The 72089-nt window shown below is 38.3% G+C and overlaps 1 protein-coding gene and 3 long non-coding RNA genes across 5 annotated transcripts in view; 3 read left to right on the top strand and 1 right to left on the bottom strand.

The window, feature by feature from the left end:
• Positions 1-37030: 37030 nt before the first annotated feature.
• On the bottom strand, positions 37031-41986 carry LOC110804609 (uncharacterized). 2 transcript variants are annotated; one of them, XR_008923928.1, is made up of 4 exons: positions 41770-41986; positions 41628-41678; positions 38945-39068; positions 37031-37302 (listed from the first exon to the last, which is right to left on the bottom strand). It is a non-coding gene; the product is annotated as an uncharacterized lncRNA (long non-coding RNA). The 2 variants fall into 2 exon arrangements; XR_002537780.2 differs by lacking the exon at positions 41628-41678.
• A 7021-nt stretch (positions 41987-49007) lies between these two features.
• LOC130462432 (uncharacterized) lies at positions 49008-50232 on the top strand. The gene is made up of 3 exons (XR_008922622.1): positions 49008-49163; positions 49261-49483; positions 50129-50232. It is a non-coding gene; the product is annotated as an uncharacterized lncRNA (long non-coding RNA).
• A 118-nt stretch (positions 50233-50350) lies between these two features.
• LOC110781410 (uncharacterized) lies at positions 50351-50832 on the top strand. Its single transcript, XR_008923498.1, has 3 exons — positions 50351-50475; positions 50585-50650; positions 50786-50832. It is a non-coding gene; the product is annotated as an uncharacterized lncRNA (long non-coding RNA).
• A 20671-nt stretch (positions 50833-71503) lies between these two features.
• Positions 71504-72089, top strand: part of LOC110804612 (uncharacterized) — a 9495-nt gene continuing 8909 nt past the window's right edge. Inside the window, exons 1-2 of the mRNA XM_056833669.1 lie at positions 71504-71799; positions 71903-71981. Coding sequence (XP_056689647.1) covers positions 71972-71981 — 10 coding nt within the window. The 5' untranslated portion in view covers positions 71504-71799; positions 71903-71971. The remainder of the gene's footprint in view (positions 71800-71902; positions 71982-72089) is intronic.

Genomic DNA, 72089 nt, shown 5'->3' with positions numbered 1-72089 from the left:
TGAAAGACACACAACAACACACAATTATATTCTGAGTATTGATTCCAACCCTTAGCCTAAGCCTCTCGCTGCGAAATTGTTCACGCGTTCTGTAGCAATCGATCCATAAATCGAACAGAACGTATCCTGTCCCATAATTGAGATTCGTTAAATAAAAAGGAGAAATAGCAAAGTCAAAGTGGTTAGTTTTCTGAGAACCGTGACGCACCTCTCAAGGGTGCGTCGTAATGTATCCCTTTTCGATAATTTAACTGCTTTCCTCGCCCTTTTTATGAACTGTTAAACTAACCTAATCTGATTGTTCTATCACGCCTAACAAATATAATATTTTTGGGAAATCGGATTATCATGCTAGGTCCCTTAATGCTATTTAAATCGGATAATCACGATCGAATTAGTATTATATGTTGCATATTGCTAAAATCAACTCAGATTAGTTTAATAGTTAACGCATGTCCCTTCAATTATTTATGCTGAGCTAGTAAGGATATCCTGCCTCTGGAGTTATCGACGAGCGAAGTACTCCTCTCGGTAGTTACAGTCCCCCGAACCCTCAATCTCTACCTTGCGGGTGTATATTGAGAGATCCCCACACCAGGGATCACAAGGGAACCTACGGCCGTCGTGGTCAAACATAATTGCACTCCCTTTATGTCACGATAACCGGGTTTTGTCAGTTTTTCTCATTGTCGTTAAAAACTGAATGGCGACTCCTATATTACTAGTCAATTGGGTGTATACTCATAGGAAATCCAATTACACTTGATTGAATAAAAAGAATCGTCACACCCACGAGGGACGAGGTCACGCATTAGCCTCGTGCTTTTTCGACCCCCTCACAGTGGCGACTCCACTGGGGATAGTGAAGGAAATACTCGTGCTTGTAGGTAATCAAAATAGCCGAAGGGTGAAATGATCCTACCCCGCCTTTATTTCCCCATCAAGTTGGGACGACCTGAAAATCAGCATATTAATGTGAACGGACAGAACATCATAACGAATCTCGGCTCCCTCGGGAGTTGGGACTAAGGATACCTTTTTTCGCCAATAGGGGGGTGCATACGCCGCGCATGTTTCCCACTCGGTACTTGTGCAGGTAGTACACCTATCCCAAACCCAATCGCCCGCCCATTAGGTCCCTCTCGCCTGCATGCCCCCTTGGCTTGCACTTGCGGGTTGGCCTCTTGAGCGAAATTCGTCTGTTGAAGACACTACCTCGACCGGGGCATGTGTTGGATCTACGATAGAAGCGGTACCAAGCCAGACGTAAATAAACTACCGATAGAAGCCTATCATAAACTACGTGGCATATTTAATTTTCAAATCCATGTTTGTAATGTAGTTATGTGTAGCGAAATATGTGATTGTGTGTGACAAACTATCCTAGAAAACCAACGACCTTAAAAACTGCCCTAACATTCATAGACTAATTTGCCAAAGAGTTATACCGAAACACGTGTTCCGCAAATCCGAATGATCGCCACAGGAATAAGCGACGCTCGGGATGGCCTGTAACGAATCCCACAAACGCTGCTACGCGTAAAGGACGTTATTAGGTAAGCACGCAAGTCGGAGTCGCATAAACAGAAGACAGAAAACGAGAACCAGCCAGGGACGCATTTTCAACGCCCCAGGCTGGGCGCCAGAATTTCTCACGCCCCTAGCTGCGCGCTGAAGTTGCTGCTTGGCCTTCTGGTCAGGCGCAACAGCCTCGGTGCCCGAGCGAAAGGAAAATACGTAGCGCAAAAAAAATGTTCCTCAAAAGAATTGCTACGAGGGCGTAAGAAAAGCACTCGATTTCAAAACGCGACTCGTAAAAAAATAATTAATAACTCTTTTGTGTCGTTGTTAGGCCTCCTACGACGACAATACCCGGCACCAAAACTGAACGTGTTAATAACCATGAATGTCACACAGGCAAGTGTTTCGAAAATCCAAAGAATGACCAAAATAAAAAAAAGCCAAAAAGTGTACCGACAAAAGAAAGAGTGAAAAACCAATTTAGAGAGTCGAAGTCTAGACTAAGTAATGCTTGAAACTTTGGGAACCTAAAACTTTAGCTTATCTTATGCCTAGGACTGGTCCTGCCACTTGGTGCCGATCAGGGAATCAACGGTTAGTGCGTCTCGAAGATACATCACCAACACCAGGTTTAGTAACTCCAAGCTCCGCCCGTCGTCCCTCATTTCAAGGATATCCGCTTCCCCGACCTTGATTCGCACCTTCAAACATGTCCATCGAAGATTTGCGAGACCAGATGGTCCAAATTGAAGGAAATAATGCCCTTGGTCCAAGTATGCATTCTACGTTAAGTCTAATAAGTGCGGTTCAGTATTAATTAACAAGTTAATAAATTCAGTGAGATCAAGTGAGCTGAATGCCTAGCTAGAGGCCGCTTCAGTTCAAGTGGAATTAATGATATTAATCCACAGCTTACTCTTGACTGAACCCGTAGGGTCACACAAATAGTACGTAAACGGATCAAGTATTTAATGGCATTAAATACTCCATCTATGGATATTCGGAATCGACGGATCTTGGTTTCAGTGGGAGCTGAGATCGTCACAAGCAAGTAATGAATACTCCGGAAACGATGATATTGCCGGAAACGGAAATATGGATCGTATCAGAAATATAAATATTATCCAAGTCGTAGATGTTGCCGGAAACGGAAACATGGTACGTATCGGAAAATATTATCGGAAATGGAAATATTGCCGGAATCGGAAATATTGCCGGAAACGGAAATATTGTCAGAATCGGAAATATTATCGGAATCGGAAAATAGTTCCGGAAACGGAAATATTAAATATTTGTTCGAAACGGAAATTAATTCCGGAATCGGAAATATTAAATATTGTTCGTATCGGAAATGAATTCCGGAACCGGGAATTTAATCGGAAGCGTATCGTACGAATAAGCATCGGACGAGGCCTACCGGACGAAGGCCCAACACGAAGCCAGGCCATCGCCCAGCAATCCAAGCGCGCCACACAAACAGCCAAGGCCACGCCAGGCCCAGCGCAAGGCCAGGCCCAGCAGGCCGTGGCAGCGCGCACAGCGCGCGCAACAATGGGCTGCGAGCTGTGCTGCTGCTCGCGTAGGCTTGCGGCTCGCGTGGGCCGAGCAGCCGTGTGGGCTGTGCGCGGGCATGGCCTGCACGCTCGTAGGTCATGCTCGTGTAGAGTTTGTGTTCACATACGAAACCTAAATTGTATAGGATTTGTTTGATGATTAAATTCCTAATCCTAAAAGGATAAATATTAATTAATTAGAGTCCTACTAGGATTCTAGTTTAACTAATTAGTATCCTAATAGGATTCCAGTTCCTTTTCCATACCTCTATAAATAAGGGCCTATGGTCATTATTTGCAAAAAAGATTGAAGTATTCAAAGGGTAAGTTTTTGAAATAAAATTAGCCATACACTTGCAAACACTAGCCGAAAATCCTAGCAACCTTAAGGGCGATTCTAGTTGGTCTAACTTGAGGCGGATCCGGACGTACTGTGGACTATCTACGGAGGGACGACATTTGGAGTCCTAAAGACTTGTTCTTGTTCGGTTCGGGCGCAGCTAGGGAAGGCACGCTACAACATGTATGCATCAATACTATGCTAAATGATTATGTGAATATAATATGCTTTCCTGGCTTTATGGTTTTTCCGCATGATTTATGAATTGTCATATGTATCATAACCTTACAGTGGTATCACGAGCCTCTTATTATTTTCATAATCTAAATTGCATAAACATGGTTAAATATTACAAATTTGCAAGAATTAAAAGGGGTGATTAATTCTCGTAATTGTTAATTAATTGCAAATTGCGTTTATTTAATTATACGTACGCAGTTTTTCGGCAGTTTCTTCGTTACTCATCCAAATCGAGTGATTTTTGTGTCAATTCCGCATGTAAAAGGCATTCTAAAATTTTTCGGCCGAACCCAGAATTCTCAAATTCGAAGCCTAACTATGACTTTTCCGAGGTTTTAGTTTTTCGAATGCAAAATTTCGTAAATTTAAGATGTTAAATTAAATATTTGCGATTCTTGTTGATAAATCTTGAATTTTTGATTGACCTACTGTATATGTTTAACAAGTTTGAATGCCTAGCCTTGTTAATTATGCAATCTAATTTGTAATTATGATTAATTTGTTGAAAATTGAAATAATTTAGAATTAATTTGATTTTCATAATTAGTTATAATTTAATTAGAGACCTATGATTAAAAACCACCATAAAAATTGTAAATTTATGTTAGATTTTAATTTTTTTATGACCTAGACTTGAATCCATGTTAATCGGAAATCAATTAAATAATAAATTTTCGATTTTTCGCCCTAAAATTATGAAATTAATATTATTTATTAATTTGTCATTAATTTTGAATATAAATTTTTAATTTTTATGCGATTCGCTCATATAACTTGCACACACAAAGCAATGGACGCTACGTGTTACCCTTAATGGGTGTTGTATAGTGCGGGCGTGCGACGACGAGCAAGGGAGCTCGTCGCCCATGCGGTACGAATGCAGCGAGCAAGGGCATGGTGCACGAGCACAAGGCAGCAGCTCTGCCTTGTGTCGTAGGCTGTGAGCAATGGGCGTATGGGCAAGGGCGAGAGCAAGGCACGAGCAGTCGCGTGTGGGCAGCAAGCGTGCTGCGCCACAGCGCGCACTGCCTCGCGCAAACATGCGGAGCCTCGATGGCTCGCGCGCAGCAAGCGTCAGCTCGCATACTGCTGCCTCGTGCGATGAGCGCAAGCTCGCGTGCGAGAAAGGCAGGCGCGCAGCGAGCGATGGCTCGCATGGATCGAGCGCTGGCAAGCGAGCGCAGCGAGCGATGGCTCGCGTGCAGCGAGCGCTGGCGCGCGCAGCGAGCACCAGCTCGCGTGTTCGATTGATGCCTTGCGACGGTGAGCAGCAGCAATGCGACGCAGCGCATGGGCTGCAGGCACATGGCCAGCAATGGCTGTATGCGTGTAGCCCATGGGCGTGCGTTGCGTGGGATTGTTGCGTTGTGATTAGATCGTTTTGAAATTTTAATTTGAAATTTTCAGTTTACGTAATTTTAATTAATTTTAAAATTAATAATTTAAATTATTTTCTTGGATTTTAATTTTGAATATTGTAATTATAATAAATTTTATTTATTCTAATTATTTTACTAAAATTAAAATCATGAATTAATTTAAATACGACTGAAATTAAATTAAACGTTTTGGATTCAATTATAAATTTATATGAGCTTTAAATTTTAATTAAATTTGTATGTTTTCGGTTAGACTAGAAATACATTTTTATGTTTAAAATTAGTAAAGCATATGAATTTATTGGTTTAAGTGGGAGCAGTTTTAGTCATAAACTTTTGATTAGGTCTATAAATCCTTAAGGTTAAAACAACTTGATTAGAATTAATAAGGACTGAATAATTTGTAGATTATTGGTGCCCTTGATTAATTGCTGCAAATGTTTATGTGATGCATAATGTGTTTTACTAACCAGCTATGTGGGCCATTCATGATAATGAATGGGTGAATGGTATATATTGTATATGTACTGTTTTGCAGGTTATGAAGTGACTAGTATGGCCCAAATAGGATAGAAAATATGGTCTGCGTACCATTAATTTGAATGTAATTGGTCTAAAGTACCAAAGTTGTTTTTCAATTCAAATATGGTCTGCGTACCATCAAATAGTTGTAATTAGTTTTAATTATAGCTTATTCTATTTGAAGAAAATGGTGCCTCCCACGGAGATTTTCAAGACGGACTTTGAAGTTGAAGCTTCAAGATGAAGTCGGGCCATACTAGATCACATTTATCTTATGCATGTTTTAAGTTATTTATTGCTTTAAATATGTCTTAAAATGCATGAGATTACGGCTTGATTATGTTGCATGATTAAGGATTTTAGTTCACTTAAAATCTAACCAACATAGTAAGAGCCTTAAGTTCCAAACTTAAAATTGAGTTAAAAGGTGCCACGCCAAAATATACACTTGCTTGGATATCCTTTACATCAATCTAGTAATAGTTTTCGCTCAGCGAGGTGTTACTTATTGGTCCTAAAGGGGCAAGGTACACAAATAATTGTGAGTACATGTTAGTTTTGGTGAAACTCAACGATATAAGTAAGGAGTCCTTTTATGTCGTGGCAAAATCGATAGGTTTACCTAATAAGTTCTTAGACGTACCTATCAACCAAGAATAGTTTCTAGACTATTAGCAAAAGGCTTTTGCTTACCTAAGATGTTTTAGGATTAAGTCGACAAACTGTGCTTAGTTCTTCAATGATTTTAGGATCTTGGAATCATTTTATTCACACCTGCCGGAACACATAACTTGAATAAAATGCTTAATGAACATTGAATTATGCATGTATGCTAGAATTTAAGTTTATTAAGAGAAACCTTGAATGGTTATTTATTTGTTTATTCTTTTCAATTGTAGTTTTAACTATGGCAAACAACAATCAAAACATCATCATGGGTTCTGAGCTTATGGTCAAGCTGAACCTGGCAAATTTTCTTGAATGGGAAGCTAAGATAGTTGAAATAGTCAGACTCAATGGACTTGAGTATGTACTATCACATCCCATGCCAAGCTACTATGCCAGAGACATGACCCCTGAGAGATTTTTCGCCTGGGATGCGGATCTAAAAAAGGTTATGAGTCTCATGCTTAACAATATCCCTGATGATTGGGCTAGAAGGTTTGTAGCCTATGAACCTTTTACGCTCATCAAGAATCTGAGGGATATCTGTCGTGGAAGCACGGAGGACAGGGACCTGAACGTCCATGAGTTGTTTGAATCAATGTCTGGTCTAAAGGTTAGTTCTCCCAACAGGTGTTATAGGATGGAAGTCCAAGAAACACATGTTCAGCTCCTTCGCACTAAACCGAGGGTAGGCGTCCCACTGAGGTTCCATGTGGATCTTATGCGTTCATACTTTGATCGCCTAAGTCTACTAGGAACACCAATAAGCGAAAGGATGGCAGTCTCTATCTTGCTCAATTCACTACACAGTGGGTTTGGTCGCTTCAAGCAACTATACCTAAGTGAACCAAGAGAAGAAACAGTTGCAGAATTTGTTCACCTTGTCAGAAAGGCTGAGATAATACTGGACTGTGAAGCCAAAGATTTACTCAAGGCTAGAAGGAGACCGTTCAAGAAAAGTGGAAAGTCCAAGGGCAATGCTAAATCAAAGCAGGACAAGTCCACATCAAGCTGTCTTTATTGTGATGGAATAGGCCATTACAAAAGAGAATGTCCAAAGCTAAAGGAAGATCAGAAGAACGGAACAGTCGTTCCATCTTCAGGTATTTTCGTTATAGACTGTATACTTGCTAATTCAACTTCTTGGGTATTAGATACAGGTTGTGGCTCACACTTATGTTCCAATCCACAGGGACTAAGAAGAAGTAGAAAGTTAAGCAAGGGTGAAGTCGACCTACGAGTGGGAAATGGAGCACGGATTGCTGCATTAGCTGTAGGAACTTATTATTTGTCGTTGCCCTCCGGGCTAGTTTTGGAACTGGAAGAATGTTTCCATGTTCCAAGTCTTACTAAAAACATCATTTCAGTTTCTTGCTTAGATGCTAAGGGATTTTCCTTTTTAATAAAAGACAATAGTTGTTCGTTTTATTTTAAAGAGATGTTTTATGGATCTTCTAGATTAGTCAATGGACTTTATTTATTAGATCACGACAAACAAGTTTATAACATAAATACCAAAAGGGCCAAAAAGGATGATTCAGATCTCACCTATCTGTGGCATTGTCGATTAGGCCATATAAATTTGAAACGCTTAGAAAGACTTCAAAAGGAAGGAATTCTAGAACCATTTGACTTAGAGGATTATGGTAAATGCGAATCATGTTTACTTGGCAAAATGACAAAGCAACCTTTCTCTAAAGTTGGAGAAAGAGCAAATGAACTATTGGGTTTAATCCATACGGATGTATGTGGACCAATGAGTACAAATGCTAGAGGTGGTTTCAGCTACTTTATCACTTTCACTAATGACTTCAGTAGATATGGTTATGTCTACCTAATGAAGCATAAGTCTGAATCCTTTGACAAATTCAAGGAATTTCAGAGTGAAGTAGAGAATCAATTAGGCAAGAAGATCAAGGCACTGCGGTCTAATAGAGGCGGTGAATATCTGAGCTATGAATTTGATGACCATCTGAAAGAATGTGGAATTCTATCAGAATTGACTCCTCCTGGAACACCACAATGGAACGGTGTGTCGGAACGGAGGAACAGAACCTTGCTAGACATGGTCAGGTCAATGATGGGTCAGGCCGAACTTCCATTAGAATTTTGGGGACATGCACTTAATACAGCTGCACTCACTATAAATAGAGCTCCGTCTAAAGCTGTTGAAAAGACTCCATATGAGTTATGGTTTGGAAAGCCTCCAAAAGTGTCTTTTCTTAAGATTTGGGGATGTGAAGTATACGTCAAACGATTAATTTTAGACAAACTTCATCCAAAATCTGACAAATGTATCCTTGTGGGCTATCCAAAGGAAACAAAGGGGTATTACTTCTACAATACATCTGAGAACAAGGTGTTTGTTGCTCGAGATGGTGTCTTTTTGGAGAAAGATCACATTTCCAAAATGACAAGTGGGAGAAAAGTAGACCTCGAAGAAATTCGAGTCGAACAACAAACTCTAGAGAATGCTCAAGATGACATTCAGGATGAAACTCAGAGATCTTTAGAAGAATCTGGTGAGAATCATGGTCAATCTAGAAATGTTACCCCGCGTAGATCGCAAAGATATAGATCTCAACCGGAAAGGTACTTAGGTATTTTGACGAACGAGAGCTATGACGTTCTATTACTTGAAAGTGATGAACCTGCAACTTACAAACAAGCTATGACGAGCCCTAGCTCCAAGCAATGGCAAGAAGCCATGCAATCTGAATTAGACTCCATGTCTGAAAACCAAGTATAGGATTTGGTCGATTTGCCGGATGGCTACCAAGCCATTGGAAGCAAATGGGTTTTCAAACTGAAAAAGGACAAGGATGGGAAACTTAAAGTTTTCAAAGCTAGATTGGTTGCAAAAGGTTACAGGCAAGTCCACGGCATGGATTACGATGAAACCTTTTCACCAGTTGCAATGCTAAAGTCTATTCGGATAATGTTAGCAATCGCTGCATATTACGATTACGAAATATGGCAGATGGATGTCAAAACTGCTTCTTAAATGGCGTTTTAACAGAAACTGTGTTTATGACACAGCTTGAAGGTTTTGAGGATCCAAAGAATGCTAAAAAGGTATGCAAGCTAAAGAAGTCAATCTACGGATTGAAGCAGGCATCCAGGAGCTGGAATATACGTTTTGATGAAGCAGTCAGTGACTTTGGTTTCATCAAGAACGCAGACGAATCTTGTGTATACAAGAAGGTCAGTGGGAGCAAAATTGCTTTCCTAGTATTATATGTCGACGACATATTACTTATCGGAAATGACATTCCTATGTTGAACTCTGTCAAGATTTGGCTTGGGAAATGTTTTTCGATGAAGGATCTAGGAGAAACACAGTACATATTGGGCATCAAGATTTACAGAGATAGATCTAAAAGGATGATTGGACTTAGTCAAAGCACTTATATCAATAAGGTGCTTGATAGGTTCAAGATGGCAGACTCCAAACGAGGCTACCTACCCATGTCTCATGGAATAACTCTAAGCAAGACTCAGTGCCCAAAAACACTTGATGAGCGTAGACGAATGAATGGGATACCATATGCATCATTGATTGGTTCAATAATGTATGCTATGATATGTACACGCCCGGATGTTGCGTATGCACTCAGTGCTACGAGCAGATACCAGTCAGACCCAGGAGAGGCGCATTGGACTGCTGCCAAGAATATTCTGAAGTACCTGAAAAGGCACAAAGATGACTTCCTGGTCTATGGTGGAGATGATGAATTAATTGTTAAAGGCTATACGGACGCAAGTTTCCAAACCGACAAAGATGATTTCAGATCACAGTCTGGGTTTGTCTTCTGCCTCAACGGAGGTGCAGTAAGCTGGAAAAGTGCTAAGCAAAGCACCATTGCGGATTCTACAACTGAAGCGGAGTACATTGCTGCACATGAAGCAGCAAAGGAAGCTATATGGCTAAGGAAGTTCATAGGTGAACTTGGTGTAGTCCCCTCCATTAAAGGACCAATAGCCCTGTATTGTGATAATAACGGAGCTATTGCACAGGCAAAGGAGCCTAGACACCACCAGAGAGTCAAGCATGTACTTCGTAGATTTCACCTTCTACGAGAGTTCGTTGAAAGGAAAGAAGTCGAGATAAGCAAGATTGGAACTGATGACAACATATCAGATCCATTGACTAAACCTCTGCCGCAGGCGAAGCACAACTCGCACACTGCAGCTATGGGAATCAAGCATATTGGACAATGGCTTTGATATCCTTGTTTAATGTTTTAAAGTTTTAGAGTTTAAATCTTTGTAAAACATTATTGGTTAATCATTCACAATAAATGAAAAGAATTCATTTTTCCATTTAATTTGTGGTTTATTAAATGATGAGTCCCTTCAATTTGACGATATATTCAAGATAGACTGTCAGGACCAGTCCTGTGACTAAGAAATGTCTATCAAGTGAACTTGAATGTCAATGGTTGAAAATGGTCCCTAGTCGGAGTTTTCTATAAAATTGGACGCATAGAAAACGTTAGACGATTAGAATGCAAGATGACTAGTAGTTCTGTTTCTTGAACTATGTGGACATGGCAATGTCATAATCATTTGCATAGATACTTACTTTGGGAAGACTAGTATCGGACAAGACCTATGAAACTTTACTGTAAGAGATAAGAATCTGTCATAAGTAACTTTCATTAATTTTATTAGACACTAAATCCTCAATACCTGAGTGATTTGAGATTACTTGTTTGAGAACTGGTTGCTTTGACGTTGACCAACCGTCGCACCGTAAAAGGAGGCTATAAAGGCAACGCTCAGGTAATCACCTATCAAACGAAGTCTAATCTCAAGATCGCAAGATTGGGATTGTCCTCCCATAAATCGGGATGAGATGCTTAAAAGTTGTACAAGGCCACTCGGAGAGCTAGAAACTGTGAAATGCATGGCCGTGCTCGGATGAATCATAGGCTATGATTATCTGTTTATTTGATCAGTTGAACTCTGAAACCGAGGAACACCTCTGGACATAATAAGGATGACAACTCTTACCTTATGTTCAAGAGCAAGCATCGAGTGACAAAGGAATTAGGAAATGCACACTTGTCCCTAAGGACAAGTGGGAGACTGAAGGAAATAATGCCCTTGGTCCAAGTATGCATTCTATGTTAAGTCTAATAAGTGCGGTTCAGTATTAATTAACAAGTTAATAAATTCAGTGAGATCAAGTGAGCTGAATGCCTAGCTAAAGGCCGCTTCAGTTCAAGTGGAATTAATGATATTAATCCACAGCTTACTCTTGACTGAACCCGTAGGGTCACACAAATAGTACGTAAACGGATCAAGTATTTAATGGCATTAAATACTCCATCTATGGATATTCGGAATCGACGGATCTTGGTTTCAGTGGGAGCTGAGATCGTCACAAGCAAGAAATGAATACTCCGGAAACGATGATATTGCCGGAAACGGAAATATGGATCGTATCAGAAATATAAATATTATCCAAGTCGTAGATGTTGCCGGAAACGGAAACATGGTACGTATCGGAAAATATTATCGGAAATGGAAATATTGCCGGAATCGGAAATATTGCCGGAAACGGAAATATTGTCAGAATCGGAAATATTATCGGAATCGGAAAATAGTTCCGGAAACGGAAATATTAAATATTTGTTCGAAACGGAAATTAATTCCGGAATCGGAAATATTAAATATTGTTCGTATTGGAAATGAATTCCGGAACCGGGAATTTAATCGGAAGCGTATCGTACGAATAAGCATCGGACGAGGCCTGCCAGACGAAGGCCCAGCACGAAGCCAGGCCATCGCCCAGCAAGCCAAGCGCGCCACACAAACAGCCAAGGCCACGCCAGGCCTAGCGCAAGGCCAGGCCCAGCAGGCCGTGGCAGCGCGCACAGCGCGTGCAGTAATGGGCTACGAGTTGTGCTGCTGCTCGCGTGGGCCGAGCAGCCGTGTGGGCTGTGCGCGGGCATGGCCTGCACGCTCGTAGGTCATGCTCGTGTAGAGTTTGTGTTCACATACGAAACCTAAATTGTATAGGATTTGTTTGATGATTAAATTCCTAATCCTAAAAGGATAAATATTAATTAATTAGAGTCCTACTAGGATTCTAGTTTAACTAATTAGTATCCTAATAGGATTCCAGTTCCTTTTCCATACCTCTATGAATAAGGGCCTAGGGTCATTATTTGCAAAAACGATTGAAGTATTCAAAGGGTAAGTTTTTGAAATAAAATTAGCCATACACTTGCAAACACTAGCCGAAAATCCTAGCAACCTTAAGGGCGATTCTAGTTGGTCTAACTTGAGGCGGATCCGGACGTACTGTGGACTATCTACGGAGGGACGACATTTGGAGTCCTAAAGACTTGTTCTTGTTCGGTTCGGGCGCAGCTAGGGAAGGCACGCTACAACATGTATGCATCAATACTATGCTAAATGATTATGTGAATATAATATGCTTTCCTGGCTTTATGGTTTTTCCGCATCATTTATGAATTGTCATATGTATCATAACCTTACACAAATGACCCAACTTATGGGCCAACTGAAAATGGAAAATGAAGCTTTAGCGGCTGCGCAAGCCAAAAATGACCTCGATAACGAGAAGAGGATTGAAAAAATGGTCCTACAGCAAACCATGGGGAGCAAATACTTCTCCCTCGACCCTGAACCTTTTCCTGGCAAATTACCAGAAAAGTTCAGTTCCTCTGACTTACCAAAGTTCAAGGCCACGGACAACCCCCGTGATCATCTACTGAGCTTTGTGAATACCATGAACTTGAAAGGCGTGGATAAGTCCATGTACTTACCTGCCTTTCCTTTGTCCTTGGAACCTGTGCCGCTCAAATGGTACTATCAACAGGACCCTAAGCTCTTCCCCACTTGGGAAGACTTTGTCAATGTCTTCATCAAGCAATACTCGTCGAATATGGATTTCCAAGTCACCATGCGCGAGCTGGAAGTTCTCTTCCAAAAGAAAAATGAGGGTTTCACAACCTACTTTGCTAGATGGAGGGACCAGGCGGCCCAGCTAATCAATAGGCCTCCCGAAACAGAATTGGTCCAAAAATTCATTGACAACCTGGACCAGGCTTACATACAACACCTTAGGTACCCGGGACTCGACACTTTCAAAAGAGTTTATGATGTGGGAATAAAGATCGAGGACGACCTCGCCAAAACCATACAAAGCAAACCCACATATAAGACCAACACCTATAATCGGGGTAATACATCCCAAGCCCAAGAAGTCCATGCTGTAGAAGAGATTCCCGCCCGAAGAAACCCTGCAAGATGGGTCCGAGACCGAAAGTTTGCCCCACTCGGGTCAACTTTGGTACAAGCCTTTGAAAGACTAACCAATCAAGGAAAGTTGAGACCTATAGGCCCCACCCGTGACCCTCCTGTCAAAAACAAATATTGGGTCGAAGGTACTTACTGCAAATTCCATCAAGGAAATGGGCATGACACTGAAAACTGCTGGAGTCTAAAACATACGATCCAGGACATGATAGAGGATGAAGTGATACCTCTCCCTAACGTTGGCAAACCCAACAACAACAAGAGCCCACTCGGCTCTTGTCACATCTCTCTCGACCAACCAGAGAATTTCGACCCCACGGTGTATATTACACCTCAAGGTGCACCACTCGCTGTGGTCCCTATGGATCGAATCGAGAGGGAAGTGTGCTGTGTATGGAACGATGATGCTGAAGATATTTACCTATCTCAAGTCTCGGGCCAGGACTTCTTCACTGAAACTTGGCCCGGGTATGCTCTCATTGACACCATCCCTCAGGAGCCCGAGGTCGACAACCTCACCCGATCCGGAAGAATATACCAACCGGATATTCACCCACCTCCTATGGACGACGTCCCGGTTAGGCAAACTCCTGAGAATGGACGGCATGCTACCGTCGCGGAAGTCATTGAAAATCCTCTCCTGAAACAACTAAAAAGAACCAAGGCCGAGATTACCATCTGGGATCTTATGTGTACTTCAAAGGAACATCGCGAAAAGCTTATTCGCTCACTTGACCTCATCTCAGTACCTACAGATATCACACCTGACTCATTGGTTAGCCATGTCACGAGAGATGCCGGGGAAAAGGCCATAGTTTTCACTGATAAAGACTTACCCAAAGAGGGGGGTGCTCACAATAAAGCCCTTTACCTAGTGGTTGGATGCAAAGGACAAAACATCCCCCTAACGCTCGTAGATAATGGTTCGGCGGTTAATGTCTGCCCATTGCGAACCGCCCATTGCTTGGGGCTAGGAAACGATGACTTCCAAACCTCCACGCAAGGGGTACGAGCTTATGATAACTCCCGAAGGCCTGTATTGGGAAAAATCAACCTTACCATACAAACCGGACCTGTGGCACGCACCAAGGAGTTTCAAATAATCGACATCAAGCCCACTTTCAACCTCATCTTGGGGCGACCTTGGCTCCATGACTTAGGAGGTGTGGCTTCTACCTTGCACCAAATGGTTAAACTTAACCATAACGGGGTAATACTAGAAATCCGCGCCCCTCCTCTCGACGTCAGTTGTACTATGGTTGGAACAGCCGAAACTGCAGACGACCTTTATAGGTTTCAAATGGAAGAAACAATCCAGTTCATTGAAGATTATGATCCAGCATTCCTAGACCCGCATGCATCCCGAGTCATCCCTAGAATGCTGTTAGCTCAAGGTTATTTCCCAGGAACCCCATTGGGCATAAGGAAGAAGGAATACACGTTCCATCCTTTTCCCGACAAATCTACTCCCTTTGGCTTAGGTTATGAACCAACGGTGGAAGATATTGCTGACCGCCTATCTAGGCTACGCCTTAACAAAGCCAAACAAACCACCCTCCTTCCCCCATATCAAAAGACCCTTAACGGGATGTTCGTTCGGGAAGGAGAAGGACACCCATGCTGTGATTTCCCTGAACCCTTCGTTCAGGATGGCTTGCTAAAACCCGGATTTGAAATTTTCCATGACTGCCCCACCTTGGATGAGGCACCCCACCTCGCCAAGGCTAAAACAGCTGAAATATTGGACAACCAGGCTCTATGGACATTGTTTAACGAATCGAGGCCTATGGAGAACGAGACTGTGATGACTACCCTAGCTTTACAAGATGAAGGTTTCGATCCAACCCGGTTAATCTCTCCTGCATCAACGCTAGAAGAGGTCGAGAACGGATGGGTGAAGACATATCAGTGGGTCAATGCAAAAGGAATGGAATTCAAGATGAGTACCGGTGAAGGACCGAAGTTTTATGAGACTAAACCCCAGGCTTGAGCCACATAGAGCACCATTAGTAAAAAGCGCCTAGTAGTTCTTTAGATTGATATAAAAAAAAATAAAAATAATAGAGACTTTAGATGGTCTTAAGGCCGCTTAGAATATAGGTCAGTTTTATTTCAGTGTGTTTTCCTTACTTTCCGAATCAATAAAGGCGTAATATTTCTCCTAAAAATTTTATTCTAACGCTAAATAAACACCAAATGTACTTGCAAAATACAAAAATAAAGAGGTGGCCCACTATAGGCCCAACAAACAAAGCCCACTCGGTTTGAAATAGTGCCATGGGAATCAATTCCCGAAACCCACAAAATAAACCACACTATCCCATTCATATCCCGAAAACCTAAAAAGCCAACTAGTGTCATCATAAGAGCCAATCCATGCAACCCAAAATCAAAGGAAATCAAAAATCCAAAACAATGCAAATGTTACCAAAAAAACAGATTCATAAAACATAGATTCCATCATACCCTTCACTAACAACCCACCTCCAAAGCCTACACAAAGATCTTCATAACTTCCGCACCCTAACTCCATTTTCAAAACTGTTTCGAGTCACCAATGAAAAAAATTAATCTGGACAAAAGTGCATTTCACGCTAACCGTCAAAAAAGCCCCCAAGATAGCCTCAAAATTAACTTTAAATACGAAGCAAAATATCAAGGCACAAAAAAAAGGAATAGAAATAAACGCAAGAACATGTGAAGCAAAGCGTCAAAAATTGACCGCCCAACTCATTTTCAGCGCCCAGGGCTGGGCGCCGAAATTGCTGACGCCCCAGCCTGGGCGTTGAAACTCTCTGCCTGCCAAAAGTTTTCTTTTCAGAAGTGCTCGTCATTTTATCTGCACACAACGGAAAAATAACGAACACTTGGGGGGTACAATACGTATCCGAATAGGCTTACCAACCGAGAATATAGCCATACAAATTAGTCGAATTTCGAATTTCATATTCTACACGACTTATGGCAAAAAAAAAAAAAATGGCAGATGAAAATAATGATAATACTTCACTCATTTGACCGACAAAGTAATATGTTTCCACCTCAGGGCATATCTACCGAAATCCGGCATACTAGAACTAATTCAAAAGCTAGAACTACGCGCGACCTGATTCTGACAAGATACGTAGGCAATCCTTACCAAGGATTCGGTCCAAATAAAAAAAATATATTCTTTGTGCAAAAAGTGTTCGACATATAAAATACATAAAAAAGAGGAGAAACAAAAATAAATGAAAACTAAAAATACGCCTTTATTAAAATATAATAAAAAGGAAAACAGAGTGCTAAAAATAAAAACAAACACGACTGAAATAAATAGAGGGCACCTACACCCTAGCAAGAACTACACTACTCTAGTTCTTCTGGATCATCAAATAAAGTCTTGTAGAGGGCAATATTCGCAGGATCCACCCCCACAGTCCTCTGCGCTGCCCCAATGTCAATCTCCATGAGAACCGGCTCCTGGACACTAACTTCCAAAGATGCCAAGGCTTCAGAAACGTTCTCAGTTATAGCCCGCTCAGTCTCGAGGGCACAGGCAATGGTGGGAGAAGGATTATTATCATCAATTAGACTAGCCACTGTTTCTACAGGCGGCTAAGCCTTCCTAACCCATATATTGTTCCGGCGACGATCTCCGCGGGAGCTTGCATTTCTTTTAACAACAGCAGGCCCCTTCATGTTAGGCATCTTTTAAGGCCTGAAACTGGAACGGGGAGGAACTTCCTTTCGCTTTCGATCAGGACGAGCTTTCACAGTCTTAACACTATAGGTACGAGGTTTGGCAGAATCAGGACCCTCATACTTAACACGAATACGAGGTATCAGAAGCTCAGCCGGCTCCCCATTACGAGCCTCGGTCCTCACATCTTTGTCATCGGAGCTCATCCACAACTTGTAATTTTCAGAAAGACCCACAAAGCCATTTGTAGCTACGGCCCAACGCGGGAGACCATCATAATACTTAGCCCACGCTAAGACCCTTGTTTGTGAAAAGGCCGCTACCTTAGGTGGTACCGTATCAGAAAAGGGGATAGTCTGCCTTAAACCATATTGACGCATGACTCGGTAAGGGAAAATATAAATGGGACGAGATAGCCCCAACAAAGAAACATAAACCGATACATCAGAACCCCCTGTCATAGTAGTCAAACCCTACCATGGTACCACCCACTTAATAGAACAAATGCCATAAGTAAAAAAGGAGGTCCATTCGGCCTCGTCCTGGCCTTGGTGCAAGTATTTTCGGTTACCCAAAGCTATAGGGCGATAATGTTTAGGATCGGCAGGAGCTTCCAAAAGTCTAAGCCGTTCCGCAAGCCAAATCTGCAAAAACAGGTACGATCGAATCAAAAGAATGAAAAGAAAAAAAAAACGGTTCCTGGGGCGCAGTTTCAACGCCCAGGACCAGGCGCCGAAAATTCCAGCGCCCAGCCCTGGGCGCTGAAACTTAGCCCCAGGCAAAAAGAAATATATGCAAAAGGGACGTGTATGCGCGCAAAGAAAAAAATCGATTACCTGCAATAATAGGGGGCTTCCCTTAAAATGTTCGGATTTGGCATCCTTCTTCAGCTCATCCGCACTCAGCAAAGTCTCGGCAACAACTAACGGCATGATAGAATAGCAACTTTCCATCTGGCTAATCAAGGGGATCAACCTTATGTCACCGAACTCACCATTGTTATTCGACAGCAAATAATGATTCAACAAGCAAAATACAAGGGCTCGAATATTCAATTTCTGTTCGGTCATATTTTTACAAGGCCTAAAGTGATGTTTTACAAGTTTTGCCAAGTTAACCTTATCATCTACAACAATTTCAGCAAACATGTTATCATCTAACCCTAGGAAAGCCCTTATGGTGGTTTTACCCTCTTCAATAGTGCCAGGGGTAACAGGAGTAGCATTAGTAGGATAACCAAGGATCGCAGCAAATTCATCGGGCAAAGGACATATTTCGTTGCCCCGAAGGGCAAAAACATGATGATCGGAGTCCCAAAAGCTTAGGGCAGCATGCAGAAAGTTATAATCAATATTAATTTGTTGTAAGCCTAAAAGTGCCTCTAAGTGGTATTCTTTTAACAAAGTTTTTTCTGTGGGAGTAAGGGCCCGTAGCCAACGCCTAACAGTCCGTTGGAGTGAGAAAGTAGGGATCGACATGGCAAAAGCAATGAATAATTAAAGCACAACAAAAAGAAAAGAAAGAATTTGAGAGTAGTAGAAAATAAGGGATGTATCTAGCCCTTATATATAGCTGAACGCACCCCATGACATCCTGATCCCATTCGGAAACGTGTTAGGAAATCCGAAAGTCAAATATTACCAGGAAAGGACTTTCAGCGCCCACGGCTGGGCGCCTAAATGTTTAACGCCTGGCCTTGGGCGCTGAAAATGCAGCCCAAGGCCCAGATTTCACAAAACACGGAACAGGAAAGGACTTAAGACCGTGTTGCTAAACACGAGGCCCTATTGCAAGTAGGATCAAGCCCAAAGCACCTTTAGCTCCCAAATAAGCAAAAAAAAAATAAAAAGTATAATAAAACTTGGTCGAAACTTAGACTCGTCTCAGAAAATGCTCATGTACACTTTTCAAAAAAAAAAGCAAGTTAAATATCATGGTCATTCTTCGAAACACCAAAAATATGTGTCGTCAAGTCATTGGTTTTCCAAATAAAAAAATGTCTGTCTGTCAAAGGGTTAATCCGGGCCAAGCTAAAACCGGATGTCGCCTGAAAACTAAAGTCGCACTCCATGGCTTCGCTAAAGTAGCACACTACTATAGTCTCTCGCACATACGAGCATGACCCCAAACATGATTACAAGATGCGAAAAACAACCGACGAGCCCCAGTGCTTGGGGGCTCGCGAAAAAATATACTCCAACGAGGAGCTCGCGATCAAAATCACATTCCCAGACTGCGCCATACACCATATCATGTTTGGATATCTCAAAAAAGAACAACAAATAGGTTCGACCTCATCGAAAGGACGTCACTAATGCTTGTGCACGGTCCTCTGATCAAAGACCAAGTCGAGCCGTAAAGACTAGCTCAAAATCACGAAGGCGGACGGTCGCAAGACAAAGATCCGTCTGAACACGTTGTCAGCCCACGTTCAGGTTACAACTAAATTCGAGCACCCCTCAAAAGAATTCGCTCTTGCAAGAATGAATAAAAGAAATTCTCAAAAGAAATCACAAAGAACCAAAGAAATAGGAACTTGCCCATCTTCAGTCGGCAAGATCGCGTCACAAACCGCGCGAGTTCCACATCGAGAAGAAAACGAATTCAGGGACGTCCACCCTCAGCGGACAGGGCCCGCCCACCCTCAGCGGGCGGGGTCTGCGTCACAAACTGCGCGAGTTCCACATCTTTAAAAAACGTTTTACCTCGTGATTGGGCTTGGCCAGGCCCAATTACACTTTATAGCTTTGATTTCGAAAAACTCTGTAGCTACTCCCAATGACAAAGTGAGGGAGTTTCTATGCACCTTTAGATTCTTCCAATGACAAAGTGAGGAAGTTTCTATACTATCAGTTGACAAATCCCAATGACACGTGAGGGATATGTCGACACTTCAAGTGATGACCCTTAAGTCAAATGTTATCACTCGGGGGGCTTGTGAGACCCTCGCAAAGCAGGTCACAATACACCGTGGCTTGTGTGACGCACTCCGTCTAATACTTTGACCATCGTCTTACTCCAAGACTCAGTCAAAGTGGGGGCTAACTGTAGACACCTACTTTTGTCCCCATTCCCGCAAGGGAAAGGTTCGATGATGAAAACGTAAATCTCCACTTGACAACGCATCTCCTATGAAATAAACGAATCTCAATTCCCCTTTTCATTTCACCCGAAACCTGCTATTTATGGAAACCTGCTAAAATAGTAACTACCGTAAAAGGTAGCTTCTAAAAGTGGCAAATCATAAAAGATAGAAACCTGTCAGAATTAGGTGTTGCATTCCAACATAAATCCTAAATGAGATAGAAAACTGCGAGAATCCTATTCCTAATATGATTCAGAAATAAGAGTTACGTATTAATTAAAATCCTAACGAGCCTAGAGTTCGTAACGGGCCCAGACGCATTCCGTCATAAAATTGATACGCGCTAAAAGACTCGGATTAATCTCAAACTCTATGGATTTCAGGAATCCGAATCTGACTAAAGAAAACAGCCCAGACCCTATTTTCAACGCCTGGCTCTGGGCGCTGAAAATACCTGGGTACGTGTTTTTTCCTAATTCTTTGTGGATTAGAACTCTGCAATTCTATCTTTCCACGAACTCTTCCCTATAAATAGGCCCCTAAATTCGATGTGAAAGACCCACAACAACACACAATTATATTATGAGTATTGACTCCAACCCTTAGCCTAAGCCTCTCGCTGCGAAACTGTTCACGCGTTCTGTCGCAATCGATCCATAAATCGAACAGAACGTATCCTGTCCTATAATTGAGATTCGTTAAATAAAAAGGAGAAATAGCAAAGTCAAAGTGGTTAGTTTTCTGAGAACCGTGACGCACCTCTCAAGGGTGCGTCGTAATGTGTCCCTTTTCGATGATTTAACTGCTTTCCTCGCCCTTTTTATGAACTGTTAAACTAACCTCATCTGATTGTTCTATCACGCCTAACAAATATAATATTTTTGGGAAATCGGATTATCATGCTAGGTCCCTTAATGCTATTTAAATCAGATAATCACGATCGAATTAGTATTATATGTTGCATATTGCTAAAATCAACTCAGATTAGTTTAATAGTTAACGCATGTCCCTTCAATTATTTATGCTGAGCTAGTAAGGATATCCTGCCTCTGGAGTTATCAACGAGCGAAGTACTCCTCTCGGTAGTTACAGTCCCCCGAACCCTCAATCTCTACCTTGCGGGTGTATATTGAGAGATCCCCACACCAGGGATCACAAGGGAACCTACGGCCGTCGTGGTCAAACATAATTGCACTCCCTTTATGTCACGATAACCGGGTTTTGTCAGTTTTTCTCATTGTCGTTAAAAACTGAATGGCGACTCCTATATTACTAGTCAATTGGGTGTATACTCACAGGAAATCCAATTACACTTGATTGAATAAAAAGAATCGTCACACCCACGAGGGACGAGGTCACGCATTAGCCTCGTGCTTTTTCGACCCCCTCACACCGGGCCGTGAGTTTAATTTAATATTTAAATAATTAATTATCCGGAATAATTACTGGTTTGAGTGGGAGCCGCTTAATGAAATTAAAATGAAATAATTATTTTTAATTATTTTCGTAGGTCGCTTTATTTTAATTTAATTAAATTTTAATTAGAACAAATTCTAAGGATTAATAATTTGGAAATTGATTAATCTTTTAGGACACGTTTATGTGAACGTGAATTTTAAATAATTCACGTAAACACTTGCATAATTAATTAAATGGGCCATTCGTTTCAGGATACGAATGGGTGAATGCATAGAATGTATATTTTATGTTATGCAAGTACTCCAAGTGACTAGTATGGCCAATCTATGATAGTTAAATACGGTCTGCGAACCGTTTTATCTTTGAATGTAAAGTTTTAAATATGGTCTGCGTACCATTGAAATTTTGATGTAATTTTTAGTATTTCAAGTATTTCTAGTTTAGAACTTTAAGTTATCATTGAATGAAGATTCAAGAAGATGCCAAGTTAACAAGATGGTGAAGAAGATTGGATGCTTCAAGACAAGAGTTTTGGGCCATACTAGTTCACCAAATTTTATTTATGATTTTATATATTGAATGAATGTATATTTTGCATGAATATGTTGTTTGTATGACTCGATTAGATTTAGTTCACTAAATAATCGAACCAACATAGAAACAACTAGGTCCAAAGTAATATTGAGTTCAAAAGTTGCCTTCCAAATCAAGCACATACAAAAATCTAAGGATCTAACGTAGTAGGTTTACGCCAAAGCGAGGTGCTATATTAGTTGACTTAGATGGTAAGGCGTCCCAAAGGAGCACGTTGATTGTGGTTTCAACTCAAACAACAATGGCATTATGTTGTGGCAATGGGATAAATTATGGTATTAATTTATTAACCAAGAGTAATTTGGAGATTACTAGCAATAGGTTTTGCTTACCTAGAATCTTAAAATACTTAAGACATGCCAAAGCTGCTTAAGGATTTAGGACTTTTAGGGTCTTGGAATCGTTTCATTCATTTTTGGACCATGTTTTGCTTTTGCATGAATGAAATGTTTAATAGCTTTAATGATTGCATGCTGGCATTTATTTTAAAGTTATTAAGTTATGAATGGTTATTTATTGCATATTCTTTTCCATTGTAGTAATCAAATGGCCGCAAACATAACAACAATCAAATCATCGGAAATTCTGGATGTTGAGTTAAACTTGACTAACTTTCTTGAATGGGAAAGGAAACTTATCGAAGTTTTAAAAGTTAACGACATGCACTATGTCATTGAACAACCTTTTCCTAGCTATAATGCTCAGGGTATGACTCCAGAAAGGTATATAAATTGGGCACTTCACAAGTACCTTGTCACGGAGTTTATCCTAAAATCTATTCCCGGAAATTGGACAGGGAGGTTCATTACTTTTGAGCTTTATGCTCTCCTAATTCGACTTGGGGATAGATGTCGTGTGGGGTTTCAACCCAAGGGCCAAATTGGTGGCAACAGGGTTGATGAATTGGCTAATTCAATGAGCAATCTCAAACTCATTACCCCACATAGGTCGTGTCTAGAGAATGAACTTCTAGAGGCACAAAAGCGCATTTACTCAACTAAGATGGACAGAAACACACCAATTCGGTCTCATGTGGATATGATGTCTGGATTATTTTTCACAATTGAGAGACTTGGTGGTTCCGTCAAAGAGTCAATAGGTATTGCACTAGTGCTGAATTCTCTTCATAGGGATTATGAGGGGTTTAAGATGCACTAGCTCTTTAATCAGAAAGAGAGCACATTATGTGAACTTGTGGAATTGCTCAAGAAATTCGAGAGAATCCTTAAGTTCAAGCAAGACCCTTTGAATGTAAGGTGCACCAAATTCAAGAAAGTGTGCAAGGGGAAGAAAAGCAAGGCTGCATCTTCATCCACTCCCGGAGGGAAACTAGCGCCTTCCAAGAGCAAGATGAAGAAAAATGCTTCTCCTTCAACATCGCAATGCTTCAATTGTAATGAAATCGGTCATTACAAACAAAATTGCCCTAAACTAAAGGAAGAGAAGAAGGACGGAAACGTTGCTTCTCCTTCATGTATATATGTTATATATTTTAATCTTGCTAATTCTACTTCTTTGGTATTAGATACTGGTTGTGGCTCACACTTATGTTCCAATTCATAGGGACTAAGGAGAAGTAGAAGGCTTGATAAAGGCGAGACGGATTGCTGCATTAGCCGTAGGATCTTATTTTATTTCTTTGCCTAGTGGTTTTGTTCTGGAACTAGAAAACTGTTACTATGTTCCTAGTATCACCAGAAATATTATTTCCGTTTCAAGTTTAGATTCTAAAGGTTTTAGTTTTCAATTTAAAGACAATAGTTGTTCTTTTTCTTTGAATGGAATGTTTTATGGTTCAGCACAACAAGAAAATGGTCTATATGTGCTAGATACGAGCAAACACATTTATAACATAAATACCAAAAAGGCTAAAACTGGTGATTCGGATCTCACATTTATGTGGCATTGTCGATTAGGCCATATAAACACAAAGCGCATGAAATTACTTCAACGGAAAGGAATTCTAGAATCATTCGACTTAGAGAAGATTGATCAATGCAAATCTTGTTTACTTGGCAAAATGACAAAGCAACCTTTCTCAAAGGTGGGAGAAAGAGCAAGCGAACTACTAGGGATAATACATATGGACGTATGTGGGCCTATGAGTACGAAAGCTAGAGGTAAGTTCAGCTATTTCATAACGTTTACGGACGATTTCAGTAGATATGGCTATATTTACTTAATGAAACAGAAGTCTGAATCGTTTGAGAAATTTCGAGAATTTCAAAATAAAGTAGAGAATCAACATGGCAAGAAAATCAAAGCTCTAAGATCGGATCGAGGAGGAGAATATCTTAGCCACGAGTTTGATGACCATCTAAATGAATGTGGTATTCTTTCTGAATTAACTGCTCGGGGACACCTCAATGGAATGGAGTGTCGGAACGGAGAAACATGACCTTACTTGATATAGTCAGTTCAATGATGGGTTAATCCGAACTTCCTTTACAATTTTGGGGACATGCATTGCAAACAGCAGCACTCACACTAAATCGTGCTCAGTCAAAAGCTGTTGAAAAGACTCCATACGAATTATGGACTGGAAAACTTCCAAAGGTGTCTTTTCTAAATATTTGGGGTTGCGAAGCATAGGTCAAGCGATTAATTTTAGACAAGCTCGAAACAAAATCTGCAAATGTTTCTTCGTTGGATATCCAAAAGAAACAAAGGGGTATTACTTCTACAACAAGTCAGACAACAAATCATTCGTTGCTCGTGATAGTGTCTTTTTGGAAAGAGATCATATTTACAAATTGACAAGTGGGAGAATAATAGACCTCGAAGAGATTCGAGACGAACAACGAACAAATAACTCTTTAGAAGGATTTCAAGGTGAAGAACCACCAAGGTCTTTAGAAGAGCCAGTGGGAGTAGTTCAACGTTGTTGCCCCTCGTAAGTCAAATAGAACTAAGGTTCAGCCGGACAGATGGTCAAGCGTCCTCTTGACTAAAAACTTGGACGTTCTCATATTAGATAGTGATGAACCTATGACTTACAAGAAAGCTATGACGAGCCTAAGCTCCACTAAATGGTTAGAGGCCATGAAATCCGAGATAGACTCCATGTCTGAAAATCAAGTCTGGGATTTGGTAGATTTACTGGATGGGTTTACACCTATCGGATGCAAATGGGTCTTCAAATTGAAGAATGAAAAAGATGGAATTGTATACATATACAAGGCTAGATTGGTAGCAAAAGGTTACAGGCAAGTTCACGGCGTTGACTACGATGAAACCTTTTCTCCAGTTGCGATGCTTAAGTCTATTCGGATAATCCTTGCGATTGTCGCGTTTCATGACTATGAAATATGGAAAATAGGTGTCAAAACTGCCTTCTTGAATGGTGTTCTTGAAGAGACTGTGTTTATGACACATCCGGAGGGTTTTGTCGATCAAAAGAATCAAGGAAAGGTATGCAAGCTTAAGAAATCCATTTATGGATTAAAGTAGGCATCAAGGAGTTGGAATAAACGATTTGATGAATCAGTCAATAAGTTTAGCTTCATCAAGAATCAGGACGAATCTTGTGTATACAAGAAGGTCAGTGGGAGTAAAATTGTATTCCTAGTCTTGTATGTAGATGACATACTACTTATTGGAAACGACATTCCTATGTTGGAGTCTGTAAAGACTTGGCTTGATAAGTGTTTCTGAATGAAGGACTTAGGAGAGGCACAGTACATATTGGGCATCAAGATCTATAGAGATAGATCTAAGAGGATGATTGGACTAAGCTAGAGCACTTACATTGACAAAGTGCTAGCTAGGTTCAATATGATGGAAGCGAAGAGAGGCCATCTACCCATGTCACATGGCACATATCTAAGCAAGACTCAGTGTCCCAAAACATCTGATGAGCGTAGAAAGATGAGTGGAATTCCATATGCTTCGGCTATTGGATCCATCATGTATGCTATGATCTGTACAAGGCCGGATGTTTCGTTCGCACTCAGCGCAACGACCAGGTACCAGTCAGAACCAGGTGAGGCGCATTGGGCTACTGCCAAGAATATCCTAAAGTACCTAAAAGGACTAAGGATCAGTTTTTGATCTATGGTGGTAGAGATGAGTTGATTTTTAAGGCCTATACGGACGTAAGCATTCAAACCGACAGAGATGATTTCAGATGGCGGAGCAGTAAGCTGGAAAAGTGCTAAGCAAAGCACTGTTGCGGATTCTACAACTAAAGCCAAGTACATTGTTGCTTCTGTGCTTGGATATATTCGGAAGTTCATCGAAGAACTTGGAGTTGTCCCCTCCATTAAAGGACTAATGGCTTTGTATTGCGACAATAGCGGAGCCATTGCCCAGGCAAAAGAGCCTAGGAGCCACCAGAAGTCCAAGCACGTACTGCGGCGATTTCATATACTTCGAGAAATCGTTGAAAGGAAAGAAATCGAGATTTGCAAGGTTGGAACTGACGACAACGTCGCGGATCCATTGACTAAACCGTTGCCACAAGCAAAACACAACGCACATGTAGCAACCATGGGAATCAAGCATATTGGAGAATGGCTTTGATTTTCTAAGTTTTATTTTAAAACATCTGTTAGATTTGTGTTTAAAACAATTGTTTTAACCATTTCATATTTATGAAATTTATTATTTCAAGTTCATTTAATTTTGGTTTAGTATTAAATGATAAGTGCATGTGATTCAAAACATTCAAATGGGATGTCAAGATGGATTCTTCGACAAAGAAACACCCATAAGTGAACTTGAATATTGAAGTCACAAAGGATCCCTAATCCAGGTTATTGAAAGGTGGACGACCAATGACTAATGAAGATTAGATTGCAAGTAGATTTGTAGTTCGGTTTCTTAAACTAGATTGACTGGATGTCAGAATCTTTTGCATAGATACTTATTGGATCTTGTATCGGATTGACCATGAGAACACTTTAAGAGATTAAAGTCATGTCATAAGTAGTTCTCATTAATGGTGATTAGAACCAATCCTCAGAACATGAGTGATTATGTCTGCTCGTTTGAGAATTAGTTCGCTCTAATCCTAGCTAAACGTCGCACCGTAAAAGGAGGCTATAAAAGCAGTTATTGGGCATACTATGAATAAAAGTGAGTATTCATAGATTGCAAGATTGGATTGTCCTCCTATCTTTTATAGGATATGGTGTTGTTGTATAACAAGGCCTCTCGGAGAGTTAGATACTGTGAAAATACATGGCCATGCTCAGAATGGTTAAGGCTTAACCTTCTGTAAAAGTTTAACTGTTGAGCTCTATAATCCGAGAAACACTTCTGGACCTAATAAGGATGGTTTGGATCTTACCTTATGTTCGGCAAGTAACACTAAGCAACAAAGGAATGTGAATGCACACTTGTCTGAATGACAAGTGGGAGACTGAAGGAAATATATCCTTCAACCAAGGTGCATTAAGTCTAATACCAAGGTTCAGATTAATTGCGAACAATTAAGATCAAGTGATCGGAACAGCTAGCTGAAGCAATGCTTCCGATCAGTGAGTTCTAATCTATATTAGGCTCACAACTTACTCTAGACTGAACCTATAAGGTCACACCAATGACATGTAACAAATCACTGGATTAAATGAATCGGAAATTCATTTAATAGCGTTTCGGAAATTAGTTTGGAAAAACGTATTATACGATACGACCTTGCGTCGAAATCCTATATCGTACCGCAAATATTCGTAAGCTAGGCGAAACGAATAATCGTATTGTACGACGGTGATTCGTCGTGTACGATAAGATAAATAATAGCCGTAAGTCGTTCGTCGCGAATACGAGCCGCATCGGAGCTGCTGGCCCGTCGAGCCAAGTGCGCATGCGTGCAAGTCCCAACAAGCCAGCGAGCTCGCAATGCAGAAAGCAAGCCAGCCCGCGTGGGCGTGGCAGCACGCACAAATCAGTAGCAACACAACAACGAGCAAAGTAAAGGCCCACAGCCCATGCTGCTATGATGCGCTGTGGGCTTCGGCCTGCAGCGTGTGCGCGGTGCGCGGGCTGTGCACGCGTGTGTGATATGTGGCCGGTCAAGGCTTTTAGTCTTGGCCGGTTACACTTAATATAACAATTAGGTTATATTTTTCACACACCAACACAATCAGTTTTTGCAGTAACCTAAACCTAATTCCTAAATTATGTAGTTCAGTTTTTCCCTCTACCCAAAAAATTATTCATCCCGAAAAGCAAACTATCTTGTACGTTGTCTATGCTACAATAATCAAGACGGATCTGAATGTGTCGGTGAACTAAATAGAGGAACGACAATTGGAGTTCTTTGTTCGTGTTCTTTGATACTATACTCGGGAAAACACGCTTCAAATGTAAGTATGCTTAAACTGCGCTTTATACATGTTTCCTGGCTTTGGGGATATTCCGCACATGTTAAGTATGTTTAAATGTATTCCCCTACATCCCTTTTGACAGTTTGTTTAGCTTCCACTGAAACCAACATATGTCATTTCCGAATATCCATGATTAGAGTGTTTACTGAATTTAATATTCACCTAAATACTTGATCCGTTCACGTACTATTTGTGTGACCCTACGTTCAGTCAAGAGTAAGTTATGGCATTAATGACATTAATTCCACTTGAACTGAAGCGTCCTCTAGCTAGGCATTCAGATCACTTGATCTCACTGAATAATTAACTTCCTTAATTAATACTGAACTGCATTTATTAGAATTTTCATTAAATGAAGACTTGGACCAAGGGCATTATTTCCTTCAGTCTCCCAGGGACAAGTGTGCATTTTCTATTCCTTTTTCGCACGATGCCTTCTCATCAACATAAGGTAAGACTGGTCATCCTCATTACAATCAGAGGTATTTCTCGGTGTCAGAGTTCAACTGGTCAAATAAACAGATAATCATAGCCTATAATTCATCTGAGCACGGCTATGCATTTTACAGTTTCTAACTCCCCGAGTGGCCTTATACAACTCTTGACATGTCTTCCCGATTTATGGGAGGACAATCCCAATCTTGTGATCTTGAGTTTAGATTTCGTTTGATAGGTGATTACCTGAGCGCTGCCGTTATGGTCTCCTTTTACGGTGCGACATTTGACTGCGTCAAAGTAACCAGTTCTCAAACAAGTAAGGTCAAATCACTCAGGTATTGATGATTAGTGTGTAATAAGATAATGAAATTTACTTATGACAAGTTTTCATATCTTACAGGAAAGTTTCATAGGTCTTTGTCCGATACTAGTCTTGTCAAGTAAGTATCTATGCAAATGATTACGACATTGCCATGTCCACATAGTTCAAGAAACAAAACTACTAGTCATCTTACATTCTAGTCGTCTAGCGTTTTCTATGTGTCCACCTTTATAGAAAACTTCCGACCAGGGACCATTTTTAAATTTTGACATTCAAGTTCACTTGATAGACATTTCTTAGTCACTAGACTGGTCCTGACAGTCTATCTTGATTTTTTCCAAATTGAAAGGACTCGTCATTTCAATGGTTAACCATAATGTTTTACAAAGTATGGAAGAATGGAAGTATGAAACTTAATTCATTTCTTCTGAATGGTTAACCATAATTTTTTACAAAGTATTCAAAACTTAAAACTTTAAAACATTGAAAGACACCAAAGCCATCCCCAATATGCTTGATTCCCATAGTTGTTATGTGCGAGTTGTGCTTCGCTTGCGGCAAAGGTTTTTTCAATTGATCTGAGATGTAGTCATCAGTTCCAATCTTTCTTACTTGAGTTCTTTTCTTTCAACGAATTCTCGTAGAAGGTGAAATCTACGAAGTACATGTTTAACTCTTTGGTGGTGTCTAGGCTCCTTTCCATGTGAAATAGCTCCATTATTGTCACAATATAGAGCTACTGGTCCTTTAATGGAGGGGACTACACCAACGAACTTCCTTAGAAAAATTTCTTCCTTTGCTGCTTCATGTGCAGCAATGTACTCCGCTTCAGTTGTAGAATCCGCAATGGTGCTTTGTTTGGCACTTTTTCAGCTTACTGCTCCTCCGTTGAGGCAGAAGACAAACCCAGACTGTGATCTGAAATCATCTTTGTCGGTTCGGAATCTTGCGCCTGTATAGCCTTTAACAATCAATTCATCATCTCCACCATAGACCAGGAAATCATCTTTGTGCCTTTTCAGGTACTCCATAATGTTCTTGGCAGCAGTCCAATGTTCCTCTCCTGGGTCTGACTGTAGGAAATAATACCCTTGGTCCAAGTTTGCATTTAATTCATTTAATGCTTATTCTAATAAATACGGTTCAGTATTAATTAACAAGTTTATAATTCGGTGAGATCAAGTTAACTTAATGCCTAGCTAGAGGCCGCTTCAGTTCAAGTGGAATTAATAATATTAATCCACAAATTACTCTTGACTGAACCCGTACGGTCACACAAATAGTACGTAAACGGATCATGTATTTAAGTGAATATATTATTAATTAAAGTACTCTATTTATGATCATTCGGAAATGACGGATCTCGGTTCCCGTGGGAGCTGAAATCGTCAAAAGGCAAAGTAAAGAACATTCCGGAAATAAAGATATTGCCAAAAACGGAAATATGGTTCATGATGGAAATAATTTTTTTTTATCCGAGTCGTAGATGTTGCCGGAAACGGAAACATGGTTCGTATTGGAAAATAATCGAAAATAGAAATATTGCCGGAATCGGAAATATTGTCAGAAACGGAAATATTAACGGAATCGGAAATATTGTCGGAATAGGAAATTATTTCCGGAATCGGAAACATTAACGCAAACGTAAATATTTGTTCGAAAGGGAAATAGATTCTGGAATCGAAAAACGAATCGGAAGCTCGACGAGCGACAAGCTGGCTAGCGAGCCGGCCCATCGCTCGACAAGCAAAAGGCCGAGCGCACAACACTGGGCGCGAAGCCCAGCACCAACGCCCAACCGTGTGCGATGGGTCAGACAGTGCAGTGGGCCGCGGCAGGCCGTGGGCGATCAACAACCAAGCCACACCAAGCAACGGGCCAAAGGCCGAATGCAAGGCACGCTTGGGCCTGGTCAGGCGCGCGCCAATCGTGGGCCTCATGGCTGTGTATGGGCGTGTGTCTTAGCCTTGTCCGATTACTTAGTCGCCAAGTAACTTGGGTGTTAAGTTTAGTTTTCCTAGTCCTACTAGAATTGGCTTATTAGGAGTTTAATTATTCCTATAACTCTAATTGGTTAAGAATTACAATCCTAATAGGATTGGTAATTGTTTTCCTAGTGTGACTCAAATTCCTTATTTCCTACTCTATAAATATGAGGCTAGCTACCCATATCATATTCTTTACTTAGATTGTGTTCAAGGGAGAACATAGTTTATAGCCTTACCGGAGTGCAGAAATCCATAGTGAATATCCTAGTTCGTTGAACCTAAGGCGGAACCGAACGTGTTGTGGACTTTCTACGGAGGGGCAACACTTGGAGCTCTAAAGACTTGTTCTTGTTCGGTTCGGGAGCAGCTAGGGAAGGCAAGCATCACATTGTATGTAACCTAAATTTTGCTAATTGACTATGTGGCAATTAATTTGGATTGTTGGCTTTATGGTTTTTCCGCATGAATTATATTGTTTGTATTATTCATAACCTAACAGTTGTATCACGAGCCTCTAATTAATTCCATAATCAATTATTGTTAACATGGATTAAATTTTATAAATTTGCAAAGAATTAAAGGGGTGATTAATTTCATGATTGTAATTAATTGCAAATTCGTGCGATAATTTGATTATATGTTCGCAGGATTTTCGGCAGTTTTGTTAATAATGGTCGAAATCTTATGTTTTTATAGTGAATTTCTCATGTAAACTGCGTTTTAAAATTTTGACAAAAATCTAAGATTTGATGCCGAACCCAGAATTCACAAATTCGAAGCCTAACTATGACTTTTCGGAGGTTTTAGTTTTTCGAATGCAAAATTTGTAATTTTTATGATGTTAAATTAAATATAAGCGAATCTTGTATGTAAATCTTGAATTTATGATTGACCTACTGTATATGCTTAACAATTTTAAGGTCTAATTTTGTTAATTATACAACCTAATTTGTAATTATAATTAATTTATTGAATTTCAAATAATTTAGAATTTGTTTTGATTTTCATAATTAATTAATAATTTAATTAGGATCCTATGATTAAAAACCACCAAAAATTTTGTTAAAGTTGAAAAATTTTAAAATTTTATGACCTAGATTTTAATACCTAAGAAATCATGTAATTGGAAATTAATTTGACTAATAAATTTTCGATTTTTCGCCTAAATTTAGTGAAATTAATATTGGTTATTAATTTGTCATTAAATTTAAATATAAAAGTTTTAAATTTTTATGAAACGTTCACAATCTTGCACGCACGAACCAATGGAAGCTAAGTGTTCACAATCTTGCATAGTGCGGGCATGCGACGATGAGCAAGGGAGCTCGTCGCCCATGCGGTACTAGGCAGCGAGCAAGGCAAGAGCATGCGCGCGCGGGCACAGGGCCTGTGCGGTGTGTGTTGTGCGGGTGATCGAGCAAGGCGAAAGGGCAAAACGTGCACACGCCCAGCGAGCGTTGGCGTCGAGGCAGCGAGCGATGGCCTTCGAGTCATGCGCGTCTACTAGCCACGTGTTGTGCCTAGCAAGCGATGGCGACGAGACATCGATGGATGCCCTCGTGCCATGCGCGCATACCTAGAAAGCAACAGCGACAACGAGCGATGGTGTCGAGCCATCGAGCACTTTCGAAGGGCTTGGCTGTGCGATGGCCTCGGTCATGCGTGCGGTCACCTCTTGCGACGCTGCAGCCTTAGCGAGGCATGGGCCTTGCGCCCATGGGCCTTGCCTTGGCCAAATGACTTGTTTCGTTTATTAATTTTCGGTTGAACAACGATTTTAATTAATTTAATTTCGTAATTGTATTTTTTCTCGCAATTTAATTTGATTAATTTAATTATTATAATTTACTTTATACTAATTATTTTAATAAAATTAAAACATTGGTAAAATTATAATTAATTAATTTTAATCAACTGAAAATAATAAAGGGATGTAAAATTATTTTATGTGAGCTTTAAATTTTAATTAAATTTGTAAGTTTCCCGTTGGACTAGGAAATACAATTTTATGTTAGTAAAGCATGTAAATTCTTGGTTTTAGTGGGAGCTTTTAGTCATTAAACTCTTGATTAGGTCTTTATTCCTTTAAGGTTAAAACAACTCGATTAGAACTAATAAGGTTGAATAATTTGTAGATTGTTGGAACCTTTGATTAGTTGCTGCAAATGTTATTGTGATGCATATTTTTCTACTAATTTGCTATGTGGGCCATTCATTGATAAATGAATGCATGAATGGTATATTGTAAATGTACTGTTTCGCAGGCTGTGGAAAGTGACTAGTATGGCCCAAATAGGATAGTAAATATGGTTTGCGTACCATTAATTTGAATGGGAAATTGGTCTAATGCACCAAAGTTTTTTATTTAAATATGGTATGCGTACCATCAAATAGTTGTAATTAGTTTAATTATATATAACATATCCTATTTGAAGAAAATGGCGCCTCCCATGGTGAAATTCAAGACGGTGTTTCCAATCCATTTTCAAGACGGAGTTTGAAGTTGAAGCTTCAAGATGAAGTGGGGCCATACTAGATCACATTTAATTCTTATGCATGCTTTAAGATATATTTTGCTTTAAATATGTCTTGATGTTATGCATGAGATTGTGGCTTGATTATGTTGCATGATTAAGGATTTTAGTTCACTTAAAATCTAACCAACATAGTAAGAGCTCTAAGTTCCAAACTTTAAAATTGAGTTACAAGGTGCCATTCCAAAATAACACTTACTTGGATAACCTTTACATCAATCTTGTAATAGTTTTCCGCCATAGCGAGGTGTTACTTATTGATCCTAAAGGGGTAAGGTACACAATAAGTTGTGAGTACAAGTTGATTTTGGTTGAACTAAACGATATAAGCCAGGAGTCCTTTTATGTCGTGGAAAATGGGATAGGATTACCTAATATGTTCTTAGACGTACTGTAGGGGGGGTTTTTTCTTCCGCTTTGACAAGTTTGTATTTCCCCTACGGAAGGCTTTTGTAATTTTTGGATTTCGAAGGAGTCGCCACCAAACATTTTTAAGGGTCCCGTTTGGAAAGACCAAATTTGACTCTATTCGGATAAGACATTGAATCTTAGAAACGGATGGGTGAGATCCGGGCAAGGGAACGAGATGCTTATTCTGTGACCCTTAGAAATTATATTCAAATGCATGGCATAAAACATTTTCGAAAATACTTTAGTCATGACACTATGTGGGTTTGAATTTAGAACTTGCACAAATAGAATTTCTACTTAAATCGTGACCACTTCGCTTTAAAGTTAATTTAAGGGAACTTAAGGCCGGTTTGTCCAAAAAATTATCTTTGTTAAGCATGCTGTAACTTGTATTTTGTATTTAGCATGTGAGCTGATGAAATCGATAAGCAAGTAAAGCAACATCACAATAGAAAATAGGTTAGTAATTAGTAAAATACATCACCACCTAGAAAAGGACTAAGTGGGAAACCACATTGCCTAGAAGGACTAGGCAAGTAAAGTTGCATAAATAGAAAGTGCGGAATTGAAAGGTGCAATATCTAAAGGCATTATTGAAATTGCAATATTGAAGTGCATAATCGAAAGATGCGATATTGAAATTGTACTATTGAATTTGAGATCCGAACGCCATACGACTTCTTAAGAATAAGTGTGTCCGACACGGATTCAAGACTAAAAATCTTAACTTTAGGTCAAGTTGCTCAAACCAAATTGTCTTAGATTTTGGACATAGAAATTGAACTTGAAATATTGAATTTTGAACATTGAACTTGTATATTGAAATAAGGAGTCTTGAATCTCAAAGATTAGATCTTTTAATGTTGAAAAGATTTCATCTTTGATATTCTCCATGTATTGAAATGATTCTAGTTTAAGGAAGTGATTACAAACAACCTTAAACATCATTGAATCTTGAAATTTGGAAACTTGAACTTGAATATTGAAAAATGGAGTCTTGAATCTCAAAGATTAGACCTTTAAACATTAAAAAGACATCACCTTTGATTACTCCATGTTTTGAAAATGATTATAGTTTAAGGAAGTAATTACAAACAACCTTAAACATCATTTAATCTTGAAACTTTGTATTTGTATCATAGAAATGTTGATTTTGTAAGAGTATGTAATTGTTGTAAGTGACACATTTAAGAATAAAAGTGTCAACTTTACTAATCATTTTGAAAGAGAAATTATAGAAACATAGTAGATTAGGATTGGGATTTGAAAATACCTAGTTAGGTTTAGGCTAGAATTCCTCTTGGAGCTCCCAATTGCTTAGAAATTTGAGATTTGTATGAGATTTTTGAAGAGTTTGTATTTTGGATTTTGAGAAGCAATTTTTGTATTACGACGTTCTGGTTGTGTATTTCTGCCTTACAATTCTGGAAATTAGGGGTTTAAATAGGAAAATGAGAGGCTAAACGCCTGGTGACAGCTGGGCCCAGTGCCAGGTCGGCGCCTGGCGCCGCTGACGTGGCATAGAAGATGCCCAGCAAGGACGAAGATGTGGGTGTACCTTTGGTACGAATTGTATTATTTTTTGGCACGTTGCTTTGCTTGGTGGTTAAGGAAATTTGCGACTAAAAACTAGCCGTTTCGGTTTTTCGAATTCGGTTTTACGGGATGAGGCCCGGCTTGCTCGGTTTTGTGGGTCGGCGCCCGAATTTGGATTGCTTAGTGTCATTTCGACTGGAAAAGGCCTTTTAAAACAATGGAGTGGTCCATTGGGCGAGATTGCACTTGGATTTTGAAATTAATTTTTGGAAATTGTATTTTGTACCGAGTTCCGGAATGGGAACGGTCTCGGGAATTGGATTTTGGCTCTTGGATTTTGGAATATGTCTTAGCAATCGGGACTTCCGCACGGAGCTGTTCGAACCACCTAGCTAGGATAATGGTATCGTCATCATCCCAATGGGGAGACACGATTTAGGTGTCTACACGTACCTATCAACCAAGAGTAGTTTCTAGACTATTAGCAATGGATTGGCTTACCTAAAATATTTTAGAATTAAGTCAAATCGTGCTTAATTTTTCAACGATTTTGAGGTCTTGGATTCATTTTATTCACACCTGCCGGAACTTAATATTTCGAATAAAATGTCAATGACTTGTTTAAATTGCATGATTGCTTTAATTTTCAAGTTATTACTCATGATAAATGTTTAGACTTTGCATGCTTCAATGTATGTTTTAATTATTATTTATATTTAAATATCTTGCACTGCATCCTTTTAGGAAGGTAACAGTAAATTTCCTCGATTGATAGTGAATCCAAGAACGATTCACGGAAATGAGAGAAAGTGAGCGATTTCAAATATACGTTTCTTATAGCGACTTTTATGGTTGTTTTCACTAGAGGGAAAAACATCATAAGTTGCCCTTAAAATAGGCTTATAAGTTGCCCTTTATAAGGGTAACATATGGCTGGGTCACTTTTGTAAAATTATCAAAAGTTACACTTAACAAGGGCAACTTAAAAGCTTCACATAAGTTGCTCATGTTTACAACAAGGGAAACTTATAAGCTGCACATAAGTTTCCCTTGTTGCTCTTGTTGCAAACAAGGGCAACTTTTGAGTTTTTTTTTTTTTAAAAAAAAAAAAATCTGCAATATAATTCCTGATATTCTGCAATATAATTTCTGATTTTGCAATATAAAATTCTGCATTTTAATTTATAGAATTTTATTTCACCAAACATCAGCTTGACATTCCTCAAAAATGATATAAATTTCAAATTTCCAATAATATTACCGAATTAATTCAAATGCAATTAATTAAATCTATAAATAAAAATGTAATGTAAGAGTCACGGATAACTACAAGGCTGCTCTATTTATTACACTGAGGGTAGTTCACAATCGTTGAAGTAAGTAGCCCACTTGTCTCGAACTTCATCCAACTCCTCTTTGGTAAAGGGACCCTCCCTTGGAGTTTTGAAAACTTTTAAAAGAACAACGTACATGCAAACCAATAAAATAAATTAAGTTTCATATGCGAAAACAGAAATTATATTGGTAGCGAAAACAACTTTCTGAGTTTACTAAGATTCATTTCAAATTCTTTATGCACATCTAAGGCTCATTTGTTTCAATATAGATCATATTTGACCAAAAATGGCATTTTTCGATCCCAAATATTAACAAATGAACCTAAGGACACTTTCTAAATCTTTTTCATGATTCATATGATTAATTATATGTTTATAAGACTCATTTCAAGTTTGTTATGCACGCCTATGGGTCATTTGGGTCGATATAGGTCATTTATGGCGTTTTCGATCCGAACTACCAACAAACGAACCTATTTCCATATTCTAAACATTTTTCATGATTCATACTATTAGTTATATGATTATAAGACTCATTTCAAATTCGTTATGCACGCCTATGGGTCATTTGGGTCGATATAGGTCATTTATGGCCAAAAATAGCATTTTCGATCCCAACTACCAACAAACGAACCTGTTTCCATATCCTAAACGTTTTTCATGATTTATATGATAAGTTATATGTATATGAAACTTATTTCAAGTTATATATGCACATCTAAGGCTCATTTGGCTCGATTTAGGTCATATTTGGCCAAAAATGGCATTTTCGATTCCAAATATCTACAAATGAACCTAAGGACACTTTCTAAATCTTTTTTATGGTTGATTTGATAAGTTAGAGGTTACTATGATTCATTTCAAGTTATTTATGCACATATAAGGCTCATTTGGCCCGATATAGATCATATTTAGCCAAAAATGGCATTTCCGATCCCAAATATCAACAAATGAACCTAAGGACATTTTCTAAACCTTTTTTATGTTTCATATGCTTAGTTAGAGGTTTCTAATATTCATTTCAAGTTCTTTATGCACATCTAAGGCTCATTTGGCTCGATATAGGTACATATGTCCTATAACGCCCAAAACGAGCCTTATATGTTCATAAATTGACGAAAGTAGATGACAATGAGGATTGGTAACCTAATACTAAGTGTATTAAACATGAAAAGGGTTTAGAATTCCTATTTTGGTTCATTAGTTGAGAGTTGGGAGCGAAAACGACTATTTTAGTCAAAATATGACATATACGATCAAACTAGCCTTAAATGTGAATAAATTGACCAACGTGGATGAGAATAATGATTGACAACCTAATACTCAGTGTATTTAACATGTAAAGGGTTTAGAATTCCTATTTTAGTTCATTAGTTTAGAGTTGGGAGCGAAAAAGGCTATTTTAGTCAGAATACTAAGTTTTTACTAGTTTGGGTGAAAATCTATTTCTAATACAGTGAAATTGTAACTATTTAGAAACAAAACCTGTTGGAGCTAATGAGTATGTGCAACTAGCTTGATAATTCAGTTATTAGCATAATACTCTATAATAAGAAGAAAAAAATAGCTAGTTAAGGTACAATAGTTCAAGCTTTATAAATAAAGCAGATTAGATAGAGGAAATGTATGGTAAATATTACTGGGAGTTTATTGTAGTTCGTTCTGCATTTTTTGCCTGATCACAAGTCCTTAAAATAATAAAGTTGATATACACGTCAACATATTTCGTGCTCAAGTATGCAATGGATATCTTACCCCGAGCTTTGCCAAGTAAACTCCTCTTGCTAGAGCACCAGATGTGGTAGTCTCCTCATCTAGGTAGTGTGTATAGGGTAGTTGTTGAGGAGAAAAGGTACTAGAATTCCTTCACTTTAATCCACTAAAACAGATGGAACAACAAATGAATACAACGGGAATGGAAAGTACACTAAGTAGTAAGGAAAACAACTGCACATAACAGAACATAACAGATCTACATAGAACAGAATTGATATGCACAGAACGGATCTCACAGAACTAATCTGCATAGAACAGAACTGGCCTGATATGAACATAACAGATCTGCACAAAACAACAACTACACAAAATATAACAGTTCTGCACAAAATAGAACAACAGCTTATTCACACTTTTCAGCAGTTCATTCAGCAACTGCGTACACAACAACACCTTATACATCAGCAGCTCATTCATCTTATACAGAAGCAGCGGGTTATTCAATATAGGTTCAGGTATTCACAACAACAAAGAGGCAGAAATAGCAGAATGCATGGCTGTGTACAGGAGAGGAACAGAGCAGTGTACAACAGAGGGAAGAGCAGTGTGCAAGTATATAGTAGTATTTGAATGCATTTTACAAATTAAAAGAACTAACAAAAATTCAAAAGTACACATCTGCTTACAGGCTGACAAAATTTATGCAAAGATACAGTCACACGGAAACATCTTTGTTTAAATTAGTGTTTTTGAAGAGAAACATAAAAAAATTACTTACAGGTTGAAATTTTTTGGTAAAGATACAGTCACACACACGCATCATTTCTTAAATTAGGCTTTTGCAAGAGATACATAAAAAATTACTTCTTGTTGCCATACCGGTGATGGCAAAATCTATTTGAGGATGCATGAAAGAATTTATTCCCAATACTTGACCTTGCGATCAAACAATTCATGTCCGCGTAAACCATAAGACATAATAGGGGGTAGAGAAGAGAGCATTCGAGAGGTCGATTTACTTACACATATCAAACTTATTTCAGGCAGCTCAGAATTAGGAATATGGTTTTGGGCTAGATAAGGTTATGTGGATAATGTCTGCTTATAGGACAAGTAATTGGCTTTACACCTTTTATTTCCTAATATAATCAATATCACTTATTTATATAAATATTCTAGATACTATAATACAGAATACATAATTCCTTATCCTCACACGTGTCCAATTGACATAGATGTAGGATAATGCAATAACTACACGTGAAGAGAATAGCGACCTAGTAACTCTTAAGTGAAGAGAGATACCAAAAATTTGTCATTCATCATTCAATTTCTTGAGAATGGATCACTCAATCAACCAACTCAAGTAACAAAACAGTTGCTAGAGTAGATAGTAATAAACTACACTCTGAAATAAAATGCATTCATACAAGGAATATCTGAAGCCAATTAGCAGTTTAGCATAAGAGTAAGAAGCTAATAAGAATTCCTCCTTTACAAAAAACATTAGCATAAACAAACAAATAATTTTAGATATTAATCCTCCATGCCACCATGGCAACCATTGATGACACCTAAATATTGGGAGATAGAACTAGAATTGGACAACACGATTATCTATGCTTGAAGGTGCTTAGAAGATTATTAAGTGGTTTTGTTGATGTAAGTCTAGCATCTAGTAGTGTAGCCTTCTAGTGTTAGGTGATTTATTTTGGTGGCTAGGTCTGTATTGTCTCCTTGTACTACTCTTACAAGGATCTTAATTCGTATTAATGAAGTCATTATTAGTTGCCAAAAAAGTAAGGTACAACAATAGTACCTTGAGTAGAAAAAAGAAAAAAAAATAAGTGGACCTATTTTTTATATGGAAGGTTTTTGGATAAAGCTAAGAGCCTAAAAGTATCAAGTATCAACTAACTAAATAGGAAAGGCACGACACCAGCACGAATAACCAGATCCTGGATTTTGAAGAAGTTGTCTCACAAAGGCATTCAGTGGCAAGTCTCTAGATGAAAATTCAGTCCAAAAGGAAGATTTAACATAACTCTTGACCATAATCTCCTTGCCATAAGAAATGGCAGAACAATTCCACTTGCACTTGTTGAAAAGAACAAAAAAATTAACATACGACTAAAAATAACAAGATTGAAGTTCCATGTCGCCTCTTGAGTGGAGACTTCCCAATTTAATCCCTCCTCAGGGTAAACCTGGTAAAGCCTATAAGTCCAAAGTAATTTGTATACAATACATTCATCAATTCCTTTATTTTCATAGGAGAGATGGTTTTGCCTAGGTTCCAAATTTTTAATCACCGGTGCAAGGCCAATTCATTGTTAACCAATTCTTGTACACCTATATAGCTCTCCATCAAGGAAAAATCTAACTAAATGCAACCGTAATATGGAGTACCACATACAATATTTTCGAGTATGATTAAAAAAAATGAGATTCATTGCAGGAGTAATATCTTCGAAGCACGATTTTGATGAATTTTGGAAGACTGCAAATAAATTGAAAGGGTGAACGATCATAATTCAACTGCCAATGATTTTTGGAAGGGTGAACAGTCGCAAATCATTCATCTTACTAGGTAAAGTTACAATGGACACATTTTCAACATGGAAAACATAACAAGATCCATAACTAGTGAATATTGAATACGAAAATCTCAGTACAATAGTTATTTCACTGTATGCAAGACCAACCCCAACAAAAACATTACCTTTTGTAAATATTGATTACAGAAGACCAACCCCAAGAGATTAATTACATTCTGCAAACATTGTATACAAGACCAACCCACAGAGATTAATTACTTGGAAAAAGGGTAATTTAACTAAAATTAGAAGCATTGAAACTCTAACCTTTGGACAAGATGAACTCAAGGGGATGTAGATTTTCTTTGCCGGTGAGGAGGTTCGCATTGGTGGTTTTTCTTGTCGATTGGGGTCATCGCCGGTGGATTACAGAGAATTGCGAGGTCGGTGTGACCCTGTGACTGTGAATTGAATAGCAATACTGAGAAGATCAGAGAATTGAAGAAGGTGGAGAAGAAGAGAAGAACCGCGTTTTGTGAAAGGAAGGCCGACAAAAGTAAAAACCTAAGTCAAAAGATGCGCTTCCCATTCACCAAAAGGCAATATTTTCTTTTTCCTTTTTTTTTATTTTTTGTAAATCAAATGATGCCCTTATTAAATAAGGGCCACCTTTAAGAAGCCACCTTTGATGTTTTTTCCTCTAGTGTTTCGAGTATCAAAGTCGAATGGAAAACTGATTGGTGCTTGTGAATTAAAAATAAAATGTAGTTTTGAGATCATAAAGCATTGAGTTTAAACGCTCAGCTTTACCAATGGTTAACAACCTAATATCTTTGTCCATTTAATTTTCGAATGAGTCTAGTCCCTAGACATTCGAATAGATTGATGCTTAGAGAACTTTAGAAGCTTCTGGTAAGATCATCTAGTTGAAGAAAAATATTCAACATAAATAAAATGGTAAGACCTTTGTTGGAGTGACATTGGACATGTCTAACAAAGTATAAAAGTCAACACTAGATAAGTCAATTCTTAAGACTATAAGAAAGGGTACAAGAAATAGGAAAACAAGGAACAAGTGTAAAGGAATTTACAATTCCTTTTCCACCTATAAGTTTATGTTTAAAGAGAAGTGACCTAGCAATCAAACTTCCATGGTATCATATACCGCTTGAGGTTCTTACTTCGGTAATAACTCAAATGATGGAAGCTAGGATACACCAATGACCTACAAGTGAAAAATGAAGCATGGCATTGCTACATTAGTTGTAGGGCATCTAGTTGTTTTAAATCCTTTCAAGGCTGGAACTTAATGGCTATTTTGTTCCAGAATTAGCATACCTAAATTTCTGCTTCAAATACAGAAAGACTCACATTCGAAAAAAAAACAACGTTTGTTTGTTTATTTGAATGAAATGGTCATTTACGGGTTGAGTCATGTATGCTTGATTAAAACAAATAACTCTCTAACAATACGAACTTTACTAGGTTCAAATCAATATCTTGATTTGAGTTCCACAAACCTTTAGCATTGTTGCTTAGACCATGTCAACAAGTTAACATTCAAAAGCTCTATTTTGATGGACTTTTGAAAGTAGATTGATTTCTAGATCAATTCAAGACAAGCTAGTCTTACTTGTTGAAAGTAACAAAACATATGAACTATTGTTAGAACACCTAGCGATGAGCGACATTTATGTCGCTCTTAGCTTAGGATTTTAGTTCATTTTATTAGCATTTTATTATTATTTTTGGTTAGTTTTATCGTTTTTAGTTCGTTTATTGCATTTTTGCATTTATCGTAACATTTTCTCGTCTTGCGTATATTTTAGTCATTTTTGCTCTAAATATGCCTTTTGTGCGCATTCTCATCGCGTAAGAGTCATTTTGAGTATTAGCGTGTTAATATTGTGTCATTATGCTTGTAGACGAGTTATATGTTTTACGATTTGCAAAAATGTTAAACGAATTAATATTTTGATTTACGATTTTAATAATATGCTCTACGATTATATTGAATGTGGTAGGCGAGGCAACTAGCTTGCATACGATGCCTACAACGTTGCAGCAACATGAGCAGCCACAAGTGCACGCAAGAGCCAAGGCAAAGCAGCCCCAACAGCTACACTCGTGCACACACAGCAACAGCTCGAGCAGAACAACAGCAGCTGCACTCGTGCACTCACAACAACAACTCGAGCAGTGCAGTGCAGGAATAGCTCACTTACAACATCTATGCACGAGCAACAGAATATCCACACAACAGCAAGCCTTGTGGAATCACAAGAAGTCACAGCAGCACGCTATATAGAAGCATCACAGCAAGAGCGCAGCAGAACAGTCGCAGCAACAGCAGGTCAGGCTATGCGATCGAACAGGTCAGGCTGTGCGATCGAGCTGCTTCTGTACGAGCACACTGTAGTTCTCGTGTGTGCGCACGAATTGGCAAAATCAAGGCAGGAACTCAGCGTCTGTTGGTGCGAGCACACAGCTTTCCTCGTGTGGTCGCACAGCTGGGCTGAGTACTTTAAATACGAGAAATCGCAAATCAGTTTGGACGTAATTAGTTTTTAGTTTTCATTTTCAGATTTTAGAATTACAATTTTAGAGAGAGAATTAGTTTAGGGCTTAGATTAGAGATTAGGATTAGGATTTTTAGCTTCAAATTCTTGATTCTTAGCTGAATTCAATCATCAACTTTCAGATTTCTTTTCTCTTTCTTTTGAGCTTTGTTCTTCATTTTGTTCTTCAAGTTTGATGCAAATTTTTCAATTCAAAGTATAATTCTAATTTTTTTCTTTTGATTCGTTCTTTCAATTCTTTAATTGCTTCATTAATTTCGTTTATGCTTTGATTTCATGCTTGAATTCTAGAATTAGTTTCATATTTTGAATGTTCTTGATTTTTTCCCCAATTTTTGGATATTTAAATTTTCTGAATTTTATTGATTCAATTAGATTCTCTTATTCAATTAGATTCATGATTAGGATTAATGTTAGTTTAATGTTGATGTTAATCATGTTAATTGAGTAGTTTAGTCTAGAGGTTAGGGTTGAAGCCTTGGGATTGAATTTCGGGAATTTTAGGGAAATTCATGATTGATGTTGTGATTAAATGTGATTTGGTGATAGGATATCCATGACTAATTGAGTGGTAGTTGCAAATGCTATTTTATTGGATTTGATTGAATTGCATAGGCTAGGTTTGGAAAGACATTGTGAGCCTAACTTGTGTAAGTGAATGGTGGTGCCTAATATATGCAAGTTTGTTTAGTCTAGGATTAGGCGAAAGCTCTTCCGTAGATTAGACGCTTCGCGTTCCCCATCCGAGAGGTGGCGGGTTCGTCATTCGATTCTATTCCCCTATGTGCTAAGTTGTTGCATATTCTTGATTGTTTTGACCTTGTCTTTCCTTTGATTCGATTTCCATAGCCGATTCCCGAAATCTCTAGAATTTCTTTATTTGTTTGCATTTCGTGCTTTCATTAGATTAATTCAAAAACTCATTTTCCATCCGAACTAGCTTTTGAACATATTAGATTGAAAAGTCAAACATATTCATTCCCTTGGGACAATCCCTATACTTGCCGCTATAGCAATATAGTCGGTTAGTTTAGTGGTTTTATAAATTTTGTTTGGTCGGGTGATTTTCTTTTCAACGACGGAAAAACACCTTATCAAAATGGCGCCGTTGCCGGGGAATGGCATCATTGTTTGATTTTTCATTCTAGCTCTCTAGACTAGTTCATTTTTCATTATCTTTTTCATTGAAAACCAAAAAAATCAAAAAAATCAAAAAAATGTCAAGAGTGTTCTATATTCCTCAAGTTGTTCATGAACCATTTTATATGTATTATAATAGAGTTCCTGCGGAGCTTGAACATCGTTGAATCCATGGAACTCTTAATGGTTTAAAGGGATGTGATGTTAGGGATTGCATATATTATAGAGTGAATATGGAAACATTTGAGATTCTTCAATCTAATTGTAATGGAGAGCTTCATCACATGCATTGGAAAGATGCCATATCTTTCTTTACGTGGTTTGCTAGAGTTCAATATTTTTACTCTCGTGCTTATTCTCGTGATTTTTCGCATCCATGCATGAATGTCAATGATTTCCCTCATGTTTCTAATGATAATTCTCACGAGCTTAATGACAACCATTCTCCCCATGTTTATTCTCAAAACTCCTTGCATTGTAAATTTTCAAAATCTTGTCCGTGTCGCAATTATATTGATGATGATGATTATGATTATGATTATGATTCATTTTATGCTAAGGATGATAATCAATCTAGTGATGAGAATGATGTTGAAAATGGTGAGGTATTGAACTTAGAGGTTGTTCCTCTTTCTCCCACCTCCGCTCCCTTGAGCGAAAGTGACTCTCACCCTATTGGTGATTGCCCATTGAATATTGAGAATGATTTGGTTCACTTGGGATGTGATAGTTCTATTGAGGGTGTCATTGAGTGTGAAGCACCTAATTTGATGGTGTTTGATGATTCCGAGATTTGTAATGAAGTTGATGATGTGAATTTGGTTGAAATATCCCTTGTTGAGATTTCTTGTGCTCCTTGTGATGTGAGGGAAGTTGTTTGTGAAACTTGTGTTCCCACTCCCTTCCCTCATACCCCTTTCCAAATCAAGAAACTCGAGATTTATCCTTCCTTTCCCATCTCGCTTCCTTATTTTCTCCGAACCCCACCACTTGAGGATCTCCCACCCTCCATTCATTCCCCTATGCCATGTTTGAACAATATTGAGGAAATTGGCTCTCTTGCCACCCAAAAAGAGTTCGTTGAGGAGCATGAGGCTTCTCTTTTCCCTTTTTCTCTTTCTACTTTTGATTTTTCTTCTTATTTTCTTACTTTTCCTTTTGATTTTTCTTATTCTTGGTTCCCCACCTCTTGTAGGCATAGAGTTGCATTCTACTTTGTGCTTGCTTCTTTTTTGACTCTTGCCTACTTGTTACTATTGGATATGTTTGCCATTGCATATGACAAACTATTGCGATCTTTGTCGGGGTACTTACAAGAGGTAAAAGTCGTCAAGCTAATGACGTAAAAAGAGCGCTTCTCGGGAGGCAACCCGTGGGTGTTGGCCACTTGGCCCATGTATACTAATTTTTCTTGATTTTTGAAGTTTTTTGTGGCTCAAGCTTTCTTGATGTGGAAATCTTTTCATCCATCTTTGCCATGTCCGGCTATGCTTATTGGTGAGTTCGTTCGTTATTACGGTTCTTTGCGGGACTTGCTCCCACGACATTTCCGGTAATATCATTCTAACTCTCTTACATTCTTTGGGGTCGGGCATCATATATGCGGGGCATTGGTTGGATGGGTAGTTGTGTCCCTCCTAGTTTCATTTTAGGCCATGAGGACATGGCCTAATTCAAGCTTGGGGGAAGATTTTATTGTTTGGATTGCTACTTTGATCTCCATATGATGGATTGCTTGATTTTGTGAATATTTTGGATTTTGTGCATATTTCTTGATTAGTTTCGTTGATTTTCTTTAATTTATTTTTTCTTTTCATTTCCTTTTATTTTCTTTTCCTTATTTTCTTTTTCTTCCCTTTTTCTTCGTTTTCCTTTCCTTTTGTCAAGGCAAGTTTTTCTAGTTTTTAGGATTTATTCTTGATTTCGGCAAATAAAATTGGAACTTGTAGGTTAGAATGCGTTTATTCCTAATTGGTAGATATTTGCACGATTTTCAATGTCTTGGGTCGAATCTAGGATTTAAGTGTTAAGAAAGTTGGTTGAACTTTGGGTAGCACGCGTCTTGAACCCTTGGCTTGTGGTAAGATGGTGTCGATCTCTCTAGTGACTTGAAACCGGGAGAGAGTGGTATTTGCTCTCATTGGTGAGGATCATGTTCAATTAGCCCAAACACATATACATATATTGAGTAGCATGGATCATTGGCATTGACTTTCTTATCTCTCGAATTTGACTATTTCCTTCCCGAGACCGCGACCGAACTACTTTAGGGGACGATAGAGGCATTTCTTTCGGTGACTATTTTTCTTTTTAGTTTAGGACTTTATTTTCTGTTTTTCTCATATATTTTTGTTTTCATTTGCCCCCTTGCTAGCCATTTGAGCCTTTCCCCTTCATTTCTTATAAGCACATTACAAGCCTAATAGCCTTTGTTTTATTTTCACCCTTAGAAGTGATAGTGAAGCTTTGAGTTAGGATGCTTGATGGTTTTGAATGATTATGCAATGTTGAGGAATGATTGATATTGGTATGAATGGCATAGTTTGAAAAATATGTTGTATATAGTGAATAAATAAGCAAAAGCAAAAAGAGAAAGGAAGTTTGAAAAAGCCAAAAATAGAGAAAAACAAGGCAATGAGAAAAGTTTCATTTGAAACACAAAAAGAAAATCAAATCAAGAAAAGTTCAAAAAAGAGTTTTAGTTTAGTTTCGTTGTTGAATAAGCTTGGGGGTACCTCAAATAAGTGATATGAGTTTGTTTTGGTTCCATTTGCTTGAGTTGAGTTCATTCATTGCGCTTCACTTTAGGAATGAGCACCAAATCCCAAATTTGTTCCACACCTTACCCCTAGCCTACGCTACACCCTAAAAAGTCCTCTTGACCCTTTTGAGTTGAGTCATTGTCGGTGGAGGGAGGATTTGGTCAAATTTATGGAATGAGATTGTCATGCTAAGATGTCGGGTAACCTTCTCTTCTCCCTTGCAAATCTTGGTTTCCGGCGCCTTCGCGGTGTCATGAGACACTATTCTTGAGGGTGGATGGGATCTAGAGATTTGACGTGGTATGCTCGGTTGAAGGGGAATTGATAAGTGCTTGCCCTTAGTTCTCTTTGCTTGGCATTTGAATGTTTCACTCGACTTAGGACATTGGTTAGCATGCATTCGTTTATTTAGTTATTAATATTAGCATTCTTTTGTGCTCGTTCCGTAATAAAAGCCCTTTTCTTGAATTTTGTAGTTTCATTTTTCATTTTTTCTTTCTTCTCAATTTTCTTTTCCTTTCTTTCTTTTTCTTTTCTTTCTTCCTTCATTTTCCCTTTTCTTGGTTCGTTTTTCATTTTAGGTCTTGCCTTGATTCAAATTTTTGGAAGAGTTATGGGTGTTTCTCTTTGGAAACCTTTGCGAGATCCCACTCGCCCTCATGAGCGATTGTGGGGTTAAAAGAGCTTGTTGCATGCACTTAAATGCAACCGTGATTCCTAGGAAAGTGAGTTAGTGTGCATTCTTGTAGTTCTTATTTTCGTAATTTTGATTTTTAATAAATAAACACTAGTGGAAAAACAATCATTTGCATCACCACATTTGCCTCGCACATTTAAACATGTGACGCAATTGACAGTTTTAAGCATTAAAATTAGTCATTTGCGTCGCAGAATTACTAATCTGCGACGCAGATGACTCTAAGATGATCTTAGAGTCATTTGCGTCGCAGATTAGTAATAATGCGACGCAAAATATTACCTCATTTGCGTCGCAGATTAGTAATTCTGCGACGCAAATGAGGTAAAAAAAATTCGGACGTGTCAATGGGTTTCTACCTCTCTCCTCAAACACACTCTCTCCTAATTCTACCTCTCTCCTCAAACACTCTCTCTCTCCTAAACTCCCTGCTTCTTCCTCTCTCCTCAAACCCGATCCAGTTTCTGCCTCTCTCTCCTCAACCTCGCCGCTCAAATTTTCCTCCGGCAAGGTTCTTGCAAAAAAATTCGGTTTGTAAATGAGGTAAGTCTTCCATCTCTTTCCTCCTTTCTTCAATTCTTTTAGGTTTTAGAACTTTCACTTTTGTTTAAGTTTTTGATTCTTCAATTCTTTATGATAGGTTTCGACAACGGAAGAGGGAGAATCGGGGTCGTAGAAGAGGTGGAGGAGGGTGTCGGAGGTGGAAGCGTCATTGAAACCGCCGGCGTCGCACCCTTGCTACTGTCGCAATCGAAGCATCTATTTCGAAATCCTTGGAAAGGGAAGCTTGACGGCGGAGGTTTCTGGAGAAACTAAATTGACGGCGGCGAGGTGGAGGAAGGAGGCGGGACTGTTAGTCGGAGGTGAGAATTTTGTAATGCTTCCATCTGTCTCCTTCATTCTTCATTTAGTTAGGGTTTTGAACTTCAGTTTATGTAATTTTGGATTTTCGATTGAATTCTATTGAGTTTGCTCATTTTACTTTTTGATTAATGTTCTTGATTCTGTTTTATTGTGATTGAACTTGACTTTGAGTGGAAATTGAACTGGATTTATGAGGAATGGTTGACGATTGTGTCTCCATTTTCGTTCTTAAGACTAAATAGCTTGATTTATGTAAACATGGTGGAAGTTTGATTGGTGTTCCTGTTTCTGTGGAAAAATTGATTTTTCTAGGGGTTATTTTGAGCTGAGGTCCAACCTTATGAGATATGAGATACCAGACATCCAATTTATGTTATTTCTTTAATAATCGTCTGCCATGGCATGTATATCCTGATGATTGTAGTTGCTTAGTTGGAATGATTTGCTTGCTTTATATGGAAATTTCCATACAAGCACTTTGTCTTGCTGAATTGCAGTTTGTCTTGCTGCTTTATACTTCAGCACCAATGTAACTTGATGATCATTAGATTTTGACTTGCGTTTATGTAAAATTCCCAACAACATATATCAGATGATTGATTGTTTTTCCATTTAACTTGTGATTGTATTGATGGAGGTGGCAGTTCTCCTTGTTTGGATCATTGGCTAATGTGGGAGCAATGGTTGGTGCAATTGCTAGTGGTCAGATTTCTGAATACATTGGGCGCATAGGGGTATGAAATTTTATCCCTTTCCTACAATTTATTGATGGTTTTTAACATATAGAATTTGTGTCATTGTCACCCATTGTTGTCTCTTAAAAAGGGTCCTACTTGATATGAACATTAACAGATGTTCATAAGTCATAACAATGTCTGTTGTACTGTATTTTTTTTTTTAATTATGATTTCCTGTTTTTAATTAATTGCAGTCACTGATGATTGCTTCAATCCCAAATATCATTGGATGGTTGGTCGTATCATTTTCGAGAGTAAGTGAGCTATATAAACGAGCATTGTGCTATTTGTTTATCTTCAATCCCAAATATTATTGATTGGTTGGCTGGTCGTATCATTTCTGTATTGTTGAACCATCTATAGGATATCTCATTTCTGTACATGGGGCGACTGCTGGAAGGTTTTGGTGTTGGTATTATTTCCTACACGGTAAATCTTGCCATTCATCAGAGTTGTCGAATTGACTGTCATATGTTACGTTTTAGCAGATTCATAATTTTTTTTAATGTAATTAGGTGCCTTTTTCTTATGATGTTTGATAACATTGAATTCATGACATTGCAGGCACAGTGGTAGATACTAAAATATGTCACCCAACCGATTTTGATTTCTTTTTATGCAGTCATGCTGGTATTCAGGTGAGTTTTTCAGCGAGTTTTAATAGAGTTATAGATAGCTTACATGTTTTCTTTAGAAATAACAAATAGCACAACCGTTTTCTTCAGGGAACCAGCAGACCAGCTCATTACCATGTTCTCTGGGACGATAACAAATTCTCAGCTGATGAGATACAATCTCTAACGAACAATCTCTGTTATACGTAAGCAGACCCCCCAACTAATATTAGAAGCAAGGGAAACACTAGAAGATTCTGGGCAGCAACTATATTTTTTTTTTGTTGGGTGTCAAGAGAAACCGTTAGATGGAATACATTGTTGTAGATATTTCAAGCTTTTGTATTGTAAGATTTATGAAGGTACTGCCTTTATGTATTTAGTCTTATTGATTTGATGTGGTTCTATTTAATAGGTTTCATTTTACTATATATATATATATATATATATATATATATATATATATATATATATATATGTGTGTATATATATATATATATAGTAAAATGGAACCTATTTTTTTTTACAAATTTCAAAGTCATTTGCGTCGCACATTAAGCTATTGTGCGAGGCAAATGACTTACTTTTTTGGTGCTCAAATTGTCATTTGCGTCGCACATTAAGCTATTGTGCGTGGCAAATGACTTATTTTTTGGCGCCTGAAAAGTCATTTGCAACGCACATTAAGCTAATGTGCGTGGCAAATGACTTTTCAACATGGTGCCTGAAAAGTCATTTGCCTCGCACATTTGCTTAATGTGCGACGCAAATAAGGGTCATTTGCGTCGCACAAATGTGCGACGCAAATGACTTTTAGTCATTTGCGTCGAGAGCTTTTGCCACGCACAATGTGCGACGCAAATGCACTTAAATGTGCGATGCAAATGACCCTTTTTCCACTAGTGAAGCTCATTCTTCTCGCCGTTTCTCATTCTAGCTTTGCTTGAGGACAAGCAAAGGGTTAGCTTGGGGGAGTTTGATGAGCGACATTTATGTCGCTCTTAGCTTAGGATTTTAGTTCATTTTATTAGCATTTTATTATTATTTTTTCTTAGTTTTATCGTTTTTAGTTCGTTTATTGCATTTTTACATTTATCGTAACATTTTCTCGTCTTGCGTATATTTTAGTCGTTTTTGCTCTAAATATGCCTTTTGTGCGCATTCTCATCGCGTAAGAGTCATTTTGAGTATTAGCGTGTTAATATTGTGTCATTATGATTGTAGACGAGTTATATGTTTTACGATTTGCAAAAATGTTAAACGAATTAATATTTTGATTTACGATTTTAATAATATGCTCTACGATTTTATTGAATGTGGTAGGCGAGGCAACTAGCTTGCATACGATGCCTACAACGTTGCAGCAACATGAGCAGCCACAAGTGCACGCAAGAGCCAAGGCAAAGCAGCCCCAACAGCTACACTCGTGCACACACAACAACAGCTCGAGCAGAACAACAACAGCTGCACTCGTGCACTCACAGCAACAGCTCGAGCAGTGCAGTGCAGGAATAGCTCACTTACAGCATCTATGCACGAGCAACAGAATAGCCACACAGCAGCAAGCCTTGTGGCATCACAAGCAGTCACAGCAGCATGCTATAAAGCAGCATCAGAACAAGAGCGCAGCAGAACAGTCCCATCAACAGCAGGTCGGGCTGTGCGATCGAACAGGTCAGGCTGTGCGATCGAGCTGCTTCTGTGCGAGCACACTGTAGTTCTCGTGTGTGCGCACGAATTGGCAAAATCAAGGCAGGAACTCAGCGTCTGTTGGTGCGAGCGCACAGCTTTCCTCGTGTGGTCGGATAGCTGGGCGGAGTACTTTAAATACGAAAAATCGCAAATCATTTTGGACGTAATTAGTTTTTAGTTTTCATTTTCAGATTTTAGAATTAGAATTTTAGAGAGAGAATTAGTTTATGGCTTAGATTAGAGATTATGATTAGGATTCTTAGCTTCAAATTCTTGATTCTTAGCTGAATTCAATCATCAATTTTCATATTTCTTTTCTCTTTCTTTTGAGCTTTGTTCTTCATTTTGTTCTTCAAGTTTGATGCCAATTCTTCAATTCAAGGTATAATTCTAATTTTTCTTTTGATTTTTTCTTTCAATTCTTTAATTGCTTCATTAATTTCGTTTATGCTTTGATTTCATGCTTGAATTCTAGAATTAGTTTCATATTTAGAAGGATTTTTTGGTATTTGCTACCTTCAAAATACACCACTTTTGTATTTACTACCTTATGAAAATTTTATTTTAAATTACTACCTTAAAGTTTCATTTTTTTTGTATTCACCACCATTTTACAGTTTTCTCATTTTAAAATTGAGATATCTCTTTCGTTTCTTAATCATTTTAAGTGATTAAAAACCCATTCTTCTTATTTATGTGTAAGGATTCCATAGGTATCTTTCATTTAACATTTTGTAAAAGGTAAAATAAATTAAATATTATTTGTAAAATATTAAACTACTTATGAATTATGAAATAATTTTTTTTGAAATGACGTTCTCAATGAATTCCCAATAGAAAAAGGAAAATAATGAACTTTGAATCACTTTAAACGATTAAGAAATGAAAGAGATATCTTAATTTTAAAATGAGAAAACTATAAAGTGGTAGTAAATTAATAAAAATTGGAAGTTTAAGGTAGTAATTTAAAATAAAAATTTCATAAGGTAGTAAATACAAAAGTGGTGTATTTTAAAGGTAGTAAATACCAAAATTTCCTATTTTGAATGTTCTTGATTTTTCCCCCAATTTTTGGAAATTTGAATTTTCAGAATTTTGTTGATTCAATTAGTTTCTCTTATTCAATTAGATTCATGATTACGATTAATGTTAGTTTAATGTTGATGTTAATCATGCTAATTGAGTAGTTTAGTCTAGAGGTTAGGGTTGAAGCCTTGGGATTGAATTTGGGGAATTTTAGGGAAATTCATGATTGATGTTGTGATTAAATGTGATTTGGTGATAGGATATCCATTACTAATTGAGTGGTAGTTGCAAATGCTATTTGATTTGATTTGATTTGATTGGATTGCATAGGCTAGGTTTGGCAAGAAATTTTGAGCCTAACTTGTGTAAGTGAATAGTGGTGCCTAATATATGCAAGTTTGTTTAGTCTAGGATTAGGCGAAAGCTCTTCCGTAGATTAGACGCTTCGCATTCCCCATCCGAGAGGTGGCAGGTTCGTCATTCGATTCTATTCCCCTATGTGCTAAGTCGTTGCATATTCTTGATTGTTTTGACCTTGTCCTTCCTTTGATTCGACGATTCCCGAAATCTCTAGAATTTCTTTTTTTGTTTGCATTTCGTGCTTTCATTAGATTAATTCAAAAACTCATTTTCCATCCGAACTAGCTTTTGAACATATTAGATTGAAAAGTCAAACATATTCATTCTCTTGGGACGATCCCTATACTTGCCGCTATAGCAATATTGCCGATTAGTTTAGTGGTTTTATAAATTTTGTTTGGTCGGGTGATTTTCTTTTCAACGACGGAAAAATACCTTATCACCTAGACAATAGAGTTCAAAGCTAAAGAAAGAAAGATTTTATGACTTTATTATTTCACCTGAATTAGAGTGAATATAGGTTTATTTACTCAATGTGATATAAATTTGAATCTGTTTGGCTAGTTCGAAGAATCAAAAGTATAAAATCCACTTGGCAAGAAATCATAAAGATCTAGGTTAGATCATGTTGATGATTACTTAAGTCAAGAATGATCATCAATGATTGTGTGTTGTAATTTCACGATCGAGCTCCATAAGATATCGTATAGCTAAATTGGAATGATCCGAAGTCAATTGGTACTTGATTCGATAAATGATGAATCATAAAAAGAAAAATTCCTATGATTTCTAAACAAAATGCTGAACTACTACCAAACTAAACCAAATTCGTCAAAGCTATTGAAAAATAATTTCAGAATACTTTTTCAATTATATATATATATAAAGATTTGCTAAACTCAGTGGGAGCTTAGTGTTTGTTATTCGACAAACTAAGGCCCAAGTATAGATATATGTTTCATTGTGATTTATTCAAATTAGACACAAGGGTATTGTTTCTACCACGGATTTTTGAGAGCATAATGTTTGTTTGCTCGAAATAGTGTCCTATTGGAGATTCGTCTCCAAAATTACAAGTGGGAGAAAATAGACCTCGGAAGTCTTCGAGGCGAACAACAAACATAAACGGACATTCTGGAGGCTTTTCGAAGTTCTTTAGAAAATCCGAACACTTATTCTTTAAGGACTTTAGAAGTGGCTTTAAAGAATAGACATCTCTTAGAAGACTTTATAAGTGCTTCAAGGAGAACAGAATATTTAAAGGACTTTCAAGTGTCTGTTGATATTATATTGTTTGATGTTCTATACCTATGTAGGCATAGAGTTCAGAGATCAATGAAACTATGAGAATCTTTTATTAGATAGTGAAGAAACCTACAACTTGTAGTCAAACTATTATCAAGAATGGTAATGAGTTTGTTACTTGTGAGAAAGCTATGACGAAAATAGATTCCCTAAAATGTTTAGAGGCCATATATAGACTCAAATGTTTTATATGGTTAAAGGCCATAAAACAGAATCAATGTTTTGATGACAAAATTGAAATTTTGTTGATTTGCAAGAATGGTTTACACTTATTGGTTGCAAATTGGTTTTAAGGATAAAAACCATCAAACATGGAATTTTGTTCACACACAAAGCTAGATTTGTTGCTAAAGGTTACAAGCGAATTCATAGCGTGGATTGTGTTGAAGCCTCATGCAAAATCGTAATGCTCAAGTCTATAAATCAAGCAATGATTGCATATTGGTAAATGTAGCAATTGGATGACAAAACGAATTCCTCAATCAAATGTTGGAAGAAATTATGTACATGGTATGTCATAGGATTTGGGGATCCAAATAATGCTTAAAATATCCAATTTGAGTAGAATTAGGAAAACACGATTACTTCTCAACGAAGTAATCCTAAACGGCCAAGGGAATGGCCGTGGCACACACAGCCCGCCCCTTTGCACAGCCCGTACCACGCAGGCCCACGAGTGGCGCTGCTGCTTGCTTGCTGGCCCAAAGGCGCTGGCAGCATGCACGCGGCCCACTAGGGCTCTGCTGTTGCTCAGCCTCCTTGCTCGGCCTGCTTGCCTCGCTGCTTTGGCGCGCGGGCTTGTTGGGCGCTGGGCCTTGCGTCTTGCAAGCTCGTTCGTGAATCGTTTCGTACGTCGTGTTTCCGATTAGTTTTTCGATTCCGGAATTCATTTCCGATTCGAACAAATATTTAATATTTCCGATTCCGGAATTTATTTCCGATTCGAACAAATATTTAATATTTCCGATTCCGGAATTCATTTCCGATTCCGACAATATTTCTGATTCCGGTAATATTTCCGTTTCCGGCAATATTTCCGATTCCGGCAATATTTCTATTTCCGATAATATTTTCCGATACGTACCATGTTTCCGTTTCCGGCAACATCTACGACTTGGATAATATTTATATTTCCGTCATGATCCATATTTCTGTTTCCGGCAATATCATCATTTCCGAATCATTCTATATATTTTTCCTTTTGACGATTTCAGCTCCCACTGGAACCGTGATCCGTCGTTTCCGAATGTTCATAAATAGAGTATTTAATTCACTTAAATAATTGATCCGTTCACGTACTATTTGTGTGACCCTACGGTTTTAGTCAAGAGTAAGTTGTGGATTAATATTATTAATTCCACTTGAACTGAAACGGCCGCTAGCTAGGCATACAGCTTACTTAGGCATACAGCTTACGTGATCTCACTGAATCATTAACTTGTTTGATCAATTAATACTGAACCACATTTATTAGACTTAGCATTGAATGCATACTTGGACCAAGGGCATTATTTCCTTCATTCTCCCCCTTGTCCATAGGGACAAGTGTGCATTGCCTAATTACTTTGTCGCTTGATGCTTGCTCATGAACATAAGGTAAGAGTAGTCATATTATTATGTACAGAGGTATTTCTCGGTTTTAGAGTACAACTGATCAAATAAACAGATAACCATAGCCTACGATTCATCTGAGCACGACCATGCATTTTTCAGTTTCTAGCTCTCCGAGTGGCATTGTACAACTTTCAGCATCTCATCCCGATTTATGGGAGGACAATCCCAATCTTGTGATCTTGAGGTTAGACTTCGTTTGATAGGTGATTACCTGAGCGTTACCGTTATAGTCTCCTTTTACGGTGCGACGCTTGACAACGTCAAAGTAAATAGTTCTCAAACAAGTAATCTCAAATCACTCAGGTATTGAGGATTAGTGTCTAATAATGTAATGAGATTTACTTATGACAGATTTTCATCTCTTACAGTAAAGTATGATAGGTCTGTCCGATACTAATCTTCTCAAGTAGGTATCTGTACAAATGATTGCGACATTTCCATGTCTACATAGTTCAAGAAACAGAACTACTAAACCACAAATTAAAAGGACTCATCATTTAATAAACCACAAAATTAAATGGAAAAATGAATTCTATTCATTTATATGAATGGTTAACCAAAACTTTTTACAGAGTATTAAACTCTAAAACTTTAAAACATTTATTAAGGACATCAAAGCCATTCTCCAACATGCTTGATTCCCATAGCTGGAGTGTGCGAGTTGTGCTTCACTTGCGGTAGAGGTTTAGTTAATGGATCTGAGATATTCTCGTCAGTTCTAATCTTGCTTATCTCGACTTCTTTTCTTTCAACGAACTCTCGTAGAAAGTGAAATCTACGAAGTACATGCTTGACTCTCTGGTGGTGTCACTACTAGAAAATGCCTATTTAACGACAACACGGTAATGACAAAGTCAATTTTCAGTAGTTAAATGAGTTGGCGAGGTACTTTATTACGACCAAGGAATACAATCATCGTAATTTAAGAAAAGGGAAGCTGAAAAATAAAGTAAAATAAATTGGTTCGTCGTTATGCAATGCGTTCCCGTAGCTTCGTGAAGGCCGCCTCAAGTTTACTAACCTCCAACTTAAAACCCTCAAATAAAACGCTCAAACTCTAGATTGAACTTCTCATGTTCTTCTCTTCATATGAGCCGCTTCTTTGAGTTGGAATCCCCAGCAAATCCTTGACATACACCGCTGAATTTATATGCCCCTCTTTCTCTCTTTATTTCACGAAATATGCTAGGGATTTAGGGGTTTATTAGTCGTTTTTGTTCAATCGATTGATGGAGTTGGGTTGGATTTGGCTGTCAAATTTTTGAATCGTAATTATAAAATTCTTGTAAGTTCCCTTTATTTATTTGATTTATACAATTTATTTCAAAGATTACTTGTGGTGAATTGAACAGATAGTTTGAATTTATATATTTTTTCTATTGCAGCTGCAATTATGCAAATTATGTAATTTATTAACACTCAAGCCGAAAATTATGTAATATACGAGTCTAGTACAACTAATTCGCAGGTAAATCTTCAAATTCATGTCTCAAAATCCTCAATTACCTATTTCTCAGGAGTTTTTCAAATGAATTTGTAGAAGTTTACTCCTTGGAATGTTTGTAAACAAATGGGTATGTGTTGAGAAAATTTGAAAATATGTCATTGAGTTTCTGAATTTATCTTAGTTGGGTAACTGAATTTCATTAGTTAGTTTTATGTTTTTAATATTTGTCCCGTTGGAGTTCTCAGAGTTCTCTCTGAAGGATACTCTATTATATACTAGAAATATTTAACATTTCAATATTTCTAGAAGTGTAGTAACCTTAAGCGTAATGTTAAACCAGGAAAAGTTCATTAGAAACATAATTTTTATTCCACACAACCCATGCATGACGGATACTATGTTTCAACAGGAAAAGTGGAGTTGTTTGAGAAAGATGTTTCACAGTTTCCTGTTTCTGGTAAGATAGAGTTTTGGGAGATTCGTGGCTGAGTCACGCATACAAGTATTCACTGGAACATTGACCCTACAGGCTACAGAGGACCATGTCTTCAACTTTATTGGGGTTCCAGCAGCAGTGGAGTTGTAGTAGCCTTTCGTGCTTCGGCAACTAAGGATATTGACTTGAAGACTATTTGAAGGTTGGTTTGGTAATGTTTCCACATTTCTAACGTTGGATGGAAATTGAATGCAGAATCAATAGGTGAATTGAAACTGTTAAAAAACTTCGGGAAGGAAAGTAATTATGATGAATTTGAGGACTAAGCGAACTGAAGTTGGTAACTCCATCTGTTGTAAATATTGTCATTTAGGCTGCAAAATATTCTTTTAATGCAAATTTTCAAATGAAATAGAATATGAATTATCGATCCTCAAGTTAGTTGGGATACAATTTTTTTTTTTTGGTAGTTTGGTACTGATTAATTTGGATTTTTACTGATTTTGTGTGTTATTGGCTAAACAATACACTACTGATTATTACCAATGAGATCCACTATTGGTTTATTGGTACTTACATGCTCCTTATTTAGTATTAAAAAATGGTTACATTATTTGATTACAAACCACTTGACGGTTTTAGAAACACATTTCTTATTTTACATATTCTTTTAGTCTTGGCTAGTAGAGGCCGCTATCGTCGCTACTAGCAAGTAGCAACTAGCAGCTTTCAGGAGGCAACGTTCCATTGGTATTTTCCCTATTTGTTTCTGAATTACGATCAACAAGCCCAATGTTTTTACATTCTTAAGAGGGCCACAAAGTCTCTTGTAAACTTTATAGATAGACTACTATGCATAATTTTTAATTTTACTATACAAATTTACCTTTCTTGTTATTAATGTGATTTTTTTGCCATATATAGGTAGCACAACAGAATTTTAAATCCAATATCCAGATCGAGTGATAGGTTTTAGAGGAGGCATAAAGTTTAAAGATACAAAGGGACAATAACGTAGTAGAGAAGAAGCCCACCGGAACAAAGTTCTTGCATGTCAGGTGTAGGAAGTGAAGAGAACAACGAAATGAATGCCATATTACTTTGGTTGAGTCTAAAATGAAAATATTCGAAGATATGTTGGTATCACAACTTAATGTTGCAATTCCTACTTCACAAGATGGTTCAGAATGTCCATGTACTTCAAGATGTGAAGTTATCACGCTTCATATCGCTTTAGAGTCTTTAATGTAGGTGCTTTGAGAAGTTTAAGAACAGAGAATTGTATAATTGTTTAGATATTCCTCTAGTTTAGAACATGAAATTTGATCTTTAGTGTGGATGTTTGGTTGTTTTGTTTAAATTTATCATAATTGTTATTGATTTTGTTTAATGAAAATTTAGGTTATTATGTATTTTTGAAATATTGAATAAAATAGCAGGTTTAGTCGGTTGAAATGACGAACAATATTTTTATATACTTCATTAACGACAAAATATGTTTGTTGTTGTTGGACTACAATTCAAATTTGGTGGTATGTTGAATTTCTTTTTACGTCGATTTAGTTGGTCGTTATTCTTTATCAGTTCGACGTTATTCAATGCACAATAACGACAACAACTTGAACCGTCGTAATAAATGAACGACGAAAAAACTATTTTGTCGTTAATAAGGAACGACGAACACATCATTTCGTCGTTTAAAATTCACGACGAACATTGTCGTTAAAACCAATAACGTCGGAATCTGTTACGACAAAACGAACGACGAACTTTGTTCGTCGTTAAAGGTTTTAACGACAACTTTTTGGCCTTATAAGGACGAAAAAGTTCGTCGTTATAAACCATTTTTCTAGTAGTGTGTCTAGGCTCCTTTGCCTGTGCAATAGCTCCGTTATTGTCACAATATAGAGCTATTGGTCCTTTGATGGAGGGGACTACACCAAGTTCACCTATGAACTTCCTTAGCCAAATAGCTTCCTTTGCTGCTTCATGTGCAACAATGTACTCCGCTTCAGTTGTATAATCCACAATGGTGTTCTGCTTAGCACTTTTCCAGCTTGCTGCACCTACGTTGAGGCAGAAGACAAACCCAGACTGTGATCTGAAACCATCCTTGTCGGTTTGGAAACTAGCGTCCGTATAGCCTTTAACAATTAATTCATCATCTCCACCATAGACTAGGAAATCATCTTTGTGCTTTTTCAGGTACTTCAGAATATTCTTGGCAGCAGTCCAATGTGCCTCTCCTGGGTCTGACTAGTATATGCTTGAAGCACTGATTGCGTACGCAACATTCGGGCGTGTATATATCATAGCATACATTATTGAACCAATCAATGAATCATATGGAATCCCACTCATTCGTCTACGCTCATCCAGTGTTTTTAGGCAATGGGTCTTACTTAGAGTCATTCCATGAGACATGGGTAGGTAGCCTCTCTTGGAGTCTGCTATATTGAACCTTTCAAGAACCTTATTGATATAAGTTCTTTGACTAAGTCCAATCATCTTTTTAGATCTATCTCTGTAGATCTTGATGCTCAGTATGTACTGTGCTTCTCCTAGATCCTTCGTCGAAAAACATTTCCCAAGCCAAATCTTGACAGAGTTCAACATAGGAATGTTATTTCCGATAAGTAATATGTCGTCGACATATAATACTAGAAAAGCAGCTTTCTCCCACTGACCTTCTTGTATACACAAGATTCGTCTGTGTTCTTGATCGAAGCCAAAGTCACTGACTGCTTCATCAAAACGCATATTCCAGCTCCTTGATGCTTTCTTCAATCCGTAAATGGATTTCTTAAGCTTGCATACCTTTTTAGCATTCTTTGGATCCTCAAAACTCTCAGGCTGTGTCAAAAACACAGTTTCTGTTGTCGTTTAAGAAAGCGGTTTTGACATCCATCTGCCATATTTCGTTATCGTAATATGCAGCGATTGCTAACATTATCCGAATAGACTTTAGTATTGCAACTGGTGAAAAGGTTTCATCGTAATCCACACCGTGGACTTGCCTGTAACCTTTTGCAACCAATCTAGCTTTGAAAACTTTTAGTTTCCCATCCTTGTCCTTTTTCAGTTTGAAAACCCATTTGCTTCCTATGGCTTGGTAGCCATCTGGAAAATCGACCAAATCCCAAACTTGGTTTTCTGAAATGGAGTCTAATTCAGATTGCATGGCTTCTTGCCATTGCTTGGAGCTAGAGCTCGTCATAGCTTGTTTGTAAGTCGTAGGTTCGTGGCTTTCCAGCAATAGAACTTCATGGCTCTCGTTCGTCAAAATACCTAGGTATCTTTCCGGTTGAGACCTATATCTCTGCTATCTACGCGGGGTTACATTTCTAGATGGTTCTTGATTCTCATCAAATACTTCAAAAGATCTCTGAGTTTCAACCTGAATGTCATCTTTAGCATTCTCTAGAGTTTGTTGTTGTTGCGATTAAAGCGAAAATTAGAACAAACTTATCTGATTCGATGAACTGAACGAAGAACAATTGTTGCGTCGTGGACACCCACTGTCCTAAAAGACGATTCCGCGCTACCTCCCGGTGCAGTAGAACAGAATGCGGTCGCCCTCCAGGATTAGCGCAACTCCGACGTTGTGTGCACTCACAAAGCCGGATGGAGTCAGAACGTATGCCCAAAACCGAGAGCAATTTTGTGTGAGAGTAAGAATGTGTTTTCGTATTTTGTGTGTATGATTTTCTGTAAGAAGGGAACTGAAACTCTGATTTAAATAATTAGAAGGAAAGCATTGCAACAGACAAAAACGGCTGAGGGAATGAATGTTGCAACAGCCAGAAAACGGTCAAAAACATTGATCATAGTAACGGACGTAATTAATGGCATTTAATCCAACGGTTACGTAATCAATACAGATTCCCGTAACAGTGACTTGCGCAAACCGGTCCAGTTACCAAAAAGAACAGGGTTGACCCACAAAACCCACCCCACGCCCGCGAACCGCATTCCCAAGAGCCCAAGAGCCCAAGTACCAAGGCCCACGGCCCACGGCCCACGGCCGGCCCGGCGCGCGCGCGCGCGTGTGTTATGTGTCCACCCATACCATTCTCACACTTTCTTAAACAAGAGTTACACTCATTCCCCAATTAATAAACAAGAGGAATATAAAGAGTTTTTCCAATGTGGGACTCTTGAATTTTCACTCACCCTTTTTTCCTTTGTGTTTCCCAATGAGAATTTCCAACAATTTCCCACAGGTTCGAATATGCGGAAAAGAAAGAAAAGAAAGGAGAAGGATATTGGTTTTGGGCAAAACAAAACAATTGAATTGGTGTCAATGTCTTTCGACTTGAATTAACACTTAGTGACATTTAAGCTATGATCTCTTTCCTACCAAGTGACTTTCGTATTGAACTTGATAGGGAGATAGAAACCCGTCACTTAAAGCACGCAACTGAATATGTATGACATTCTGACTCCGCGAATAAAGTGACGCCTTATACTAGCCATACGTCCGACCTGGATATGCTCATAGGTGCTCTAGAGAATAGCCCACATCGCAATTCTCATAGGAAGCGGCCACACTTCCACACCTACGTAGGTGAATCCCATCAAGTGTGAGCTACATTCACACCACCAAACATATGGTATGGGTTCATTAAGAGCCGTATGCTCAACCTCTTTCCTATTGTAGCAAGCACATTATAACATCTAGGGGATGGACAAAAAATAAAATTTTGTGCTTCCGAATTATAACAATAATGTCGTCCTTTGAACTCTGTGAGTAGGAGTTCATTATTTTACAATTCATTCAACGGGCTTCAGGCCCATCCCTTCCGATGTTTCCAAAACTAGTTTTCTACATAGGCCTTTCGTTAACGGATCCGCAATGTTCATTTCAGACTTTACATAGTCTAGTGATATCACCCCACTTGACAACAATTCTTTGATGGCCTTGTGCCTCAAACGAATGTGCCTTTTCTTCCCATTGTAGGCATGGTTGTTTGCCACAGCAATAGCCGCTTGCGAATCACAATGAAGTGCAACTGAAGGAGCTGGCTTCCCCCACATCGGAATATCTGCAAGCATATTTCTCAACCATTCTGCCTCATGACCTGCCAATTCAAGAGCAATAAACTCAGATTCCATAGTAGACATAGCAGTACAAGATTGTTTACAAGATTTCCAAGACACAGCTCCACCCCCTAGGGTGAAAACATAACCACTGGTAGAGTTAATTTCATCATTGCCAGAAACCCAGTTAGCATCACAATAGCCTTCCAAAACTCCTGGAAACTTGGAGTAGTGCAAACTCCAATCCATGGTACCCTTAAGGTACCTGAGCAATCTCTTCAAAGCATCCCAATGTTCATGACTTGGGTTATGAGTATACCTGCTTAATCTACTCACAGAATAAGCAATGTCAGGTCTAGTGTAGTTCATCAGAAACATAACACTACTAATAATCTTAGCATATTCAGATTGGCTAACAGGATCACCATTATTTTTCCTTAAGTGGATGCTTGGATCATAGGGAGTCCTAACTGGATCGACGTCAAAAGAGTTAAATTTTTTAAGTAACTTTTCAACATAGTGAGCTTGGCTAAGACAAATGCCATTTGGAGTTCTCTTGATTTTCACTCCTAAAATCACATCTACCTCACCCATATCTTTCATTTCAAACTTAGAACTTAGAAAACTTTTTGTCTCATTTACTCGATCCAAATTAGTCCCAAAAATTAACATATCATCCACATAAAGACAAATAATCACACAACCATCAGAATCATGCTTAGAGTAAACACAAGAATCACCTTCATTTACATGGAACCCATTACCTGTCATAGTCTTGTCAAATTTGTCATGCCATTGCTTTGGAGCTTGCTTAAGCCCATACAAGGACTTGACTAATTTACAAACCTTATTCTCTTGACCAGGAACAACAAACCCTTCCGGTTGAACCATGTAAATTTCCTCATCCAAATCACCATTTAAAAATGCAGTTTTAACATCCATTTGATGCACAACAAGATCATGAATGCAAGCAAGAGCAATCAAAGTTCTAATAGTAGCAATTTTAGTGACAGGAGAATAAGTATCAAAATCATCAATACCATGCCTTTGGGTGAATCCCCTTACCACAATTCTAGCCTTATACTTGTCAATGGATCCAGTGGATTTCAATTTTTTCCTAAAGATCCATTTACAAGTAATGGGCTTGCAACCCCTAGGCAGATGAACCAACTCCCAAGTATTGTTACTTAGGATTGACTGAAGTTCACTATCTATTGCCTCTTTCCAAAACACTGCATCAACAGATTTCATAGCCTCTTCATAGGTCCTAGGATCATCTTCCAAAATAAAGACATAAGCAAAGTCATCATCAATCAAGTAAGGTTCAGTTAAGAAAGCAGTAATAAAATCATCACCATAACTGGTTTCCTTTCTTGCCCTCTTGCTCCTCCTTGGCTCCAATTCAGAATTCACATCAGAGGTGGGAGGAGCAACAACAGGCATACTAGAAGAAGTGCTAGAAGAAGGCACATCATTGATACAAAATATTTTCAAAGGAAATACTGTTTCAAAAAACTCGGCATCTCTTGCCTCAATGATGTTACCACCTGCATAAGAATTGTTAGCACCTTTAACAAGAAAACGATATGCAGCACTTTGGTAAGCATAACCAATAAAAATACAATCAATCGTTTTAGGACCAATCTTGTCCCTTTTGAAGCTGGGTATAGCCACCTTTGCTAGACACCCCCACACTTTCAAATAACTTAGGTTAGGTGCACGACCCTTCCATATTTCGTATGGAGTCTTGTCTAGCTTCTTGTGAGGTACCCTGTTCAAAACATGACAAGCAGATAATATAGCTTCCCCCCACATGTTATCAGAAAACCCAGAACTAATAAGCATAGAATTCATCATGTTCTTCAATGTTCTGTTCTTCCTTTCAGCAATCCCGTTCTGCTCGGGTGTGTAGGGAGCCGTTGTCTCATGAATGATCCCATTCTTCTCACAAAATGCCTTAAGAGTGTTAGGGTCATATTCACCACCCCTATCACTCCTAAGTCTCTTGATCTTCCTATCAAGTTGGTTCTCCACTTCGGCCTTGTATTTGAGGAACATTTCCTCAGCCTCATCTTTTGACCTGAGAAGATAAAACATGGTGAATCTTGAGCAGTCATCAACAAAAGTAATATAATACCTTTTACCACCCCTGCTCTCATAATTTTTAAAATCCCCCAAGTCACTATGAACAAGCTCTAGTACTTTAGTTTGTCTATCTATTGATTTAAATGGCTTCTTTGCAAACTTGGCCTCAACACATACTTCACATTTTGCAAAATCAGTTTTAGAAAAACTGGGGATCAAGTTAAGTTGTTTAAGCCTTTTAATTGAAGCAATGTTAAGATGACCCAACCTTGCATGCCATAAATCAATAGACTCAGCAATATAAACAGAAGAAGTACTAGCATTCTTATTCATAATTTCAAGTTTGACATCAAGAGTAAATAAACCCCCATTACAGAAACCCTTTCCCACAAACTCCCCATTATGAGTAATAACAAGCCTATCAGAATCAAATGAAAGCTTCAATCCAGCCTTAATTAGCAAGCTACCAGAAATCAGGTTCCTACGCATTTCTGGAACATGCAACATATTGGTAAGAGTAATAAGTTTTCCAGAGGTAAGAGTGAGAACGATCTTCCCTTTGCCTTGAACAGTTGCAGAAGCTGAATTACCCATGAAGACATTTTCACCATCAGTTTTTTCGTAGGTAGTGAACATGTCTTTGTTGGTGCAGATATGTCTCGTTGCTCCAGTATCAACGATCCATTCAGCAACATTACCTGTCAAGTTAGCTTCTGAAACAACAGCAACAAAATGGTTAGGATTAGAAACTTCATTAGCTTCAGCAAGGTTGGCTTGGTTCTGATCCGACTTCTTCTTGGATCTGCAATCTACAGACTTGTGACCAGTTTTCCCACATTCAAAACACTTGCCCTTGAACTTATACTTCATTGGTTTCCCTTGAGGCTTGAAAGGACTTCCCTTTCCCTTAAACTTTTCAGAATATGCATGAGGCTTAGGTTCTACAAGGTTAGCCTTAGCAGACCCGGAAAACACAGATTGACCCTTATCCTTAATACGATTTTCCTCCTCAATTTTCAGGTGACCTACAAGCTCCTCTAAGGTAAGGTCCTTTTTCTTATGCATTAACTGATTACGAAAATCTTTCCAAGAGGGTGGGAGTTTCTCAATTAAAACTATAGCAAGGGTAATATCACAAATACTCAAACCCTCGGCAGCCATAGCAATGCAAATATTTTCATAAGCATGAATCTGATCAATAATTGGTTTATCATCTTGGACTTGAAAAGCTAACCACTTACTGACACAATAACGCTTAGTACCAGCATCATCAGTTCCATATTTCTTTTCTAATGCATCCCAAATATCCCTAGCATGATTAAACCCCATATAGATATCAAGCTATGTATTCGACATATGATGCAGCAACATGCCCTTACATGTCCTATCATCTTTAGCAAATTTCAACTCAAAAGCATGCAATTCAGTTTCATCATCAGGTTCGACAACATCATCAAGCACATAAGCAATCTCAATTTGTTCTAAATAGAATCGCATCCTAACAGCCCAACGTTTATAATTCTTGCCATCAAGAGGTTCTAACTTAGACATATCAGGAATCATGAATTTGGAAGTCAAAGCCATAATAATCGTCTTTTAGATTGTTGCGATTAAAGCGAAAATTAGAACAAACTTATCTGATTCGATGAACTGAACGAAGAACAATTGTTGCGTCGTGGACACCCACTGTCCTAAAAGACGATTCCGCGCTACCTCCCGGTGCAGTAGAACAGAATGCGGTCGCCCTCCAGGATTAGCGCAACTCCGACGTTGTGTGCACTCACAAAGCCGGATGGAGTCAGAACGTATGCCCAAAACCGAGAGCAATTTTGTGTGAGAGTAAGAATGTGTTTTCGTATTTTGTGTGTATGATTTTCTGTAAGAAGGGAACTGAAACTCTGATTTAAATAATTAGAAGGAAAGCATTGCAACAGACAAAAACGGCTGAGGGAATGAATGTTGCAACAGCCAGAAAACGGTCAAAAACATTGATCATAGTAACGGACGTAATTAATGGCATTTAATCCAACGGTTACGTAATCAATACAGATTCCCGTAACAGTGACTTGCGCAAACCGGTCCAGTTACCAAAAAGAACAGGGTTGACCCACAAAACCCACCCCACGCCCGCGAACCGCATTCCCAAGAGCCCAAGAGCCCAAGTACCAAGGCCCACGGCCCACGGCCCACGGCCGGCCCGGCGCGCGCGCGCGCGTGTGTGATGTGTCCACCCATACCATTCTCACACTTTCTTAAACAAGAGTTACACTCATTCCCCAATTAATAAACAAGAGGAATATGAAGAGTTTTTCCAATGTGGGACTCTTGAATTTTCACTCACCCTTTTTTCCTTTGTGTTTCCCAATGAGAATTTCCAACAGTTGTTCGACTCGAATTTCTTCGATGTCTACTTTTCTCCCACTTGTCATTTTGGAAATGTGATTTCTTTCCAAAAAGATACCATCTCGAGCAACAAACACCTTTTTCTCAGTTGTATTGTAGAAGTAATAACCCTTTGTTTCCTTTGGGTAGCCCACAAGGATACATTTGTCAGATTTTGGTTGAAGTTTGTCAGAAATTAATCGTTTGACGTATACTAACCCCAAATCTTAAGAAAAGACACATTTGGAGGTTTTTCAAACCATAACTCATATGGAGTCTTTTCGACATCTTTAGACGGAGCTCTATTTAGTGTGAGTGCAGTTGTGTTTAGTGCATGTCCCCAAAATTCTATTGGAAGTTCGGCCTGACCCATCATTGATCGAACCATGTCTAGCAAGGTCCTGTTCCTCCGTTCTGATACACCGTTCCATTGAGGTGTTCCGGGAGGAGTCAATTCTGACATAATTCCACATTCTTTCAGATGGTCATCAAATTCATAGCTCAAATATTCACCGCCTCTATCAGACCGCAGTTCCTTAATCTTCTTGAATTGCCTAATTGATTCTCTACTTCACTCTGGAATTCCTTGAATTTGTCAAAGGATTCAGACTTATGCTTCATTTGGTAGACATAACCATATCTACTTAAGTCATCAGTGAAAGTGATAAAGTAGCTGAAACCACCTCTAGCATTTGAACTCATTGGTCCACATACATCTGTATGGATTAAACCCAATAGATCAGTTGCTCTTTTTCCATTTTAGAGAAAGGTTGCTTTGTCATTTTGCCAAGTAAGCATGATTCGCATTTACCATAATCCTCTAAGTCAAATGGTTCTAGAATTCCTTCCTTTTGAAGTCTTTCTATGCGCTTCATGTTAATATGGCCTAATCGACAATGCCACAGATAGGTGAGATCTGAATCATTCTTTTTGGCCTTTTTGGTATTTTTGTTATAAACTTGTTTGTCGTGATCTAGTAAATTAAGTCCATTGACTAATCTAGCAGATCCATAAAACATCTCTTTAAAATAAAACGAGCAACTATTGTCTTTTATTAAAAAGGTAAATCCCTTAGCATCTAAGCAAGAAACAGAAATGATGTTTTTAGTAAGACTTGGAACATGGAAACACTCTTCCAGTTCCAAAACTAGCCCAGAGGGCAACGACAAATAATAAGTTCATACAGCTAATGCAGCAATCCTTGCTCCATTTCCCACTTGTAGGTCGACTTCACCCTTGCTTAATCTTCTACTTCTTCTTAGTCCCTGTGAATTGGAACATAAGTGTCAGCCACAACCAGTATCTAATACCCAAGAAGTTGAATTAGCAAGTATATAGTCTATAAAGAAAATACCTGAAGATGGAACTTCCGTTCTTCTGATCTTCCTTATATTTGGGACTTTCTTTTTTTTAATGGCCAATTGCATCACAACAAAGACATCTTAATGTGGACATGTCCTGCTTTGTCTTCTTTTTGGGAACTAACTCAGTATTGCTCTTGGACATTCCACCTTTCTTGAAGGGTCTCCTTCTAGCCATGAGTAAATCTTTGGCTTCACAGTCGAGTACTATTTCAGCATTTTTTACTAGCCGAATAAACTCACCGATTGTCTCTTCTCTCGGTTCACTCATGTAGTATTGCCTGAAGCGTCTAAATCCTTCATGAAGTAAATTGAGTAAGACGGAGACAACCATCCTTTCGCTTATTGGTGAACCTAGCAGACTTAAGTGATCAAACAATGACAACATGTAGTTCACATGATCCCTAAGTGGCTTACCAACTCTTTGTTTAGTGCGAAAGACTTGAGCATGTGTTTCCTAGACTTCTTGCCTGAAACATCTGTTATGAAGATCAACCTTTAGCCCTTTCATCGATTCAATCAACTCATGGACACTTAGGTCTCTTTCTTCCGTGCTTCCACGATAGATATCCCTTAGATGCCAGAGAAGCATATATGGTTGGTAAGCTAAAAACCTTCTATGCCAATCGTCAGGGATGTCTTTCAAGAGTCATGTCTCTTGCATAATATCTTGGCATGGGGTAGAATAGTGTATACTTAATGCCATTGAGTTTGACTACTTCAACCAGCTTGTCTTGCCATTCAAGAAAATTTGTTGGGTTCAACGTGATCATAAGTTCAGAACCCTTGATGATGTTTTCATTGTTGTTTGCCATAGTTAAAACTACAATTGAAAACAATAAACAAATAAATAACCATTCATAGTTTCTCTTAATAAACTTAAAAATTCTAGCATTTATGCATAATTCAATATTTATTAAGCATTTTATTCGAGTTATGTGTTCCGACAGGTGTGAATAAAATGAATCCAAGATCCTAAAATAATCGAAGAATTAAGCACATTATGTATTTAGACTTAATTATAAAATATTTTAGGTAAGCAAATCCTTTGCTAATAGTCTAGAAACTACTCTTGGTTGATAGGTACGTATAAGAACTTATTAGGTAAACCTATCTGTTTTTCCACGATATAAAAGGACTCCTTATATCGTTGAATTTCACCAAAACTAACATGTACTCACAATTATTTATGTACCTTACCCCTTTAGGATCAATAAGTAACACCTCGCTATGGCGGAAAACTATTACTAAGATTGATGTAAAGGTTATCCAAGTAAGTGTTACTTTGGCATGGCACCTTTTAACTCAATTTTTTAAAGTTTGGAACTTAAGGCTCTTACTATGTTGGTTAGATTTTAAGTGAACTAAAATCCTTAATCATGCAACATAATCAAGCCATAATCTCATGCATAATTAAGACATATTTAAAGCAATAAACAACTTAAAGCATGCATAAGATATAAATGTGATCTAGTATGGCCCGACTTCATCTTCAAGCTTCAACTTCAAACTCCGTCTTTGAGAATGGATTGGAAACTCCATCTTGAATTTCACCATGGGAGGCGCCATTTTCTTCAAATAGGATATGCTATAATTGAAACTAATTACAACTTTTTGATGGTACGCAGACCATATTTAAAATAAAAACTTTCGTGCATTAGACCAATTTTACATTCAAATTAATGGTAAACAGATCATATTTTCTATCCTATTTGGGCCATAATAGTCACTTTCCATAATCTGCAAAACAGTGCATGTACAATATACCATTCACCCATTCATCACTAGAGGAAAAATCCTTATAGGTTGCTCATCAAAGGTTGCCCTTATCAAACAAAAGCAACCTTTAAGACCAAAATTTTTTTAAAAAAATAAATAATTAAAATCTGAAAATTTCCATACAAACAAACGCACCCTTTAACGAAATAAAAAAAATAAACCAACACTGCTCTCTCGGTCTCTCCTCCCTACAGCCTCGGTCTCTCCTCCCTGCACATGTGAACCATCTCCTTGCAGTTGACCAGCGAAACCACACTCACCGGCGAAGCCACCGGCTCTCTCCTCCTTCTCAGGTGACCGGCGAAACCACACTCACACACTCGCACCCTGTCTCCTCCTTCTCAGGCGACAAAAGCGATTTCGATCGTCTTCTCTTCTTTAAGCACGCTCGCAAGTCCGTTGTAGCCGCCTATACCAAAACCCCTCTCGATGCTGAGGTCTCCGCTTTATCCCCAACATCGTTTTTTTTAAGAAAATAAATAAAAATTTGAGAACTTTGCTTTTAAGTTAATTGATTTATTTTGCATATTTGTGTTGCAGAATTTGACTAGATGGGGAGGAGCCTTGATTGAGTTATCTCAATTTCAAGCTCCCGAGGATTCAAAGAAGATGCTTACAGGTTATAGTAGTGTCTGGTTATGAAATTATTGCATATGCAGTTTAATGCTTAACTAGTTCAGTATTAATTACGAGTATATGGTAAAATTCTGAAAAGTTTCGTAGTTCG

The sequence above is a fragment of the Spinacia oleracea genome, chromosome 6 (assembly GCF_020520425.1).
Source record: "Spinacia oleracea cultivar Varoflay chromosome 6, BTI_SOV_V1, whole genome shotgun sequence".
NCBI classification, from domain to species: Eukaryota; Viridiplantae; Streptophyta; class Magnoliopsida; order Caryophyllales; family Amaranthaceae; genus Spinacia; species Spinacia oleracea.
Note: the sequence above shows the minus strand (reverse complement) of the source record. Positions and strands in the feature narration are given on the sequence as shown.